Below are 72089 nucleotides of genomic sequence, written 5' to 3'. Positions count from 1 at the left end.
ATACTCTCTCATCCTAACTACCCTCACTACATGATATCCTAGGAAACAGTGGAATTTTACTTGAAGCAGCTGAAGATTATGAAAAAGTAACTTTTCATAATTATATATTTTAATGCTCAATTGTTTTACTCTGTTTATATGATTAATTATTCCATCTTCTCATCTTCTCTTCTCTTCTCTTTGCACAGCACTCCCCATCATCACCATCTGGCTCCAGCTCCAGTGATCGTTGTACTCGAGGACGCACCTCACCCCTCCATCAGAGCTCTCAGGCAGAAGGATCGTCAGAAACTTCTCGTAGCTCTCCTCGTTCTTCCCCTTGTGCCACCGAGCTGGCTAGATTATCACCTCGCAGTTCCACATCGCCTCGTGGTTCCACATCACCTCGCGGCTCCACATCACCGAGGGGTTCATCCTCACTCCGCGGATCGTCAAGCTCAAAAGAGACGAGCTCCGAACCTGACCATGACCCAGCAGTTCCTGGTTCCTCCAAAGACCCGATGCCTTCTTCCTCGGGATATTCCTCCATAGGAGAATTCACTGTTAATGAGAGAGCATCTTTCCTAAATCACCTCCCTCCTAATATATTTGGTAAGTAATACAAAATTATAATATGATGTCTTCATTGATGCAATTGATAAAACACTGTAGTATAATGTGCCTAGAATATATTATCACCTATTATTAGTTAAAAGAATTTACGGTTGCAAAATGAGTAATGTATAATGTGTTTCATAGGCAAAGTGTAAATCATTCCATATGATTTGCTGCCTGTACGAAATATCGGTCTCTTCCCACACAGCCTACTTGAAGTTAATCATTTCATTGCCAATTCTTATGCACTGTTGACAGTCATGCCACAGTCTCGCGTGATGATTTACTGTATCTGACATAAACCCTTATTTAATTATTATTTGTGGGGGTGATAATTAAAAACATTTTAAACTTTAGAATACAGTGTATTGGAAACTGTTCAAATGCTGTATTTAAATGTTGCTTGTATTATATGCAGAAAAAGCAGTTAATATTCACTTGAATTTTTAATTAATGTATTTTGCATTAACCCTTTTAGAAGTGAATGATAAATAATGGCTCATTGCCCATTCCTTCAGTAAATTTAAACAAACGCACTCAATCTAGATAGTAGAGTACCAGCATTCAGTATTGGTTTAACTGAATGGTACTGTATATGGAATACAAAATAATTAAATGTCATCTTGAATTAAAAATTAAAAATTGTGAAAAATGGTATTCCATACACATGGCATACAATAACACAACCCTCACTTAAGTAATGAAATAGATGCCATATTTATAGTTCAAAACACTTTACACTAATGTATTTCAAACCATTCTTTGTTTATATATATAAAGTCTTCTTTATATAGATAATCACTAATAATTGTTAATATTTCAATCATTTTGTTCTGGAATATGCATAAATTTCAGGTTAAAAATTGAACACCAATAATAATTTGTGTGTGTGTGTACAATAGCAAGAAGGAAAGGGAATTATCAGGGGAAAGCACCAAGCCATTAGACTATATAGCACTTGGAAGGGGTCAGGATAAGGGTTTGGGATGGCACAGGGGGGAGGGTAGGAATGGTGCCCAACCACTTGGACGGTCGGGGAGTGAACGCCGACCTGCATGAAGTGAGACCGTCGCTCGACCACTTGAGGTTGAGCTGCCCACAATGCACGTGTTCATGATTTGTTGCTACCAACTCATCTGCATAAATTTCCAATGTTACTCAGAATCCTGCAAAGTTGATAAATTTACTGTAATTGCTTTATAGTGCAGACCAACCCCAGTCAGTGAATGTACTAATACTGTACTTAGGTTACAGTGAAGGCATAAAGGAAATGGTGAATCTTTGTGATTTTATAAAGATAAAGTTGTCTTTACTCTTTATCCACATGGGGTGAGACACACTCAGTCTTTATTTTGGCTGATGAATAACTGGCATCAGTTGATAGATGACTGGATAAGTAGATTAATACAGTACATCTCTTCCTTGACATAACTTGATAAGGGTCCAGGATGGATAGAAACATTATTACTTGCCTTTCTTTTCATGTATGGGGGGGTCGGGTTATTCATTTTCAGTTTTGTTATCATGACTTATTCTGCATACAATATATAGCATTTCTAAATTAGCTAAAAAAAAAAATTTGTTTCAGGGCTATCGGAATATTCAAATGCCGAAGCAGACATTCTTGCCCAGGTACTGGCAGCCAGCCAGCAAGAATACCTCGAGTCGCTCAAGTGCAGGACCAAGGATGACAGTTCAGATTCATCATCTTCCTCCTCCTAACAGCTCATTCTATAATAGATGATATCGCCATTTTCAAGTGTGCATACGTTGTCACTTTATTGTCAAGTTCACTCTACGTGGCACTTGTATTGGCAATGCAAGGTTGCCTTTGTATCTAACTTGATATATGATAGTAATGTATGCACTTATACATATATACATACATACATACATACATACATACATACATACATACATACATACATACATACATACATACATACATACATACATACACACACACCACACACTATAAAACAAGCATTTCCATGTAATCTTACTTTATTTTTAACTGTGTTTTGATTGCAGTTAGTATAGTGCATTGATTTGTCAGACAAGAGTGACAAAGTGGCTTCACCAAAGTTGACACAAATGGCTAGCAGTAATCTCAGCAATATGTACATAGTCACATCCATCGTCATTAGTTAAGGCTGCTCGTGCTGCTTGTGCTCTCCTCCACGTCACTGGGATATGTCAAGTTCATATTGGACTTGTTTAGTTCCGTTACTCTCGGCTATTATTATACTTGCATAAATAAGCATTTAATGATTTACCATTACTGGAAAATAAGTATACATGATGACCCAAAAGAAATATCTAGCAATTATCTTGACTTAGAATTAACATTGATAGACATAATGTGTGGATAGTGCGAGAGGGAGTGGGAGCTGGCCATTTCTTCCTTGTGTTGTCACCGGCCAACGAAGAGATTTTGTGATAGCTAAGCAATCAACCAGTGTCTTACCGGTATCAAGTTTTATGACAAAAAATAAGCCCTCAGCTTTGTAGTAAATCAAATGCATTTGAATTTTGCATGTGGAAATTAAGGAGCCAGGTTTCAATTGAAGACTAAATGATGGTTGTAAGTCTTGTGATAACCTACAGGTTTTTTGTTAAAGCCTCGGACGCAGATACTGTACTTCGTTAAGCCACTATCTCCTCAGAAACTGTTCTCACATTATTACCTGCTAAATTATTCCTCTGGTTTCATAGGTTTAGTTCCAGTTATTAATAAGCTAAATATTTATCGAGGCAAAATTTGAATCTTGAGGCGAGTTGCACATATATACAGTATCTGGCAAGTGGCAGCCTGGGCTCAACAGAAACCCTGTACCACATGTCTTGGTTGTTGGAGTTGGCAGCATGTGTTGTCTTTAGCCTTGTGTGTGTGTGTGTGTGACTGGGGATGAGTACAAACTGGCAATGAATTATAGCATTGTAGTGCTTTGGAATTTGCATTCCTCTGCCTCCACAGTGCTGTGTCCATCCTTGCCTAGAGTGGCCCATGCAGAATCTTCCCATCAAATTTGGGATTTTAGGATATTTGTATAAACTGTGATACATTTCCTGTAAAGAGCAAGTCTGTGAGGCTGGCTTTTGTTGATATTTGAGAGCTAGGAACACACAACTGAACTGTGTGTGTGGGTGTCAGATAAATTTGTTCATAACTAACAGCACAATGAGCAAAAATAAAATTAATGTATGCCATTGCTGATTATACTGAACTTTGGGTAATATTAGACTCAATATGGAAACTTTGACATTTCATAGGCAAGAGTTAGCTTTCACTAGTAATTACTGCATATTATCAACTTTACCAGGAATCCACATCTTTTTGTGTCAAAGCAAGCTTGTATGTTTAGTATAATGTGTGAAAAGGATGACACTTACTTGGCCAAGAAAATACAAAATAGCTCTCTTTCTACTTGCAGAGGCTGTTAGTTTAGTGGGATTTCCTCCTTTTTAATATCAAAAAATTATTGTGTACATCTTGTTATTTCTCTGTTAACACGTTGATTTTTTAAACAGACGTTCAAAGGTAAATGTCCAAATAATTTCAAATATCTAGATAGGCTGTATTTGATGGGATGCATTTAATATAGGAGGCAAACATGTTTTGTGCCTCGGAGTTCTCCCATAATCCGTCATAAAGTGGAAACATATTTTTAGGGTAGGCACTATGTATATTATAACTTATTTGTATCTAACATAAGAGTGTTGATTATTCGTTATTGATAACATGATTACAAATATTTGAAAAATAAAGTGATTGCCAAATGCTCTTTTTAAGTGCCAGCAAATTTGTCCTTATTAATGTCAGACCTTGATGATGATTGGCTTCTGACTCCTACTATTTGTGAAATAAATTTAAAACAAGATAATGTGATTAGAAGAAAAATGTATGATATCCAGCATGCATACTGCAAAATGTCTCTTATCCGAGTCGTTTCTTCTCATAGTTTGGTCCAACACGACCTGTGCATATTCTACCTCGGCCACTAGGCATATGCTGTTCCCTAAACCAGATTCATCAATACAGGTTGTGATACATCCTGTCATATTTTTCCATGTTAGTCCCCAGTGCACAAAATGGTGTCATGCTTGCATTTACTTTTTTTTTTTTTGTCTGTGTGTGTACCTCATAGCAACTTTACTCAAGTTATTAGCATCTTCCCATAATTGTTATTCTTGGGCGTCTCCATCTTTTGATCTGGTTTTTGATTCACTCAACCTCTGCATTACTTCTTTATATCCTCCCACTTTTGGAAAGTCAATAAATTTACCTTTTGTATGGCAGCAAACTTGCATTTCACTGAGAAATGCTCCACTCGTTCAATACAGGTTGGGATAAGGGTCCAACACATCAGCAAAAATGTACTCCTCATTACTGTGTCTAAATTCTCATAATTTCATATTGCATTCATGTGTTAAAATATATGTACCACCCAAATTTCCTGTACAAGGCAGTGTATATTACTTATGTAAGATGGGATTTTCAAAGAAAATGATGAACTTGCTTAAACACAATTATTATATGCTTGAAATTTTCTGTTTTACTGTTGTCATTGACAATGTCCCTTCCTTTTACCACCATTAAACCCTGCTTTCCTGTGGCACCATTTGCATTTTTAGTATTAAAGCTCAATTTTATAAATTGCACAATGGCATTACTGTGATATTTCATTTTTTATTCATTTTTGTTATTTTTTAACCAACTGACCAAAATTTTATCTTTCAAGTACAGTAGTCAGTTTACTTATGTTTACATAATTCTTTCATGTGTAAGTTGTTTTGTAACTGTTTCCAACTGTTGCACATTCCCCTCAATATAAATAAATTATTTACAGGGAAAAACTTTTAATCAACATGTTATCCATCATTGGTTTAATTTCTAGATAAACCTTTTAAGGAAGTCTCTCAACAGCACACTTATAATTTAAAGTCTTCTGTAGTGCCATGATTTCCCTTACTTTAGCTTTTCTCCAAAGCTCTCTATAAAATCTCAAAACAGTTGGTTGAGGACCACCACCATGTATCGGAATAATTTTAGCATATTCTCAAGCTCTAAAAATTATTTCTACATCACAATAGACATCATAAACTACTGCATGCCTCTTATATTGCATCGTCTGGCACCTAGCACCAACGTGCACGATGCTCACGGCATTTGTGAAGTTTGTGCCATGCATGATGCTCACAGTGTTGTGGTGATGGTGATGATGGCATACTTGATGTTCATACTATAAATTTTGTTCATAGCTTGCAGAATGCTCACACCATGCATGATATTTGTAGTGTGCATAACGTATGGCTGAGATATAAGATCCCAGATGCCAAACATTCATCATGCTGGCAAGAGGGGATTACCTCAAATGAAATATAAGAATTATGTAAATGATCAGGGGAATATAACATTGTCCTATTGAGGTAAGAGACAGAGTGAGAAAAGTATGAAAATGCAAAGATGCTGGACTACATTACATTTGAGATTTGGATAAACCAGTAAAATTAAGTATAGATGGATGAAGTAAAATGTAGATTGACTAATGAAATCTTCCCTGTGTGAGGTATTGTGTATATAGTACGTATTCACCTGCACTTACTGAAAGGAATAGAATCTTAAGTGCTTGTGTTCTGTCCATAAACAACTATATGCCTCTTGTGGTACATCTTTTTGTGCCATCCTGTCTTTGTAATACTTCAGTCTTACCATTATTCTCATCTCTCTGCTGTCAACCAATAATTGTCATCCTGCTACTTTAATTACAATTTTCCCATTCTTATATTCTGATCCCACTGCTCTCATCCCACTACTCTCATCTTAATACCTTCCCAGCATCATTTGCTACTCATCCCACTAATCTCATTCCACTGCTCGCATCCAACTGCCTGTACAGTACTTGTATACCACTATTATCATGCCACTATTCTCATCCCACTACTGTACTTGCATCCTGCTACTTGCATCCCACTTTATTCAGCTTTGTTCTTTGGAAATTATTCTCTCGTCTTCGAAAGTATACGTGATGGTAGGGGACCCCATACTATAAACTACTCATGTATGTTCCCTCGTTTATTTCTTGTGCATCCACTATTTTTTTACTTCATTGTGACCTAGCACGGTAGTCAGAATAGTGAACAGCTCTGGGATGTATCTCAACATAGCAGAACACTAGGGACTATGTCATGTATCCCAGCATGGCAGGACACGAGACCATGTCATGTATCCCAGCATGACAGGACACGAGACCATGTCATGTATCCCAGCATGGCAGGACACGAGACCATGTCATGTATCCCAGCATGGCAGGACACGAGACCATGTCATGTATCCCAGCATGGCAGGACACGAGACCATGTCGTGTATCCCAGCATAGCAAGACATGAGACCCATGTAACCCAGCAATGCAGGACACGAGACCAAGTCATTTATCTCGGTGACATCTGCATTGTCTTGCTGTCTTCACAATTCATCATATAATAGAACAAGTTTGTGTGTGACAAATAAATGTATAGGCAAGTTAAAAAAAAAAAAGTGAAGTGTTTGATCACCAGCTTGCATAACGATGTAAAAACAAGCAAGACAATTTTTCAGAAACTACATCTAGCAGAGAGAATGTATTGAACCCATGAGAAGATTCAGTTATGGATAACACACTTAAATATGGAGAGGAACCTTGCTAATTAGATAAGGATGAGGAAACCTTCTTTGCCTGTAAAACAGAAAAAACTATTTTTATTAAATATTTTGAAAAAAAACTTTATAAAAGTCTAAATACCACAAGTGACTTGGTGTGTTAAAGTGCAAACAGATGGTAACTGAATAACCTGTTGGCTAATGAAGTCAATATGCAAAATGCTTTAACAAGTGTCATGTGTGCTCCTTGCACAAGCGCTTAAATGTACAAAAGTGTTTAGTGAATCTGACTTTAAATAAGATTCTGAATGGGCTATGTTTCTTCAATGTGAGATATTACTTATTGAATATGTGTACACAACAAATTTATGTTTATTATAGATAACTGTGTGATAAAATACCAAGTACTTGTTGCTTACTTTGGAGATGCAGCACTTCCAACAAAGAGGCATTTGATACATAGACTAAGTTTGATGAATTAAGAAATATGCTCCTAAAGCCACAAGGAACAGTGTTTAGATAACTAATGTATGTTGCTTTGCAAATGAATCAAACTGGCATACAGATATTAACACAGAAGTGATTTATTCTGAAGAGCAGGAACTGAATTAACTGGGTAATAGAGACTAATACATATCTACCTAAACATTTAAGCTTTAAATTAAAGCAATGCATATTGAGTTTTCAGCTTACTACTTAAGTACTCTTTCTGAACCATGCATTAACTTGGGTTACAGTGTTAACACAATAATTGGCCATTTTTGTCAATATTGTTTTATGTGTTCTATATAAACATTGTATTTGTTTTAGAGGCTATCAGTGCTACCAACACAACAGCTGAGAGGTTGAGTTGATGGTACTGTAGTCCAAACATGGCTTCTATAAACAAAAATTAAGCTGGCCACACCAAAAATAAAACTTTTAGAAATTAATTATTAGGACCTGTTGTGCTACCTCAACCACTGTCACTACATCAGCTATCCAATGGTGTCAAATTCTATTTCTTAAAGTACTCTAATCACATAGACGTTGAAATGTACAGCATACAGTCCTTGAGAGCTTTTCATTATAACTTTACTGTGTGTGTTTTGTTCCTAAATAGAGACAAAATAGGTGATCACATGCTGTATAGTGTTACGTTTGTATTACATGAGCATTAACCAGGAAAGAAACCCTGTAAGGAAACAACCTATTGCACTCATAATACATATCTAGTAGAGTGAGTGGTGGTTTATCCAGATATAACCCTTTTGATACTAGGGGTCTTCCAAGGGATTCAATGAAGCTTATTTATCTGTTGTAATTTTTTAATGCAATGTTCAATACTCTAAATGCAAAATTTTGAATTGTCAGGAAATTCAATTTGTACCTTTGAAAGCATAAAGCTGACACTTGGTGGGTGGGAGTGTGGTATTTCTCAGCCATGAACAGTGTGATGTGTATTCCTCAGCTGCATAGTGTATGTGGTATTTCATACCTGTGCACATTGTGTTGTATCTTGCTTGTGCAGTGTAGTAGTAGTAGTGTATATCTCATCTGTGTAGTAGTGGAGTGGTATCTCTCACTTGTGCAGTGTGGGGTCTCTCACTTGTGCAGTGTGTGGTGTGTCTCACCTGTGCAGTGTGTGGTGTGTCTCACCTGTGCAGTGTGTAGTGTGTCTCACCTGTGCAGTGTGTGGTGTATCTCATCAGTGTAGTGTGTGGTGTGTCTCACCTGTGCAGTGTGTGGTGTGTCTCACATGTGTGGTGTGTGGTATATCTCACCTGTGCAGTGTGGTGTCTCTCACCTGTGCAGTGTGTAGTGTGTCTCACCTGTGCAGTGTGTGGTGTGTCTCATCAGTGTAGTGTGTGGTGTGTCTCACCTGTGCAGTGTGTAGTGTCTCATCTATGCAGTGTGTGGTGTGTCTCACCTGTACAATGTGTGGTGTGTCTCACCTGTGCATTGTGTGGTGTGTCTCACCTGTGCAATGTGTGGTGTGTCTCACCTGTGCAATGTGTGGCGTGACTCACCTGTGCGGAATATGACTTCTCAGTGTGTAGTATGTATGTATCAAGCATTGAACATCATGCTCTTATATGGCATTCATCATACACATTAACATTCTTAAGAGATGCTTCTAATCCATGGTCATGGCAACATTATTTTTGTTTACTCATCAATATAGATATTCAGATTTTCTAGCAATTAGCTTTCAGAATAATTTTTATTTATCCATTGAGAAGAATGTACTGGTACAAAATCAATCCATGTACTATATTAGACTTCTTACTGTTTACAGTTGGTGGGTTCTGACCATATACCACTGACGCTCATACTGGTTTCTTTCCCACCCAATCATTCACATGATTTGAAAAGCGTAAAATTTGAATTGTTTTTCCTAAGCAAAAGTGTTTAACCCAAGGCAGGCCACCTTACCTATCGAAGCCAATGCTTGTTAGTCAGAGAAAGCATCAATATTATGGTGCATTTAATTTCACCAAAAAGCCCTGGAATTTTGATGTGGTCAATATCATCAAAATAGCAGTGCATTAACCCTTGCACTGCTCACCTATTTTCGGCAAAAACGTCTTGGTGCAATTGTCAAGGACATATTTTTGTTATTTTTACAAATGTTCAAGTAAATTTAATGTCAAAATGTTTCCAAAGTCAACTATTTCCATTTCAAAACACAAATAGTAATGAAAACATTAAAAAACATTAAAATATAGCCAAATTAAAAAACAAAAAGCACAACTCTCTGAGCGCCTAAAGGCGCTTTGCGCAGTGCAGTGGTTAAGTGTGAGGACAGGTTGAATAGCCCAAACCACATACCTGTGCCCACACAGATACAGTATACACACTCAAACACTCACACATTATGTATATGCTTGTTAGGCTTCTTTTCATTGTATCAACCCTCTAGTCACACAAATTTAATTCTCACTTTAATTTTTTCACTCGTTGAGTTGTGCCCAGTTATCAGATGTTTTCCACATGGAGGGCTAGTCGTATGTGAAGGCAGTCTTCCTAAAATGGGTATTGCCACTACTCATTCTTAAGTCCAATTCCGGTACTCCAGACTTGTATACCATACAGCTCATCTCTTGTCCTAAGACAAATTGTATTCGGTAGAAAAGACCAAATTGACAGTACAATACATCAATAATTGAGAGATAATGGTTTAATGTGAAATCAAATGGAAATTGCTTCTTATTAATTGGTATTGAAGATGCTGTTTTCTCCAGAGATCAAGAGCATTGACTGTGTATGTTGTCATGTTGGATGACAGGACATTTGTATTTTTTTTAGGTTCAAAGGGAATGGCTTAATTTGTGTTTTCTTAGACTTTAATTTGTGATGCTGGTGATGTTGCTGTCATGTTTGATCAACTTGAACCTCGCGTAAAATGTAGAAAAATTTCAATGACTGAAGCGGAAACTTTTCTAAGTAAACAAGTGCATTACTTCTTAAGAGTTATTTTGTACTTGTACAAGATCATTGGTATATTGTACACTTATATTCATGCACAACAAATTTAGTAGAATGGAACAGTGAATTTATTGAAGACTGTAAAATGTAACTTTTTAAAAAGGATTAAATAAAATAACTAAAAAAACTTGGTTAAATCAATGCTTCACAGCTATGAACTTTAATTTAAATTTTTGCATGAAAATACATTGTGCACATGTATTTGATCTTGTAATTTGAATTATCAATATTTTATTTGAAACATTGTCAATAAATGTGTCAGGACTTCCTTTGCCTGTTGATATCTTAAAGCATGTGTGAAAATGTTCTATTTCCTTCCTGGACACTACCATTGCGCATAGCATCTCTAATTGGGGAACTTAAAACCTTCCTCTTGAGCCTTTACAAAATCATATTGAATACACTCAAAACTTGAGCAACAGACATTTAAACAATATTATTTATCATAACTTTTATATTTGGCTAAACATTTTATTACAGATACAATAACGTAGTGTATATTGTTTTAGTACATGGTACAGTAGAAGGTCTTCACACAAGGGCAAAGGTCACAGATCATTTGTGTCAAGTGTACTGGTTTTATATGTTGTAATCTGACAACAAAATTGTTATTGTTGTTATTATTATTATTATTATTATTATTATTATTATTATTATTATTATTATTATTATCATTATAATGAAGACGTTTAGAGAGGACTGTGTGCTGGATGCTTACCATACTAAAGTTAAGCTAAAGTCTAGGTTTTTATTTGTTATGAAAAATCAAAAGATGTGTAATTCATGTTTAGAGTTTATTCATTTAATTGCATTTTTACTGCATTCTGAATCGGTTAGTGTTTTGTGTTTTGATTTAAAATGATAAATTGTTTATGCAAATATATATATACTGTATAATGTATTATTCAGGTTTATCCATGACTTCTTAAATAACTGTTATACTGTACCTGTCATAGAGAAATGATAAGACGATGACTCCATTTGGAGTTTGGCAAGAAGTACATAATGTCAAAGCTTTAGTTTTCATTTTAAAAGCCAATTATAAGTGTAGGTTAGTTGCATTCATCTGCATAGTAAACAGGTATATTAATAGGCCTTAGACACTAAATGTTAAGATTTTGTGATATCCTTGTGTATGAATAATATGCCACATATCAAAAATTGGTGTGTACATTCCCACACAAGACAGTTACGGCTTACTCCATTACTAGTGATATTAAAAGATACAATGGACAGGGATTTCAAAATATGATGCTGTTCTATGCATCTAATTCCTGAGCCAAATCTGGCAGTTTTCTGCTAGTAATATTAACAGGTGAACAACATAATCTTCTTAACTTCCACTTCTACATCTTCAGCAGCTCCTTAAATACATATATATATATGTACTGTATATATATTTTTTTGTTAAATACCTGAGGACATGAGTCATGTGCATTTGAATGACATGAAAGTCATTTAGGTTTTATATTGTTGTGTGAAACCAAGAGTGTTGTGCAACTGTGATGAATGAATAAGTTTAGTATTGTATTTTGATTGTATGTTGAGCATGTCATCTCTAATGTAAAAGACATTATTCTGCTCATGTCATGCCAAATAGATGACTCTCCATGCATACTGTACAGTGATCTTGAGAATCCTTGCAGTTGCATCCACATTCCTCTCATATTAGATGCATTGTGCAGTATTGTTCATATTATTTATGCTTCAGGAGAGTTCATTGAATCAAATTTTGAATGGCTTGAGAATTCGTCTTGTGTGAGGGGATACTTTTGCCTATTATTATTATATCTAGTATAATTTATCTACATAAATAAGTAATGTGTGTACAGCATGTAGTAGCAGTGTGTGAATGCAAGAGTGCTTCCTGTGGGTTATAATTGTTTACATGAAAGAAATCTGGGATATGTGAACATTTGATCATTGACCAAGAATCCAGCTTTATCCTGTGCTCATTAACACATTGATTTTGTGGAGACAAATTTTGGTCAGGTCTTCCCACATAGTTTTCCTTTGTGTGATCCACATTATACGCGCTATAGTGAATCTTTTGGAAGTATGTAATTCCAAATAAAAAATTCATTTTATGAGATTAGAAAATAGCTGGTGTGGTTATTATGACACGAACATTTCATCTCGACTGCTCGCAAGTTGATGAGAATCTATAGACCAAGTGTTTTGCAATGGTGCTTCATAGGGCCAATTTTATAGATAACTGTCAAGTGAGGACAAATCCCACCTGGAGAGTTCTAGTTGTGTGAACTTGAATAGCCAAAGCCCAAATTACTCGAGTCACAGCCAATAGCAAGCGCCTAGAACTGAAACGTTCCAAGCATTTTATCATCCTCTTCAGAATCTACAGAATATGGCCTTTAGTGTATTAAGTGTTGTGCTACCTTTTAGTGACATCTGTATAATAAAGATCATTGCATCATAATATGTAGTTTGTTAACTTAGACATTAATAAACACTCTAACTGAAAATATTTTTAATTGCTTAGTGTGCACCCTGCACTCTCACTCTGTCTTTATATCAGTAGGTATGACAAGTTTGCCAAGTAATTTGGTTAGAAGTATCAGTGATTAATCCAAGAAATATATGGTAGATGAAGAGCTGAGCATATTTGTCATTGTGATAAATCATCAACTTGTCACTTTTTATAATTCCTAACTCTGTAAAGCACAAGAAAATCAAGCAAGATCAGAGATTTCATACAAAATTGATGCCAGAAATAAGGTAACTGAGCTATGAAGACAAAGAACAATACCAAACATTACTGTACAGTACTAGAAAATAAAAAACTAGAGGTGATATGATTACAATATTCAAGATACTGGTAGAGACAGACATGGTGGGAAAAATATCAAATAGAATGAGGAGGCAGATTGGAGTCTTGCAAGAAACATGAATGCGACAGAAAAGTCTAATAAAACACTTGAAATTTGAGAGGTAAGTATGTAAGTGGAAATGGGTTGTGATAAGAGATGGCAGAAGTCAGCTTCACTACTTAGGAAGAGCAGATACAAAGATTGGAATGTTTAATGGAAATAGATGTCTAACAGTCAGGAGCTAAATCTCACACTCTTGTACACAGACACATACTTATGTGCAAATGCATATCCCGGTGTTTAAACATACATATACCCCAATGTATAAACGTACACATGTAAGGAGGTTCTCGTTCCCTGTTTGAGTGGTCAGTAGTGAAAGGCATTAAAGAAAGAAGTTGAAGCCAATTCCATCCACAACTTTTAAGAAAAATATGAAGAAAAAAGTTGAGTGGTAATTAGTATGCTAAGAATGAATGGCTAAAAGGTGACATTAAGAGCTAGATCTTCTCCCTAGTCATTGATGTGTAAGCATTAGCCCATGTGCAGAAACATTAACATAGCTCTGTAAGCAGAAAAGCCATGCCCCTGTAGCGCATGTACATACTATTGTACATAAAGATGTATATCTTTACACAAACATGTCATCATCAAGTTGTGCTTGCGGGGATTGAGCTTTGGCTGTTTGGTCCCGCCTCTCAACTGTCAATCAAATGGTGTACAGGTTCCTGAGCCTATTGGGCTCTTATCATATCTACATTCATTTGAAACTGTGTATGGAGTCAGCCTTCACCACATCACTTCCTAATGCATTCCATTTCTTAACTACACTGACACTGAAAAAAAATCTTTCTAACATCCCAGTGGCTCATTTGGATTATAAGTTTCCCCCGTGTCCCCTTATTCATGTACCACGTGTGATAAATAGCCTCTCTTTAACTACCCTGTTAATTCCTCTTGAGAATTTTATACGTGGTAATCATGTCTTCCCCCCCTAACTCTTCTGTCTTCCAATGTCATGAGGTTTAATTTCAATAGTCTTTCCTCAACTTAAACCTCTCGGCTTGGGGACTAGCCTGGTGACATACCTCTGAACTTTTTTTTACTTCGTTTTGTGTTTGACTAGATATGGACTCAACACTGGAGCTGCATACTCCAGGATTGGTCAGACATATGAGGTATACAAGGTTCTAAATTATTCCTAACACAAGTTTCCAAAGGTAATTCTTATGTTTGCCAGTCTGGCATGTGCCACTGATGAGTTCGGCACATCTCCTGTGCCAGGTGAGTACGACGGGCTCACCATAGGCCGTGCTGCTTTGAACTTTTTGTTCCGAGTAGCTGAATATAAAACAACAACAGCCAGTGATGATACCACATATTAGTGGATGTGTGGTATCTCAAGCATCTGCATTGAACCACTCTTGGGAGTTAGACTGATGATGATTGGTTGATAAAGATTAAGCCACCCAAGAGGTGGCACAGGCATGAATAGCCTGTAAATGGAGGCTGTTTGGAGCCCTTACCAGTACAGTATCAGTAGCTGGTACTGTAGAGCTGTAGATAGTTGGGGTCTTCATAGTGATGATGATTGATTGATGAAGATTAAGTCACCCAAGTGGTGGCACAGGCATGAATAGCCCGTAATATTATAGTATAATAATACTATTAGTATTATGTACGCCTACATAAATAAATATATAAATAAAATGTTTATTCAGGTAAAAGTACATACATACATACAAGATGAGTTACAAACAGAATGTTGGATTTCTAGGTAGAGCTTTAGTACATACTATGCTTAAAGCCACAAATATGCACAGCGTCTCAGGCATCTTATTGAAACTTTTAAAATATTGAACAATTTGGAGGACGTTGATTCAAAAAACTTCTTCAGAAGGTCAGATGTAACAAACAAGGAGCAAGGGTTTGAAGCTCAACAAGCCATAATGTAGGACTGAAAACAAGTTTAGTTTAGTTCATTTATTATGCACCCCATACCCATCTTGTGGGCGGTAGTGGAAAGGGTTACAGAGGCACATAATGGGCTCAGGGACTGAACCCCACAATTCATATAGCTAAGCAAGTTACAATCTTGATGAGCTAGTTACAAAATTCAATACACATCGTGAATAAGAGATGCTTTTTCATCCACAGGGTTATACACCCATGGAACCGCCTACCCGCCGAAGCCGTACATGCCCCAAAAAAATGTTAACACTTAAGGTACAGCTGGAAGAGATCAAGGCAAATGGAGGAACCTATGACAACCTGCCGGCTTCCTGTCTAGGCCACTAGTGTAAGTGGCTCAGGTAATCTCAGGTAAGATCTTTAGTCTGCGGGTGCATAATAAATGGACTAAACTAAAAAAAAACGGTAGACTAAAGACCTTACCAAATTTACCTTTGATTTATTTGAGGGCCATTAACCTTAGTGGCCTCGACGAGGACAGGAAGCCGGCGGCTTGTCTAACGTCCCCCCTTCCATTTGCTGTGATGATCCTGAGATGGGAATATTCGATGAAGTTATAGCTAGTTTTCGGGCAAATCATTATTAATTGAGGTCAATCATTTTATAAATAAATAGATAAATAAATTTTTATTCAGGAAAAGTATATAGTTGATTTACAAACATAATGTTGGATTTATAGATAGAGCTAGTACATACAATACCTAAAGCCACTAATACGCTCTTTCGGGCAACAGTTGAGTTAGTTACCACAGTTATCAGTTGAGGTTAACTCCTGAGCCCGTAGGGCAGTTCATGGTTACATTCAACATCGTTCTGACAGTTCCTGCGACGGCGCTGGAACTAATCATATTGACATTTGTCTTTCCATTGGAGACTTTCGGCGCCGTGGAGAGCGGGGAGACCTGCTGCATGGGTAACAGCTTCAGCATATCAACCTACCCGGGCTTTGCGCCCTGGAGAGGCCACTCCGGACCAACAACCAGAGCCCAACTCCATAGTCTCCTGAGACTGATGGATGCCTACTACTACTACTACATTATCTGTTAATTCTTTTTCAACGCTGAAAATTGCATGGGGGTCGCTGAGCGTCTGATTACTAAGCGGGAGCTTCATTGACTCCACCAAAACATAAGACAATCATTCGTCAACAAACGTTGAGGTGAACACCAGAAGGCCAGCACGGGGAGCTGTTTATCTCCTAACAAAAAATGGAAATATTGAAGTGGAGAGCGTAACTTGCGACGAGGGAAGAGTGTTAGGGATTAGGTGCTACTCTGGGGGTCATACAATATATACACACCATCTCAAGAAGGCCAACAGGTGGGAAACACTGGTGCTTCATGTGACATTCGGCTGCGACTTTTCAAGTTTACTTGAACTTCGAGTGAGTAGTTTTGTGTACTTTTAGTATGGTTGTTGTGACTTGTCCCACCAGTATGAGTTGTTAAGCCTTACATAGCCTTAATGTAGTGTTTAGCTTTGAGTGCAGCTGGGAACTAGGGAAGCTCCATCAGGCCCAAGCATGAAGGGGGTAAAGTTATGCTCATGATTCTTTATCTCGGGTCATTCCGTCCATAAGTTTTTATTTCAAGAATATATACTGCAATACAAAACCTGAATTTATTGGTGGATACAACAGTCGATGTTTTGTACACTCCATCTTTAGTAGCTAGAGTATATAATTTAAATATAGGTCTGTATACAACTACAGACCTATATCAATCCTGCCAAACTTGTCAAAAATATTTAAAAAACTAATCTACAAGCTGCTTTACTCTTATCTAGCCAAACACACTATACTTAGCTCTTGTCAATATGGCTTCAGACCCAAAAAAAAGTACTAAAGATGCACTTATTAGTATGATTAACTTGATACATGCAGCTCTTGATAAAAATGAGTTCCCTGTTGGGTTATTTGTGGACCTGCGTAAGGCTTTTGACACTGTCAACCACCAAAACCTTCTTAAATTACATCATTATGGAGTCAGAGGTCACTCCCTGCAATACCTCAAATATTACCTTACTGATAGGCTCCAGTATGTTTCTGTGAATAATTGAATTTCTCCCACCTTAACCATCAACATTGGTGTTCCTCAGGGCAGCATACTTGGCCCTCTCCTCTTTCTCATCTACATTAATGACCTTCCAAATGTCTCCCAACACCTCAAACCAATTCTATTTGCTGACGACACAACCTTCATTTACTCCAGTCCTGACCCCCTTGCTCTAAATGCCACAGTGAATACTGAGCTAAATAAAGTCCATCTTTGGCTAACTGCCAACAAACTCACCCTCAACATTGACAAAACTTTCTACATTTTGTTTGGCAATAAATCCTCTAATCAAATAAATCTCAAAATGAACAATACCCAAATTTGTAACAAATTAGATGGTAAATTCCTTGGCGTTCTCATTGACAACAAGTTGAATTTCCAGGGACACATTCTAAATATATCAAAAAAGTTTCAAAAACTGTTGGCATTCTTTCTAAGATCAGATATTATGTACCTCGCCCTGCTCTGGTGACACACTATTACTCCCTCATCTATCCATATCTCAACTATGGTATTTGTTCTTGGGGTTCTACTACCCAAAATCATTTACGTCCTCTAATTACTCAACACAAAGCTGCTATTAGACAATATCCAACTCTGGCCCCAGACATCATTCGGTACCCCTACTCAAATTTCTGAATATGTTAGATATTAAGTCTCTGCACATCCTCTCATGTGGGTTATATATATACAGTATATATAAAATGCTGAATTGTAATGTCAATCCTGACCTTAAAAGCTTCCTTGAAGGTTGTAACAGAACCCATGGGCACCACACCAGAAACAAATACCTTTTTGATATTCCAAGAGTACGACTTAATCAAACTAGAAATGCTCTACAAATCAAGAGACCCAGAATGTGGAATGACCTTCCCAATTATGTTTAAGACTGTACCTCTCCCAACCAGTTTAAGTTAAAAATTAAGCACTACCTAATTAACTCCCTGTAACCTATCTTATCCCTAAAATGTCAACCCATGTCTGCTATTTTTTAAACAATGCTGTTTGTCGATCAAATTGTATTTTTGCTATTTTTCTGCCATGTTCCCCCTTTTTTATTTTTATGTTCTCAACACAAATTATACTTTAATCTCAATTAGTATTAAGTTTTAGTCTTTAGTGTTTTTCCTGCCCGAAACACTTTGCGTCATAGTGGCTTTAGGCATTGTATGTACTAGCTCAATCTATAAATCTATCAATTTCACACCTTGTATGTATGTACTTTACCTGAATAAACATTTGAATTTTTTGAATTTGAAAATTGGACACTGTTTCAATTATCCAATTTGAGATCTGTATACATAACTCAAAATTTTTGTAACAATTTCTTAACCATTTTTTTTAACCGGAATATTTTGGCATTGATTTCTTATCTACACCAAAACTGGTTCTTAATTTCTTCCACTTGGACAGGACGGTAGAGTGACGGTCTTGCTTCATGCAGGGTGGCATTCAATCCCCAACCTTCCAAGTGGTTTGGCACATTCCTTATCTCCATCCCTTCCTAAATCCTTATCCTGATCCTTTCTAAGTGCTACGTACTCGTAATGGCTTGGTGTTTTTGCCTGATATTTCCCTTCCCTATTCTTAATTTGTTCTCTGGTTGAGCCCAACATTGAAAATATGTTTTACATTTTTGTAGATTTTTAAGCACTATATTTTTATGTTTCAGTTAATACAACATGGATGAGGATACAGGATTAAGGTCGCACCGGCGAGAACGGAAAGAAAGAAAAGAAAAGGAAAGAAGGGAGAGGGAGAGGGAACGTGATAGGGGAGAAAGAGAAAGGGGAGAAAGAGAGAGGGGAGAAAAGGAGCGTGATCACTACAGAGAGCGGGAAAAGGAGAGAAACAATGAAAGAAATGATAGAATCAATGAGAGAAACAATGAGAGAAACAATGAGAGAAACAGTGAGAGGAACAATGAGAGAGAGAGAGACTATGACAGGGAACGCATCAGAGAGAGGTAAGTAAGCTTCTCTGGCTTGTATGCTCTGTCTTTATTGTGAACAATAGGCAATTGTTCACAATGTGAACAATCTTCTCTTGTGAACAATATACAGTACACATAATAAACTGTTATAACTATGAAAAGCAGTATGTACATCTTAAAAAAAAACTAAGGTTGGATTTTGCTTAAAATTTTATTTTGCATATTTTAGTTGATACCTAGTTATTAAATTTAATATATGCATAAATAGTGTACATGTTAATTTTTATTTAATCTTTTATTATAGACTTTGGTAATCATTTTGTATGGAGAACAGTAAACAAAATTATTCACAAATGGATGTTTTTAAATACTGTATAGGAATGCAGAGAATTACTAAGTTGAGATTAGGCTTTATTTGTAGATTACATCTTGCCTGTAGACAGTTATCAAATTTAACTGAGATATACAGGTCTTGTGCTTATATAGGACAAAAAAGAGGGTGAGGTCAGGGGGTTGAGGGATTAACCACAATAAAATTTATATTTTATAAATATTAATTTAGTCATGGGGGAAGCCATGCTGAATTTTCTTTGATTTTGTTGGATGGTGGTTTAGTGTTGGTAGCTGCAGACTATATAGACTGCATTCTAATGTTTTCTTTGTTGATGATGAGTTAAGTATTCCTGGATAGTAGCATAAGGACTAATCTTTCATATGTCCTCTCAGGGAGAAGGGTCGTGACAGAGAGCGCGATCGGGAGAGGGAACGGTTAGACAAAAGAAAGCGATCGCCTGAGGCAAAGTCCAAGGAGGAACTAAAGGCAGAGGAGGTGGGTTGGTGTGTACAAGTATGGAATTCTCTCCAGAATGGATCATACTTGCTATTACAAAATTTGTTTGCAGATGTACTTTTTCTGTTTTTGAAGCTACATTACAGTACTGTACTGTACTGTATTTGATATAAGTGTACCCATTATTTTATTTCTTTGTTAAGAAAGCAACTGTAGAGACTTGGAAGACATGCTTGAATTTTTAAATAACTGACTACTCTTATAATTTATCAGTTTTACAGTACCAATGGGAATCCATTTTCAATATTGGACCTTGACTATTTGTTACCTCTATTATCCTTAAACAGCAGCTATGACCATATCTGCCTATGCATAAAAAACAAAACAAAAAAATTCCAACAAATAATTTTTCATTATAGAATTATTAAATTGCACACAGAATGTAAGAGAAACATGAAAATAAGTGAATATATATAGCTTCACTGGGTGGAGGCGCTCTGCAGGGTTGCATCTGGCACTTGTCAGTGCCTGATATTAGACTGGTGATGCTTTCTGTTTTATCCTCCGATGTTTCACTGATAATTTGATTACTTGTTTTTCTTTATTTACATTCACAGAGAGCTTTTATATCCATATTTGCATTATGTAAAACCCAGACAATAATTGTTTAACTCATCAAATGATGATTAACCGCATTCCCCTAGTCAAATGCGGTTCTCATCATTATCAAATGATAACCATATTTGTATCATGAAATGGTTGCAGGATTTTTTCATAGGTCAAGGTAAACTCCATTACATCCACATAGACCTATTATATCCATATTTGTATCATGCATGTAAAGCCCAGACAATAATTTTTTAAATCTTCATATGATGATAATCACATTATCCTGTGAATCAACAACTGATGTTAACAGCTGTCTAATGGTTAAATACTTTCCTCTATTATGATTAGATCAACCTATCATAAATTTCTCTGGTCTGCTTCTCCATATTTCCAAGAGAACACTTTATACTCTTCCCTGAAGCTGTCAACATTGTATTGTCACCTACACTTTGGCTTCTTGCACTTTACTTATTTACCAAGTTTTCTTACCTGTTAATAATGCAATAAAGTACATTGCAAATGTGTATTTATCTTACGGAGAATAAAAAGGAAGGTCAGATACTTGAATTACAATGGTACAGTGAGGTAATCAGCCATGACCAATAAACTATACCTTTTCCAGTGTTATTGTAGAATTGTAAATGTCTGTTCTCTATTGTAATTAGCAATCATTATGTGCAGATTGAAGAGGCGGAAAAAAGAGAGGCGGAAAAGAAATTAAAGAAAGAGCCTTTGTCTTTGGAAGAAATGGTAGCAAGAAAGAGGGCAGAAGAGGAAGCTCTCAGCCGTCCCAAATTCTTGACCAAGGCAGAGAGGCAAGCGGAGGCACTCAGACGCCGACAAGAAGAGGTATGGTATTTTTAAGTCAATATTTATTGTTCATGTGTTAGAGAATTGGTATCTTCCTCTTACACTTGTCTCTATCCTGATGTCAGAGAAGTGGCCCATGCTCTTCACTTATTGTTTCCCTCCTATGTTAGAGAAGTGGCACCTTGCTCTTCACTTGCTGTTTCTCTCCTATGTTAAAGAACTGGGCCCTTGCACTTCGTTTGATATTTCTCCTACTGTTACATAAGTGGCAGCAGGTGCTTCACTTGTTTCTTTACCCTTGTGGGTTTTAGCAAAAATGATTAAATGTCAGCATTTCTGCTTGTGTTCAGCACATTAATGTGTCTGGCAATTGCTGGCTAACATGTCTTGCCTTGACCCAGTGTAGTTGGACTGGTCAGTACATCAGAGCCCTCAGCACTTGAGAGGTGGCCTCTTCAGTGCTGGTGACCTTAATGTTCAGTTTAAAGTCAGTGTTCTCAAGATTCCTCATCTGGCCCAACTTGGAGAACCAGGCATTAACAACTGCAACACAAGGCACTATGCCTTGAATGGCCTCATACTGTCTGTGGCGTTCTCTAGTACATCACTCCATCAGCGATCATTCATTCTTAGGCTGGCTTGCATTTGGAACTTGTTTGCTCAACAAGTAGATATGTTAAATCCAGTCAACTGATCATATGGAGGCCTTGGCATACAGCTTCAGCTTCATCCTGTTATTAACGTGTTTGTAACTTATCATGAAGCAAAATTAATTTCTAATGTTAATAAGTAATAGGCTCATCAAATAAATTAATTCCTAGGGCTAGGCCTCAGATGAGCTGATGTTGATATCAGCTCTTAAGCTTATATTTTAAATATTAACACCAGTGAAATTTCTAATGAACACTAGTCTTAGTTTAAAAAAAAAAGGTAAATGTGTGGGTGAGGAAGGAAGAGTGAAGTGTGTGCATTTGGAACACAGTAAGTGAGATGGTGGTGGATGCCAAAACTATCATTGGTTTCAAAGCATTATATAACAGAATACTGTATAGGGAAGACAGGACACCACAAGCATAGATCTTATCTTGTAACTGCACTTGCTTAGATTATTACACGCACATCATACATGCAAGCATGCATACATCCATATATGCCACACTTTTGCTCGTTTACTTACTTTGCTCTACTCAGTACCTCACACTGTTCCACATACTATCTGATTGCTTTGTATTTATGCTGTATGAGTTATTAGTTAAGGCCATGGAGTTTATTAAAAAGATTAATATCAATTGCTGTGAACTTGAGAGAGGTGGTTCAGTTAATGAAAACATCAGAATTATAAAGTGAGATTTATCGTTGTTGGGAATAATATTTATATTTTTATAGATTGATGAGATGCGCAAGAGGCAAGATGAGGAGAGGAAGGCGCGAGAAGTCATGTACCAGGATGGTCGGCGGGAACTGGAGCAGGCCTTAAGGCAGGAAGATCCTCGGGAGCGCGACCGACACCGTCGAGACCGAGAGCCAAGAGAGAATAAGGAGGATGTTGAGTTGGAAAGAAAAAAGCAGCTTGAGCGAGATGCTGTTAATGAAAGGTACCTTGGTATTGTGAAAAAGAAGAAAAAGATTCGGAGGTTGAATGACCGTAAGTTTGTGTTTGACTGGGATGCTGGTGAGGACACGTCAGTAGACTACAATGAGCTATACATCAATAAGCATCTTGTTCATTTCTTTGGTCGTGGACATTTTGGTGGACTAGACTTAAAAGAACAAAAGAAAGTTCAATCAAAGTTTTATGGAAACTATATAGAACATCGTCGTACTCAGGCCGACAAAGACCAAGAGCTGATCCGCATAAAGAAAGAACAGAAGAAGGAGGATAAGAAAAAGTGGGATGATCGGCACTGGAGTGAAAAGAATGTAGAGCAGATGACAGAACGTGATTGGAGAATTTTCAGGGAAGATTACAATATTGCAATCAAGGGAGGTCGCATCCCCAATCCAATTCGTACATGGGCAGAATCTAATATAAAGAAAGATATTTTGGACATTATTGCCAGTGTTGGATACCAGGACCCGACACCAATTCAGAGACAGGCTATCCCCATTGGTTTACAAAATCGAGATATTATTGGTGTTGCAGAGACTGGTTCTGGTAAGACTTTAGCATTTCTCATTCCTCTTTTGGAATGGATTCAGTCTCTTCCAAAAATTGCTCGGTTAGAGGATGCAGACCAGGGGCCATATGCATTAGTCATGGCTCCAACGCGAGAGCTGGCACAACAGATCGAGGAAGAAACAACAAAGTTCGGAGGTCCTCTTGGCATCCGAACAGTGGCAGTTATTGGTGGCTTGTCACGTGAAGAACAAGGTATGAAGTTACGAATGGGCTGTGAAATTGTTATTGCCACTCCTGGCCGTCTCGTAGATGTGCTTGAAAACCGATACCTTGTATTGAATCAGTGCACCTATGTTGTCTTTGATGAGGCCGATAAAATGATTGATATGGGTTTTGAGCCAGATGTTCAAAAAATTCTTAAGTTTATGCCAGTGACAAATGAAAAGCCAGATAATGAAGATGCTGAAGATGAGGACAAGTTGCTGCAAAACTTCCTCTCTAAACATAAGTATAGGCAAACTGTCATGTTTACAGCTACTATGCCACCTGCTGTAGAAAGAATGGCAAGACAGTATCTTCGACGACCTGCCTATGTGTACATTGGCTCTATAGGCAAACCTGTGGAACGTGTTGAACAGGCCGTGTTCATGGTTAGTGAACAAGAAAAGCGTAAGAAGTTACTCGATATTTTGAAGAGAGGCATTACACCTCCAGTACTCATTTTTGTCAATCAAAAGAAGGGTGCAGATGTGTTAGCCCGTGGTCTGGAGAAACTGGGCCACAATGCCACAACTCTCCACGGTGGCAAAGGTCAAGAACAGCGTGAACATGCTCTCGCTAATCTCAAGTCTGGAGCAAAGGATATCCTCGTGGCTACCGATGTTGCTGGTCGTGGTATTGATATTAAGGATGTTTCTCTTGTCATCAATTATGATATGGCAAAGAACATTGAGGACTATACCCACAGAATTGGTCGTACTGGTCGTGCCGGAAAGCATGGAAAGGCCATCTCTTTCTTAACCAAAGATGACTCGCACTTGTTCTATGAGTTGAAGCAGCTAATTCTGTCATCACCAGTGTCATCATGTCCACCAGAGCTGGCTAACCACCATGAAGCCCAACACAAACCTGGCACAGTTATGACAAAGAAACGAAGGGAAGAGAAAATATTTGCATAATCAGAGGTGCAAATGTGATTCTTTTTCACAACTTAGTCTGTTATGCTCTGTGTGTATTGGGACTGTTGGTGCCATCAGTGTTAGTTGAGTGTGACATTAGGTAATATATCTAGTGTGATAATACAATTAAGTTTCACAACACCGAAATGAATTGATAGCATAACAGTTGATATATACTTTATGCACAGAATATAGATACTGTTGTTGGCCCTAGATCTACTTGTGGAATGTACTGTATTCTTGAAAACCTTGTGCAAAGCCAAGTAAACTGTACGAGAGAAAATTGAATTACTTTCTAGAAATGTCCAAATATCGACCCTTTTTTTTTCCAAGTTCTCTGTAAAAGACCTACTTGAACAATATTACTAAATATTCCTGCTTCTTTCCAGAAACAAATACTGTGTATGATGAAGCATGGAATAAAAAGGTTAAAAAAAGTCATCTAAAAAGTGCATTAAGAGAGATGATAATGAGGAGTTGTATGGTTAGGTACAGTATTATATTGAAACATTGCACACCAAAATAGCATTTTGGTTGTGCAAATTTCTTGCATCAGCTTGAATACAGGCAGACCCTACCCTTGGGCAGTTTGAATTTTGAGTGTTAAAATCACGGGCTCGGATTCACATTATCTAAACTCGTGCAGAATTGAGACCAGCTGTATTTTTCATCACGTGGGATTCATAAGTATCTCTTTTAATTTTTGGTAATAATTTTCAACTCATTTTTCCTTGTATGGGCAGATAAACATATAGGAAAGTACCTGACATAATACTGTAAAGTTTTTATAAAAGCACGTAACCATTATTTTAGTTTTCCTTTCCAAAAACAAAACTGCCTTCCACATTTGTGCTGAAAAACATTTCGGTTACACTCGGGCAATTAAGAAAAGTTTGTATTCTGTCTTTACTAAGACAGTAATGTTAATTCATTTTGTTGATGGACAGGCAGCCAGTGTGTTTTCATTCACATTAGGCTTTTATTGACGTCCTCTCCCAAGGTCAAATTACTGACCCCGCCTAGAATGCAACCCCACAACAAGCTGACTAGCTCCTGAGTACCTACTTACTGCCAGGTGAACAGGGGGGTATTCAACCATGGCAGTAAGATATGAAATGCAGCCAATCATTTCTGTCCTGCCCAGGGTATACATATGTAATCATATATTTTTACTATCTGGTAACAAATCTATGTAAGTTGGAGTTATTAAATATAAGTTAAGCATGATGTTTTATTACCAAAACTTACATGGATTATTGTCAAACTCAAAAAATGTCTTGTATGGGATTATCAAATCAATATTACTTATCAAATGAGATATTTTTCTTACAGAAGATGATCCAAAACTAATTATCATGTCATGTTATTACTGCCAATACACAGAAGACCCTAACATTTTACCTGTATCTTGACATATAATGAATTTTGTGTTCAGAGCACTGTACCCAAGTTTTGAGACATTGTATATCAAGATTTTGGGGCTCCAGTTCCGGAGTTAACCTCGAAGTTGGTAAAAGAAGGCACAGTGACTCCAAACCTGGAGACCGTCGAGGTCGAGGTCGAGGCCGGAGAAGAACCACCCCCAGCAAGGGCAAGAACGACCCCAGCCTCCCGAAGCAGAGCCTGGGCCACACGAGCCCCAGGCTGTGGACTTCTGAGTCCTGCACCTACTGGTTCTAGACAGAGATCGTCACAGCCCCTATCACATGAGGCCGGCTTCCTTCTAGACCAAGCAGAAAGAAGAGTAATAATTAGTAATTACAACAATTATTATAATTATTATAATAATAATAATTAATTAATAATTATTACTCTTCCTTCTGCTTGTTCTTGAAGAAAGCCGGCATCGGGTGAAAGGGGGCTGTGACGAGCTCTGTGATGGGTCTCTACAATTGGTCCCTACCTAAGGGTTGGTCCTTAAGGGCTCAATTAGCCTAGAACCCAGTTCCTTAAAAAAAACTGGTGACACTCTTACCCTAGGCACCAAGTCTTTCAGAAGTAATGGGGACAAAACTGTAGTGGTGATCCCGTTCTCTGTACTTAAGGGACTTGGCTGATTCGCTGCGAGTGGCAGCGCCACCCGGATGTGCAACACTGACAGCAATGTAGGTGTTAGTCAGGGTTGACACACGTGTAGTTCCATACAACTGCTTGCCATTCTTCCAGGGGTTCACTGTGATACCATCTGGGCGACCAATAAGAGCAGCAGAGTTACGGGGTGTTAGGTAATAAGGCTATTATCTCAGCTGGGCATCCAGCTGTGGTGAGGCTCCTATTGATGATGATAACTTCACTATGCCTCAAGTGCCATCCCCCTGTGCTTTGGCCGAGTAGGTCATGGTGTCCGTACCTGTCGACCACAATCTTGCCACAAATACATCTATACTTGGTGTGGAATGGGGCAGCAAGGTGGATGGCCACAGCAATTCGGAGAGTGTGTGGTGTGCCAGTTGCTAACAGAAAGTCCCCTGCATGTGAGGTGAGCAATGTTGTGTGTTTTATATATATATATATATATATATATATATATATATATATATATATATATATATATATATATATATATATAATATATATATATATATAATATATATATATATATATATATATATATATATATATATATATATAATATATATATATATATAATATATATATATATATATATATATATATATATATATATATATATATATATATATATATATATATATATATATATATATATATATAATGCATGTATGTATACATACACGAGTGCTATGCAGCATTAGATTATAGATACCCATCTACTGTACTCAACTAGTTGTGCTTGTGGGGCTTGAGCTTCGACTCTGGTCTCGCCGCTGAACTGCCAATCAACCGCTGGACAGGTTTCTGAGCCTACTGGGCTCTATTATACCTCCATTTTAAACTATGTGTGTGGATTCTTCCACCACATCACTTCCTAGTGCATTTCATTTGATAGCTACTCTTAACAAGATGTAGAAATCCATTTGAAGATCCGTACAAACACTCCCGGGCAAGCTAACAAAGGTCAAGAACAATAAAACCAGTTCTACAACTTTTCCTTCACATACAATCTCCATCATCTTGACAAAACACACACACACACACACACAAAAGAGAGAGAGAGACAGGGTGCGGCTTGTTGTATTGGGTAATGGTAGGGGGGGCGGGGGAGAGGGAGGGAGGGAATTATCAGGGGGAAAGCACCAAGCCATTAGACTATATAGCACTTGGAACGGGTCAGGATGAGGATTTGGGATGGGACTAAAGGGGGGGGGGAGAAGTGGTGCCCAACCACTTGGACTGTCGGGAATTGAACGCCGACCTGCATGAAGCGAGACCGTCGCTCTACCGACCAGCCCAAGTGGTTGGGGGGGGGGAGAGATGTCCAAAACTGAGCCTAGTACAGTGATGTCATCTTTGAATGTGGTTTTAGTTTAAATTAATTATTATTCACTCGGGCCATACCCACCGTGTAGGTGACAATGGGAAAGTACGTCAAGATTACAGACAGTTACAGTCAGTTCAGGTAGATCTATTGATATAAAATACATGCCAAGACAGTCAAGTAACAATGATATATCTACCCTCCGGAATTACAGTGAAGGCACATAGTAATGAGTGAAGGTTTTGTGGGTGACAGGACTGGGGGCGGGGGGCAGCAGGTGGGTGTAGGGGGGCGTCCCACCGTGGGGGGCGAGGGGGGCTGGGTGCACCAGTCAGGTGGTGAGTGTAGTAGTGAGCGGACCGCTGGTGACTCCTCCTCCCTCACCCGTCCAAGGTAACTGGTGATAAAGGAGACCCGGAGAGTGCAGTGCGCGGATATTAGTGAACAGGAGGGAAGAAACCTCCAAGACGCGCGTGTGTGTGTGACAGGTGGGTGTTCACGGCAAAAAGTTTAAGGCGCATATTACAGGCTGGTGCGGTGGCTCGTTAGTATTCGTGTGTGTGCAGGAGCCGCCACCTGTGCTGCCACCACACACATGACTGCTACACGACTGCACACACCACTCGCACAACTGCCTCAGCGTCACCGAGAAACAGGGGAAGAGCCAAGAGCACCCCTGCGGGACCCCGCTGGCCCCTGCAGGTCATGGCTGGAGCGGTGACGTAGCTCCCTCTATCACCCTCCATTTGACTTTTAAATAGATGATCATCCCAGGTGACGTGGCTGGCTAGGATAGAAGGTGACAAATACAATTCCATGTATGAACACCGCGGCCATGTAAAGAGGTGTGATTAATTAATTAACGAAGCCATTTGACAACACTCTCTATTTACCAAGAAGGTGTCCTATATGTAAAGCTTTCGTAACTGTGTAAGCGCGCGTCTGTATAATATATAAAGGAATTAGTAGAGTTGGAAGCTTTAATTAATATGGATTAGTTATTAAGTATGTTAGGGTTGTGTAACTATGATAAAGCAGATGAACATAATGTGGCTTGCACAATAAGCTTTGTAATGTTAACATTACAAATGAAGCAGATAATGAGGTGTGTGCTGCAACAATGCCAATTAAAGGAGTTGAACTAGCACCCTCGGTACTTACAATCACTCGCCTTAAAATCACATGACCACGATATACTCTTAAGTAATCTCTTCTTGAGGTTATCTTGAGATAATTTTGGGGCTTAACGTCCCCGCGGCCCGGTCCTCGACCAGGCCTCCTTTTTTATTACACACCCAAAGGAAGCAGCCCGTATCAGCTGTCTAACTCCCAGGTACTTATTTACTGCTAGATGAACAGGTGCATCAGAGTGAAAGAAACTGCCCATTTTGTTTCCGCCTCCACCGGAGATCGAACCGGAACCGCAGGACTACGAATTTGAAGCGCTGTCCACTCAGCTGTCAGGCCCCTGTAATGTAAGCTGGGCTTCAACTGAATCCACAAGGGGTCCTGTGGACTGTTTGGGAGTACCCAGGGTGCAGGTTCGAATCCTTATGGCTAAAACTGATTTTCTCACTGATGCATCCCATGAATGAGATTTCCTTGTATATTATTATTATTTTATTGTTTATGTCCCCCTAGAGAAGAACTATATATTTTTTCTCATTAATATGAGTCTCGCGTGCCAATATTCTGCTCCAGTACCTTCATGTTCCACTCCTGTACCCAGCAGGAAGCGGGCGCGCTCGATTGAGAAGTGCGCCCACAGGTGGTGTGCACTCAAGGTGCGTGCGTTAGTGCGTCGCTGAGAACCACCAATAACCTTACACATCGTCTCGAGTAGAAATTTTAAGTTCTATAAATAGTTCGATGAAGTCTGTAATCTTAATTCAAGGTGTAGCAAAAATTATGAGTCATAATTGCCGTGGCGGGCGGGCAAGTCGTCGGCGTTTGCCGTGGCGGCCGAGTTACCTGAGGTAATATTGCTTAAGATTCAGCTACTGGGAACAAAACGTTCTAAGTAGCACGGGCTATGGTGAGCCCGTAGTGGACTTACCTGGCACAGGAGCGGGGGCCCAGAGGTAATAGATCGTGATGGTATTAAAGGAATTGAGTGCTTCTCGAGGTGGTTTCTCGCCAACTCTCGCAATATCATCCAATCTCAGCTTCAAATGAAGCTGAGATTTGTAATGATAGGTAATGGATAGGTAATGATTGATAAATAACATGCTGGATATAATTTTTATATTATAAATATTGGGGCTTAAATAAAAGTGAAAGGCTGGATTTGGGGGTAGAGGGTGGGACAGTAATGATGTCATTAAAACTAACCTCTAAGGTCCGCCACAAAAAATGCACACATGCACGTCTGCACATGAACGTATGCGCTTGTACGTATGCACATGCACGTGTGCGCTTGCACGTATGTGCTTGTACGTATGCACATGCATGCATGCACAAGCGCACGTACGCACAAGCGCACATGCACAAGCACAGATGCACAAGCACAGATGCACAAGCGCTGATGCACAATCACACATGCACAAGCACAGATGCACAAGCGCAGATGCACAATCACACATGCACAATCGCACATGCACAAGCACACAGCTATGAGGAAAGGCTAAAGAAGCTGAACCTCACATCCCTGGAAAACAGAAGAGTAAGGAGAGACATGATAACCTTACAAAATGATACATGATAATACCGACAAAATTCTCAGGGGAATTGACAGGGTGGACAAAGACAAACTCTTCAGCACGGGTGGGACACGAACTAGGGGACACAGGTGGAAACTTATTACACAGATGAGCCACAGAGACGTTAGAAAGAATTTTGTTCAGTGTCAGAGTAGTTAATAAATGGAATGCATTAAGTAGTGTTGTGGTGGAGGCTGACTCCATACACAGTTTCAAATGGAGATATGATAGAGCCCAGTAGGCTCAGGAATCTGTACACCAGTTGATTGACGGTTGAGAGGCGGGACCAAAGAGCCGGAGCTCAACCCCCGCAAGCACAATTAGGTGAGTACACATGCACAAACGCACATGCACAAGCGCACACATGCACAAGCGCACATGCACAAGCGCACATGCACAAGCGCACATGCACAAGCGCACATGCACAAGCGCGCGCGCACACACACACACAAGTGTTCAAAGGCAATCTGTGGACCACGCGACCTGACTCACAGCCCGGGTTGAGCAGCCTGGCACGGCCACACATTTAAGACAGTTTCCGGCCCAGCTCTTTACAAAAGATACATTTTTTAATTATAAAATATAGGAGGAACATTGAGGACTAAAATGGTTATGTATATGGGGACAAATTACTAGTGTGAGCTCTTCCCCAAGGATCAGTACTGGCCACAGTTTTGTTTCTCAGTATGTCTATAATTAAAATTGACATGCAGGCTTATAGGAATTGGAAAGGGATTTAAATAGAGGGCTGTAGGAAGTCAATGGACGGGATCCAGAAACTGCAGCTGAAATACAGCGTCCTAATACAAATTAGTATTTTAAATAAATAATACCGCGTTATAATTTACTAGTGTGATGCAAGCATACAACCCCTCATCCCTCCCCCTGCATCATGTAACTTATACCACCTGCATCGTGCAAAACCTACCCTCCCCCCACCCCCACCTGTATCGCGACTGTACATACAGCAATACGAAGGGCTTCCCTGGCGCTCCCCAGCTGTGTGAGGTGTTATCACCTTATCTGTGCTCGAGGTTCACTCTTTCTTCCTGCCTACCTTATCGGCACCCAGATCTACCTCACAACTGTGTCTCCGCTGCCATCACAACTACCTTCCACCTCGCCCGTCTCACCCCCCACCTAAGTTACCCCAACAACTCCCACATCCACGTATGTACTTTAGTCTTGCAGGCGATGAGTCACAGTAACGTGGCTAAAGTATGTTGACCAGACCACACACTAGAAGGTGAAGGGACGACGACGTTTCGGTCCGTCCTGGACCATTCTCAAGTCGATTGTGGACATTCTCACAATCGACTTGAGAATGGTCCAGGACGGACCGAAACGTCGTCGTCCCTTCACCTTCTAGTGTGTGGTCTGGTCAAAATACTTTAGTCTTGTATTAAGACAAAAGTCTTGTATTCTATGCAAGGTCAGACTACTGACTTCCCAGGATGCCACTCCCCTTCTGCTCCCCAATTCCCGGATACCCATTTACTGCCAGGTGAACAAGTGAAAGGAAACTTATCTAACCATTTCTGTCCCCGGGAATCGAACTTGGGATCACCAATTGTGAATAGAGATCAAAGTCAACTGTACTAAGAGACCCTAATAAATAGCTAATTAAGATTTCTTTCTTCCAGGAAACGTCATCGTAATAAGAAGTGGATATAATACCAACAATGGACTATAATTTATCATCAAAGCAAAGACAGGAACACAGCGTGTGAAGGACACCTATATGAAGGATTGTGTACATGTGTGTATGTGAATGTGTGTCAGTGTAAAGCTGGAAAAGTTGGAATGACATTAGGAAAAGTAGTGTGAGAGAGTACTCGTTAGTGACACCCAGGACGAAGTGTGACAGACACTAACAATAGAGAACTCGCCTTACAAAAAATACAGAATCCCAGCATCCCAACGGGAAAGAATAGTATACCAGGACTCCTTTACATCCCAATGGGAAGACCAGAACAAAAGGCCTCGCCTTCATACTAACAAGGGAAACTAGGACAACTGTATCCATCAGCATCCCAACTGGAGAGAGAGCTGTATAACAGAAGCCCCAGCATCCCACCTGGGGAGATTGGGACAACACAACCCTTGCATCCCAATAAGGGAAAACCAAGAAAACTTGAGGTCGCAAGAAAGCAAGAGTGGTGCCGAGAATGTCTACCACTTCCTGGTACAGGCGCTCCATATGGAACTACAAGGGCAGCAGAGAGTACACAAAGTGAGTCCCTTATTACTTACGTTCTTCACCTGTGCTGTTCTTTCTTGCTACGTTCATCATCATTCTCTCTTGTTACGTTCATCATCATTCTCTCTTGTTACGTTCATCATCATTCTCTCTTGCTACATTCATCACCATTCTCTCTTGCTACATTCATCACCATTCTCTCTTGCTACATTCATCACCATTCTCTCTTGCTACATTCATCACCATTCTCTCTTGCTACATTCATCACCATTCTCTCTTGCTACACAGTGTTGCCCGAAACGCTGTGCTTATTAGTGGCTTCAGGCATTGTATGTACTAGCTATATCTATTAATCCGACATTGTAACTCATTTTCAATGTATGTACCTTTACCTGAATAGACATCTTATATTATTCATCACCATTCTCTCTTGCTACAAACACTAGTGGCCTCAACGAGGACAGGAAGCCGACGGCTTGTCAAAGGTCCCCCCCCCATTTGCCTTAATAATCTTTTCCAGCTGTACTTTAAAGTTAACGAGTTTTGGCATTTACGACCAGAACTCTCTCCAGGCCTGGTCGACGACTGGGCCGTGGGGTCGCCGAGCCCCGAAATCATCTCTGAAGGTAACCGGCTTCACGGTTAGGCTGTTCCATGGTCTTATAACCCAATGGGTGAAAAAGCTTCTTCTGTTCTTAGTCCTACGTTGTGACTTGTTGAGTCTTCGAACCGTTGCTCCTGTTTGTGTTACATCTGACCTTTTGAAGAAATTTTTCGGATAAACATCCTCCAAATTGTTCAGTACTTTAAAAGTTTTAAGATCTGCCCTGTCATGACTTATTTGTGGAGCGAGTATAAGTTTACTCGCTACATTTGCAATGTTAGTAGCCTCGTGGCCCTTGTACGCGAGTTGACTTGAGTCTGGAATGATTTTTGTTGCCCAGTGTTGCACTTTCTCCAGAGCAGCTATGTCCTTCTGAAGATGAGATCTTCATGCTTGGATGCAGCAATCTAAATTGGGGCGCACCAGAGATTTTTTTTTTTGAGATATATACAAGAGTTGTTACATTCTTGTACAGCCACTAGTACGCGTAGCGTTTCGGGCAGGTCCCTGGAATACGATCCCCTGCCGCGAAGAATCGTTGTTACAACCAAGTACACATTTTACTGTTGAGTTAAACAGAGGCTACAGTTAAGGATTTGCGCCCAGTAAATCCTCCCCGGTCAGGATTTATACCATTGATTCACTACCTTCTTTTCCTTAAAGTCAGAGGTACGCTTGATTGTTCCAAGTGTTTGGTTAGTGTTTTTACTGCTGTTTTCACTCTTGCTACATTCATCGCCATTCTCTCTTGCTACATTCATCACCATTCTCTACATTTATCGCCATTCTCTCTCTCTCTCTACATTCATCGCCATTCTCTTTTGCTACATTCACCACTATTTGCCTAATCAGAAAGTTACATATGGTTACTATTTTATTTAATACATTACTACATATACTGTAGTTACTAGAGGAGAAATGACTGGTTTTGTTGATAATTTTCTTGTTCTGGCCTGACACTAGCATTAACCTGTACAGTACTTGCAATCCTTGAGCTTTAGCACCCTACCTCTCACTTCATTCCATTGTTCTATCTCAGAACTTTGGGTTCTTTTATCACTTTGTGGTACAGTGCATTAAGACTGTGTACGGAGCTGTCTACACAACATACTGTGTAGTTAATTCTATATTGGTGTTACTGCAGATCTTAAGAATTTATTTCTAATTAGATCTATAAATTGCTCATTTGGCTACTTAATTTAGTTTCCTCCCATCCCTTGATTTATGTCCCTCTTGTATGAAATAGCAAATCCTCTTATACCTTCTGTTGGTGCTACATAGCCTTCCCGGTTTGGTGCCTTCTATTGATAATTACTTACTTATACCTTCTGTATTATCTCTGCCATATATCTTCTCCTTGAGTGAGGCAAGGTTTATTTATCATGTTCTCATAATTCATGCCTCTCCATTCTGAGGGACTTGCATATGCAGTTGATGTTATCCAGTTTGTGGTGTCTCAGATGATGAGTTTGGTGAGGTGTCTACTCCCAGGTCTTTTTCCCAATTAGTTCCTATTGTCTTTGACCTCCTGCCCCAGTGCCCTTTCTCAGTTGCCATGTAGGGAATTGTCCTTGGTTGTGTGTGTTGACTCTTGTGATGCGTCCATCATTGCAACTCTCTGCCTTCTCTTCGTCTCTTTCTTAGGTATCCCTTATCCACTGTAGTACCTTCCCAGTCTCCAGTATATTTCTCAACTTGTGGACTAATCTCATGTCAGAATGTTTTCACTTTTTGATATGTAAAACTACTTCAAATTTTATACTTAAGTAAAAGCTAATGAACCTAGGCAGCCATCTAACCTTTAGGGGGTAATGCTTATATAACAATACAAATAATTTGTATTTATATAACATACATTAGAGACAAGATACAGTGGGGTATTTGTAGATACACAATGTATATTATGTAAAGTCATTAATGCACAGATTCTATTATAGTGCTGTGTTCATGTCAGGATTGATGTGTGTTAAACATGGACATAGATTGGGGGTAGTGTCAATGGCCTGTTCTATACTGTATTTGCATATGTACTAATACTGTATGTATATACTGTATTCTAAAAAAAAAAAAATAGATGAAACCTTTTCTCATCATCTATAGACTGCAAATGAGGTTATGGTAACAACAGCCTTGGTCAAAGCCACATAGCAGCTTCTTGTTGTTGGAGGAAATTAGCACTCCAACACAATAACTTTCTTTTCCGGTTACCTTTGACCCAGGACTTATTGCTATTGTTTAAGTGTGTACTTACTTCAAAATGTCTGTAAGGTTGGACATTAACTCTTATGTCCCACTTCTTGAGCTAATAGTTAATACGTATTGGGACTTCTGATTATTCAACACAACAGATTATTCGTTGTCTCAATCCTGAGGCATCCAAAAAACAAGTGGTTTTCTGTATTTTTAATCTTGCTACTACTGTACAGTACTCTTCCTGTTGTGATACATATGTTCCACTTGCCATTTATTTGCTGCCCTTTTGTTTTTAGCTCCTGTTTTCCATTCTCACTCTCTCTCTCTCTGTGCTTCACTAAAATAAATGGATTAAACAAAGCAAGTGTGTGCGCTTCTTCTGCAGGAGTGGTTATGAATATAGCCGCACAAAGTTTGTGGAGGAGGACCTTGACATTGACTGCTCGGACCGTCATTATGTCATCACAGGTCAGTGACTCTCTTTAAAGTGTAACCTCAATAGTCTACACAAATATAGTACTGTATGTCTTTCTTGATGTATGACCATATCCCTTAATTGTGACTTTATCCCATCAACTGTGATCTTACTCCTTCATAAGTGATACTCGCCTAGTTATGCGGGGGTTGAGCTCTGGCTCTGTGGTCCCACCTCTCAACTGTCAGTTAACTGGTGTACAGATTCCTGGGCCTACTGGGCTCTTTCATATCTACATTTGAAACGTGTATGGAGTCTGCCACCACCACATCACTGCCTAATGCATTCTATCTGCTGACTACTGACACTGTAACAGTTTTTTTTAACGTTCCTGTGGCGCATTTGGGAACTCTGTATCCACCCGTGTCCCTTTGTTCACGTACTACCCGTATTAAACAGTTTATCTTTATCTTTACCCTGTCAATTCCTCTTGAGAATTTTGTAGGTATTGATCATGTCTTCCCTAACTCTTCTGTATTCCAGTGTTGTGAGGTTCAGTTCCAGTAATCTTTCCTTATATGTACAGTAGCTCATTCCTCTCAGCTCGGGGACTAGCCTGGTGGCATACCTCTGAACCTTTTCTAACTTTGTTTTGTGTTTGACTAGATGTGGACTCCATGCTGGAGCTACATATTGCAGTATTGGTCTGACATACGAGGTAAACACGGTTCTGAATGATTCTTTACACAAGTTTCTGAAGGCAGTTCTTATATTCGCCAGCCTTGCATATGTTTCGCTGATGTTTTCCTTTTGATGTGGGCTTCAGGGGACAGGTCTGGTGTGATATCAACCCCAGATCTTTCTCTCGTCCTGACTCCTGTAGGATTTCCTCTTCCAACTTGTAGCTTGTGTTTGGCCACCTGCTCCCTACACCTATCTTCATCATTTTGCACTTGATATTTTAACATATAATGTGCATTCCTTACACATGTTCCATTTTAACCCCCATAAGCTTAAATATCAGTTAATTACTGTAGTTTTATTGAGATATATTCTTTTATGAGAGACAATCTACAGACTATGCATCACAGTCACCTTTGGGGTGCCCTATTATACTGTATGTGGACTACAGTGTATTGGCTAAAACCATTGTCTATCATATCTACCAAAAAGAGCATATGGGGCATACTCAATGTGACCTAATAACTTAAGCTTATCATGACAGAATCAGTGACAGCTCTAAGGACCTTCCTTGTACCCAATATACATGTCTGAAGGTGATATGCAATGGTGTTCTCTAGATGTTGCATGTACATTAATAAAATACAAAATTAAACTATAAGGTACAGTATTATCTATGACTGGGAATTCCTAAGTCGGTGATAATACTGGTTACCTCATTTTAGGTCTACTAAAGCAGTGTTATAGATTACATAAAATCAATTCGAGGCTAAAAATATTAAGATTTATTCGGTTCAATATTATTTTATTCTAAGTCTTTTTGGCATAATTTGTGTTTAGAAAATTTTAGAAAGCATAAAATTCCTAAATTAAATATAATGTCTTCATTTGTTATTGCTACCAAGTCTCTCTGCATGGACCTTTAATTGTACCTCAACAGTGTTACCTTGTTCACACACAGGATGCAACAGTGGGATTGGCTACGAGATAGCTTTGGCTGTGGCCAAGAGGGGCGGCATCCTCCACATGGTGTGTCGCAATGAAGACTCTGCTAAGGCAGCACGTTCAGATATCATCACTACCACCGGCAATGATGTATGGATGAATTATTGATTTTGTAATGTTATACATTCTGAATTCTTTCTTATGCTCTCATTTCCATTAAGTGCATTTGCTGTATGTCACTTTCCTGTTTCTGGGTTGGCCACCTTGGCAGCTCTTCTAAGCTTAAGTGCTTTTGCCACTAAGTTCAGGTTGAACCAAGGTTCTGAGACTTAGTCCCCCTACAACCACCACCAGAAGCAGATTCTCTCAACATGGTGAGAGTAAAATTGGGCTCAGAGATAGATTTAAAACTGAAAGCTAACTAGAAAAGCCACACTAAACAAAATAAACCACTGCTTGAAAGAATAATAATTAAACAATGAAAAAAAGCAAATAGGGTTGTTCACCCATTGACAGCTAGTATCTTCAACCACCAGGTGACAGACCAGACTGGGGCTACTGAGGGGGCCAACATTGATATAAACTGTGGAGTGAAATTAAACACCAATTTCTGGTTAGCCAATCGGTAACTCCATGTTACCATCCTGTCGTTTCTTCACTGAGGTTTTGGGATTTTGGCCTTAAGTGAGGCAGGTGTGGATCTGGACCCAGGGTGATCTTGGCTGTCACCTTGTGGTGACCAATTGAGTTTTCATTTTCTTAATTCAATTTCTTTCAAGCAGTGGTTTGTTTTGTTTAGTCTATAGTTTTGGTCAGTTTTCCTCACTTGTGTGGTCAATCTCTGATGTTCATTATCCTCTCAGCTCATTAAGAGAGCAAAATTCTGATCCTGGTTCTTGGTAGGCTCGTGCAAGTCCCAAAAAAGCCTAGTACAATCTGGAGGCTCAGTGGCATCTGCACTTAAGATTGGGATAACTACAGTGGATAGAAAGTTTTTCCAGGTGATCGATAACACAATGAGGTGGCACAGGTGAAAGTTGGAAACAGATGAGCCAGAGAAGTGTAAAGAAATACAGTACTCATATCTAATGAGTGGTAAACAAGTGAAATGTGCTTGAACCAGAAGTTGTGTAAGCAACTACAATATACAGCATCAACATCATAAGCAACTACAACTATACAGCATCAATATCATAAGCAACTACAACTATACAGCATCAACATCATAAGCAACTACAACTGTACAGCATCAACATCATAAGCAACTACAACTGTACAGCATCAACATCATAAGCAACTACAACTATACAGCATCAACATCATAAGCAACTACAACTGTAAGCAACTACAATATACAGCATCAACATCACATACAACATGCTGGAACATAGGGCAGTACAATAACAGTGAAAAAGGGCTCTAGAGGTGGTTCTTACTGTACATACAGTATTGTACACACACAGTTAATCAACCACACCATAAACACCCCACCACCCAGACCAGTACAATTACCACACCCACCAGCATCCCTACAACAGCTACATCATACTTGCCAGCGCTAACTCGATCTTCTTTTCACAGAAAATCTACCTTCACCTGGTGGACTTGGCACGGCCGAAGGCAGTAACAGAATGGGCTGCTAAGTTTGCAGTGCAGCAGGAGCACATTCATGTGCTTGTCAACAATGCAGGTTGCCTTCTGCACGAGCGACGGTTTGATGAAGATGGCTGTGAGATTGATGTTAATTTTGCTGTGAACACCCTTGCCCCCTACATCTTGACAATTACCCTCCTGCCTGTTCTCCAGAGGTGCTTATGCTAGCTATCTTTCATTGTTATGTGTGTAAGATACAAGAAGGACAATAATATCAGGTATCCAGCTGTCCGTTTCTTGTTTTGCATGTCTTTTCATCACAATTGCATCTATCCTTGCTTCAATTTAAAGTGTTCTCTCTTTCCCTCAGTGCTAATGAACCAATTAATTAAAGCACTAGTGCAAAATATAGTTCAGTACATCAGAAATGGAGAAGAGAGAAATTGATTATCTTTCCATGTCTTAGTAAGGTAAACAGCATGAAAGACAGACTTATTTAGTGTGTCGCAGATGTAGAACTCGATGTTTAACAGAAGTTTGTGCTATTTCATAGTTTGCTTTATGATACTGGCTATCCAAGTAATGTATCCTTGAGCACCACTGATACACATTGTATAGGTCATGAGGAGCCAGTGCTCATACCCTGCTAACAAGAAGTACACACATGCACAGTGTATATGGTATATATGATAAGTGTACAGTATCAAAAGACACATCTGTATTCACTTTGGGTACACTGATAAACACATGCTCCTGACACAGAAGAATGAATTGCCCCTTTTGTTTGGCAATACTGAACTATAAATTGATTACCACATTATGCTAAAGACATTATTTGTTTGGTAGGAACGAGGATGCACGTGTAATCAATATTTCCTCGGCTGGGATGCTGTGCGTGCGACTGGAGCCTGATGACCTCATGCACAGTGGTATTGATCCTTACGATGGTCTCCTTGTCTACTCTCAAAACAAACGTCAACAGGTAATATCACTGTTTGTAATAGTGTCCATTTATAATTTATGGAGTTGTGCTGTGACAGTTTGGTACCCATAAATGTAAATCGTTTTTAGTTGGGGACATGAAACGAAGCCCATTTGACTTGCTGAGGTTCCTATAGTTAAAAGGCAAAGCTGTCCTTGTGCTCATCCAACCAGTTACTATCCAGACATAAAGGTGTTTAGCCACCTAACTAATGTATTATCAACTGTGCCATGTCATTTTGTCTCCCCCCCCCCCCCCCCCTACCATACCTCCTCTCTATATTTCTATGTATTGTGACGAGAAAAATAGATGGTATCACAGTCTCTCTAGGCAGATGGAATGCCAGTCACGTAAGAAAAAAAAAATTAGACTGTGTAATCTTCACCGTGTGACAGCTGTAGGATAAGGCACAAGAGAGAAAACATTTAAAATAGTTTACTTAACATGAAAATATAAATAATATCCAAAATTTGGCTATATTCTAAGTATACAAAATGAACAAGATAAACAGACAATCAAATTTGTTACATTAATGTGCAATTAAAATATGGTGCAGTAATACTGTGAGCCAGACTGAATAACTCGTTACCATGTCAAGATATGTCAACAGGTCTACTTAGTAGAGCACTCGGGAGTAATCTGAATTGTAGTGGGCTAGGTATCCCTATATATATATATATATATATACACAACTGCAGCCGTGCAGGTGGTACTGGTAGCTTCTTTAACTATGAACCGGCTCGTTAACTGCTTGTTTCGGCCGGTGGCGTGAGCTCCCAGGTGAGGTGACGGGCTGTGGTGAAGGGGGGAGACTGGAGGTACTGTCTAGACGTCTGGAAGTAGTTGTAGTTGTTGTTCTTGTGGCTGCAGTACCTGAATATATAGATGTGGTATGATAGAATAGGTGATGATGGAGCAGGCCGAATCTCTTTCTAGAGATTTTACCATGACAGTATTCTCTGACAAAAATGGAAACTGATTAGCCAAACTTTGTGATAGCTGAAAGCATACGTTAAAAAGGTGCTTGCATACAATTTTATAGTTTATTATTTAAATCCAGCATGAAGGCCTCTTAATGGCCATCTTTCCTACACTTAAAGCAGACTGGGATTGAGAGTTTGAGATCACTGTAGTTTACACAACTTCACTCACATTGTAGATAATGACAGTAGTCACACTCCTTCTTTACTACCACACTTTGATCTCAAGGCATGTAACACAAATCTATAAAAAAGAAAATATTTGAAATTTAAATTTCTAATAAGTAATTATATGTAATTTACAGCAAGTTTAACTTATAAATGAAATTTAATTCCTGAATTTTGTGTGTAGATATAATAATTTTAATTTGTTTTGATTATTATACTTCGTGCAGGTGGTGATGTCGCTGTGGTTTGCTCAGAGGTATGATAAGGTGCATTTTTCTTGCATGCACCCGGGCTGGGTAGACACTCCTGGTGTGCGAAACTCTCTACCGCAGTTCTACGAAGAGGTAAAAACAAGTCTTACCTCTGTTTATTCTGTGAGACAGTCAGGTGATCTGGAATTATAAAAGTTTTTGAGACATTAACAGCAGTGAAGTAGAAAGTTATTTTATTTTGTGTGGCACTCTAGAAAAAACATGTAATACTAGTTCATAGTGGTGGGTTGCTCTCTTCAACTGCATTAGTAAGCAAAATTCAACCTCTTTGCCTCTGTGACTGCAAAAAAATTAGATTTGGAGTGAGTATAATGTTTACTCACTTCTGTAGCGAGTAAACATACTCACTATAGATTTCCAAGGTTTTGCAGCCACCTGGGAAAGCTCTGTACATACCTGTGGCCATTCAGGGAAACCTCTGTCATCCTGGGAATCACAGCCCCAGGTATCCACATGCACCTGGACAAATGCAGCCTCTTGATATCTAAGGTTTCTCCAGGCTGTGGTTTCCTTGGTTTCATCTCTACCATCTGCTAAGCACTTACTAAACCTACTGCACCTGATCTCATTTTGTGGCTCTGGGTGAACCGTGAGTCTGGGCATCCACAGCCACCCAGGGAATGATAAACAGTTTTTTAGAACTGTGTGCTACATGCCATAGCTCCTCTGATCTTATCTCTGCCATTAGCTCAGAGATGGGGCTAGAGGAAACAGGGCATGCAGAAGGGAAACCTAGTTGTTGAATATTCAGGACTGTGCATACCCAAGAATGCAGTCAATGGGACAAAAAGAGCGAGATCAGATGCAGTACGTTTAATGGGAGGTGAACAAATAGCAACAGAGTCATGGTTCCTGAGGTAGCAGTATACAGCCTGGGTGCAGTTACCTGGCTCCACAATTTTCCCAGGGCCATTAGCCAAGGTAAATTGCATGAGATGTAGTGCTAGGTGAGCAAATAGTACAGTTGAGATTGGGATCTCCAAATTCTTGGAGGAAATGCAGCCATAGGCAGGCAGCCTGATGAATGTTGTACACAGCAGCTTATCTTACTCTGTGCCCCAGTTCCACTTAATGGAAGATATATCTACTGCACTTTACCTCACCTTGCAGTCCTGTAGGAATTAGTCCAGGTCCCTATGACCATCTGAAGAACTACAGTGCAAGGTTACTGAGATTGCTTCTACTGGGCTGCTGTTCCCCAAACCTCGATTCTGCCATTTGCTCACTTCCTCCAAATCTTACTGCACCTGACCTCGCCTCATGGACCCAGGGAAGCCATGGTCATGGCCAAAACCATCCATGGTACGGTGACTGAAAATAAACTTGGCACTGTGACTTGGGGGGGGGGGGGGGGAGTATTTATAATGGCAGGCACTCAACTTCTCACTACTACCTCTAACTGCTGCTGCTCACTCAAAACATGTCCCTGAATATATCATCCCTTTAATAATATAATCCAGTACTCACTGTACCTTGGATGGTCACCCTCCACACACAATGGATCAGAGGATTAACTTAATTTTCACATAAAATAACACTAGAAACCTCTCACCTTCTTTCAGTGCATCAAACATACAATATCTCACATTGGGTATGTGGTGTAACCTTAGGGAAGTACAGAACCACAATGGTTTTATACTTCCCTAATGGATTATCCTCAAATGTGCAGATTTTTCCAGTGACATCTATGTACATTGTCACATGTCCTCTTGGTTGCCAATCAAGAATACAGATTCTCTACAAGATGTCCATACTCCTGCAATAAAAATAACTAATATGCTCCCACAACAAAGATAACATTTGTATAAACAGTACACACATTAGTTGGTTAGTTTATAATATATTTCTGGTGGTACCTGAAAGCCCCTTCCCTGAGCCATGCTTCATTCTATCATGAGTGCTCATAGGAGAGACACGTCCTCAAACTCCTACTGGTGATGACATCCAGGGGTCTGATGCACACATACCAAAGTCACTAAACACTTTACCTCACTGGTGCTGAGTGGGCTGAATAAAATACTGAATGGATCTAACCTCAGGTACTTAAGTCTCTTGACGTGTGAGTGCTTGCACCATGACCAAGGAGGACAATGACCTTTTGTAAGTCCGAAACTCTCCCGAGTTGCACTTGATAGGCTTGCCTGAATTCTTCATGAACTGGTAGTGATGCTTCAGGGTATCTGTAGACAGAATGGCTATTCTTGTAGTGCCACTGACTGATCTCTTCTCGTAAACTTGGCTATGGGCCTCCTTGCCTTCTGCGTCAGGTAAGTGCTGAGGAACATGAAACACAGTCTCCTTTGCCCAAATTTGATGCTGAACCAGTTACCGACTCCCATATTGACCTTGCCGCAGCTAGACACAATAAACTTTTGTCCTCGCTTAGAAAGAACCAGGGTCAAAGTAGTACTCAGACTAACCAAGGAAAAATCACTTGTATTCAAAACCTACCTAAATGTGCTCTGCTGAAAATAAACAGGTTATATGCCAGGCCAGATGCATGTATAGCATAACTATCATACTGGGGGAAGGAGGGACAAGTAACTTTAACAATGTGGAATGTAAATGGGGTATAACTTTAATTTGCAAAAAACTTGCATTGTCTTAATGTCTTGCTCTCCTAAATCAACCAGTGATGTAAACCCATTAACCCCTTGCACCATAAAATACTTACTTGGTGCAGATGAAGGCCAACCTGAGGTCACCAGCTGAAGGTGCTGACACTGCTGTCTGGCTCGCTGTCTCAAAGGCTGCCCTCAAACACCCCAGTGGACTCTTCTTCCAAGGTACAATACACCATGATTGTTAACTTATGTTGACCAGTCCACACACTAGAAGGTGAAGGAACAATGACGTTTCGGTCCGTCCTGGACCATTCTCATGTCAATTGTGACATAATTGACTTGAGAATGGTCCAGGACGGACCGAAACGTCGTCGTCATCCCTTCACCTTCTAGTGTGTGGTCTGGTAAATATTCTTTAGCCACGTTATTGTGACTCATCGCCTGCATTGTTAACTTACCTTGCTTATGTTTTGCAAATGCTGTCATAAGGCTGCTTTGTTTTTCTGGAGCAGAGCACTGCTTCCTTATAATATACAGTGCATTTTGAAATCATTCACTGCCTGTTATTCTGCCATTTTTTAATCCTAACAAAGAATAATATAATGTATTGGTTAATACATTCTTTAACTATGAATATTCATGTTAATTTTACTTTTTAAATAGGCATGATTATTTTACAAATATTTTCATATTTCCCACTTGCGAGGGGAAAATATATATTTATATAATGTTTACAACTCTCACTTTTCAGATCGAATGCCAGTCGCAACTCACCTACCTCTTGCTTGGACAAAGTCATCTATAGAGGAAGAAAACTTGCTAATGATCAACATAGAAGCACTGCGTGTGAAGGTATTAGGTACCCTAATGATGACGGCCAATGCTGGTAATCCTGATCTTGCCGAAACTAGAGAAACTTCCTTAACTGAGCCAATGGAAACTTTGGAAAAAGCTGCGGATGAGAAACTTGCCTTTAAAAATCCCTTTCCTGATGAGCCCCTTGCTGATACATCTTCAGCTAGAAAGGAAGTTCTTTTTGCCCCAGTCATTTCTGAGACATCGGTTCTTGAGGCGGCATCTCCACCTCCCAAGGCGGCATCTCCACCTCCCAAGGCGGCATCTCCACCTCCCAAGGCGGCATCTCCACCTCCCAAGGAGGCATCTTTGCCTGAAGAACCAAGAGGTCCTGCTGAGTCCAAGGATGAGCAGGTGGAGGAATCACTTGCAAAATCAGAGCTTCAGGTGAAAGAGGTATTTGTTCCTGCAGAACCTGAAATAGAGTGTGTGTTAGATGCTGTTCCATTAGAATCCTCTTCTAACACAGAGTGCACTGCCACTGTAAAAACCCAAGTTCAGGGCATTGACTTGCAGCCATCTGAGGTTGATCTAGAGAAGTCATCCACCTGAGAGGTTAGTAATTTGATTACTTAGTAAATAGTAAAGTTAGTAAATAGATTTTGTTTTATGCATGTAAAATGTCTGACTACTTACTTATTCCATCAATTTGTATCAACAGGTAACATTTGTTAAAGCAAACTGTTATAGTATCCTTGTAAACTTAACACAAAAATGCCTCTTCCAGATTCCCCAAAATGGCAGTTATAACTAAGAATTTGACTCTACCTGTTGTGAAGACTGCTAAAGTATAGTCCAGACCCAAACTTAATGAGTAAGCAGACCATAGTCTATTTTCCTTGTGCAGCTCATCAGGAAAATGATATATTAATCCACAAATACTTCTTATCCTCTTTCTGATTACAAAGGAAAGATAGTTTCTGGGGGCATTTCATTATACTTTATTCCATTAGCTTGGCTAAGAACAAAAATACTTTATTAAATATTACTTAGTATGATTGTGAAACTGGCATATAGGACGGCAGCAAATGTAGGTTATAAGATTGTAGTGTGAGAAAAACCACTTGTATGATTATGTGCTTATCCCACATAATCAGAGTTGTAGTGCTTGTGTACACTTGCACACACATTAGTAGGCCTATAATATTGACACAGTGATCCTTGTTACAGCTTGTTGGTCCTTGATGATTACCATTCAGAAATGTTAACACTTTTGTATTTATGAATTAAAAATGAGCAAATGCGATATTCTATAAAGCAAATTTAATAGACTTAACTGTACCAAAGATAAAAGATCACTAGAATTTATTGCAATTTATGTAGATATTTAGCTGTACAAATTATACCTTCCTGAAGCTCCATATGTATTATTAGCTCGAGCGAGAGCCTGCACATTACAAGCCAAGAGTTTGAACCATCTGCATCTCTTGCCAGATATTAAGAGTTCCATATGGCTCATACACACTGTATTGGATAACTGAAATTGGTACACATGTTACAAATATATAGTTTTGCCTCTATGCACATTTTTTGTTTTGATTTCTGTGGATTTACTTTACCTGTTATTTAACCTTACATTAGTAGTGGAGTGTTTAAACTTCCATCAACCAAGTAAAATACAAATGTTACTCTTCACCAGTGTGCATCACAATGACAATTTAATACAGAGAATCACATGATAGCAGAATATCAATACCTGTGTAAATCCATTAAATCATATCAATGACTATTTAATAGTAATTAAATTGCACCAATAATAATTCAATTTTGTAATTTCTTAACTACAAAATCTTAGTAATTATTTTTTAATGTATGTGCAGGGGTGATGAAACACCCAGATCACTAACATAAGAAGGGAAAACTTCACAGCACAATAATTCTAAATACTGACTCTTTACGCTGACAAATATATCACTAATATAAACATTTAAATTAACCAAAATCATTGGAAGGTGATGAGTCACTGTTCCTATACAGTGATATTATAGAAAATGAAGCACAGTACTGTAGACTGAATAAAGAAGACCATCAACCAACAGTGACTGATGTATGGTAGTATGAACTAGTAGTAGAATCTTCTATTCAGAGAGATGTACGCCATACCTACTCAGTTACTGGGGAAAACGATTACAGTAACTGTTGTGTATGTTCTGATTTGATAGATATTGCAAACAGGTAATCTACATCTAGTCCTACTCCAGTACAGTGTATTGGGTTGTTTAATGGATGCTTTAGCAATAGAAGGTATAATGAATTGACAAGGTTTTGTAAAGTGTTCAAACTACAGTATTTTCATTACCATCTTGACCAAGACTTACCGACCCCAAATTATAAAAGTAGCAATTTGTCTGGCCAGATTATACCTATAGGAGGACATTCATGAACATAATTTGAAATTAAAGGATAAAAGTTTTTCTAATGTCAGAATGCATGCCATGAGCATTACTCTTTAATGGTGGGTTACATCATTATATATTGATGTACTATTTCTTTATCAAGGCGTGATGCTTAGCCACTGACAAGAGTAGCATGTGCAAAGCCTAGTGAATATTTCATTTTGCAAGATGTTTTCAGGGCTGATAAGCTGTGATATATGTTACCCAGTAAAGTATTTACATATATACATACATATCCCTCTAATGAAGAAAATCTGTGATCGTTGGGTTGTGCTAGATGTGTACAATAATAAAGAAGCAGGCACTGACTTACCCTGTGCCTGTGTAAGTAAACCAACATCTACTCGAGATGTTGATTTCTAGAATAATATAGGCAAAAAACACCAAGGCAAGAAGAGACTAATTGTAGATAAACCTTTACAGCAAAATGTCAACAAATCCAACAGATACACAGGGCTAGTGTTCATGGAAAATGTAACAATGCTGAAACTTTTTACTTTGTTCCCTGGAGTAGTATTCGGTAGTTGCAAGATTCCATAGTCTCCTAATTTTGTTTTCCTGAGACTTGCTAACACTATTGGCCTCTACGAGGATAGGAAGCCAGCGGCTTGTCAAAGATCCCTCCATTTACCTTCATCTTTTCCAGCTGTACTTTAAAACCCAATAGTTATTTTTGGCATTAATGGCTTTGGCGGGTAGACAGTTTCATGGGTTTATAAACCTGTTGGTAAAAAAGCATCTATTCTCAGTCCTACATTGTGTCTTGTTGAGCTTGAAACCATTGCTCTTTGTTTGTATTACATATGACCTTTTGAAGAAATTTTCCGGATCAACATTCTCCAACTTGTTCAGTACTGTATTTTAAACGTTTTAATAAGATCCGCCCTGTCATACCTGGTTTGTTAGCCCTGTGGCCCTTAACTGTTCCTGATCTGCTAGTCGACTTAACTCTGGAATGAGTGTCATAAATCATGTTGTTTTCTTTGACAAGTTCAGGGATACTAAAGTTCATTATGTGCTGCCACCAAGTTCTCTTATGAAAAGCTTTGTTGCTGTTGACACTACATACATGCTATGATGAAATAATTTACAAACCTACACACTATCTACAAATAGTCTACTCTCATCTTGATGTTTGTCTTCAGTGTTGTCAGCACTTTGTGCTTCTTCAACACTATGTATTTACTATCATTACTGTGTTCTCAGCAGTGGCCACCTCTCATTTTGCCATATTACAATTATCAAGTTTGCACCTCACTCCAAACTGGTAATTATGATCCATTTTCTTTACTCTGAGGTTAAATAGTTCAGCGTTTATGTTGTTCCCAAAGCAACATGTACAGTACTTATTAAAATAGGAAGTTGTGCCATTTAACTGTTTTAATACACAGTATATACCCATTATAAAAAATGTACTTACGTATTTATGCATGTTAACATTATGAATAAAACATTAATATTTAAACTGATATTTGTGTATCCTGAAACGAGTCATTTGGGAGCATGCTGAACTTGGCTACGGTGTTTTCTTGCCTACTTGTGCTTGTCTGTAAACTAAAACATCTTTGTGACTTAAGGAATCTATTTACACAGTATTCACTACATACAGTTCTGGATAATAGTCAAGCCCCAGCAAATCATAATATCAAGCACTAATACTATGTTTACCAAAATTATTATGAGATCAGGTTTCTATTATCTTTTGCTGCTGATCTGACAGATTTATAAATGCTTGCCAACAGCTAGAACACAAATTTCCCAATAAGCAAAAATGCATTCAAGCATCGCCAAGAATAGGCCATCAACATGTTGACAGAACTGGTGTTGAAAGTGTATCAGTGGCAACATTTCAGGATTACTTCTGTTTACAAACTTGGTATATTTTTAGTACCATTATCTGATGCTGACTAAATGACCATTTTAATCAAATTGAAATTTTCAAACTCATCCATGTGTAATGTTACCTTGCTAAACACATGAAGTTCCCATTGTTGAGGCGCAAGAACCAGTTAGGCTTAGAGGTTCACCTTGATCAGGGGTTCTTAATTGTGGGTATGCATACCCTAGGGGTATGAGAACCAAATAATAGAGGTATGGGACTATCTGAACAATTTTTAAAAGTTAATTATTGACAATAAGACTACAATTATCTTGGTCTCATGATTTCATTGTATTAAATTTGGCAAAAATATCACTAGTTGTAGCTAGCTAGTGTATTTGGGATTTGCCATTTTCCTATATATAAATAATAAAATCCTTAAGATTTTCTTCCATCTGTTCTGTTTTAGTCATCCACATATAAAGTAAAATCAACCTACTGACATCTTTTGAAGTCGAACTAGTACGTACAGAACTGGTGGTAACTTCAACAGTCTGGGAGGGGCAGGTATGGGTGCATACCCTCATACCATTACATCCTCCCTTGAGGGAGTGACATGGCCATCAGGTGGTTGTTTTACATTCAGCTTACTATTATCTCAGAACTCGAGATAAGATTATTTTTATTATCTATTATTCTATGATAATAGATTATTATTTCTATATACACCTGTACTGTACTTTGAACAAAAAGTTCCAAGCAGCACGGGCTACAGTGAGCCCGTTGTACTTACATCAGGGTTTTTGTAATCTTATATAGGTTAAGAACCCCCTGACCTAGACCATCCTGGACCTTATCCAGGATGCAACCTGCATCAGTTACCTAACACTCGTGTGCCCATTTACTGCCAAGTAACATAGGAACCTTGTACATGTTAACATTTTTCATCTTATACAGGAATCTCCCACAGTACCACTGAGTTGTGAGCCAACTGCACTGACAACCACATTATAATTTGCCAGCTAATGTCAGTGACTAGAAATTCCTTAGTTGACTGTACTCCACCTGAAGGAAGAAATGTCTATAGCACATGAAACCTGTTTTTCTCCTCCAGCAACATAACCAAAAAATGTCCTGATCAGTGAAGCACTCATAATAACATTAATAGAAGCCCTCTCAATACCTCCTAAGCAGTATATGACTCATAATAATGCCATAAACACTGTGGCACTAATAAATCTTGCTTTATGTAAGTTTATGAATTGAATCAGTACTTTGCTGTATAATAAGGTTACACACCACAACATGAATGAAACAACTTGACATGCACATTCAAAACTTCACAGTACAGTATTTTACTATATAAATACTGTACTGTACTGTAAACTGTGCTGTCCTATATAACAAATATAAGGAAATAATAATCTTACCTTTGAATATCCTGATCTGAGCATCTTGAAGTTGAATGAGATGAGTTCTGAAGAGTTCTGATATGGAAGGTTCTATCACAGGCCATCAATGAATTGTTCTTTAATGGAGATAGTTACGAAGGGTTCCATCATAGACATGGATTATTCTATAACGAAGACAGATTAAGTGTTCTGTCACTGTACTTAATAATGTACACAAAGAAGGAAGAAAAGAGGAAGCAGAGGTGATGCTGGTGGTGTCACATGACTGACTCAGGGACCCATGTTGCATCCAAACTAGATTAACAATGATAAGTGTTGCTGCCTCAAGTGAGAGATGCATGTATGCATTTGATATTCAAATGTAAATGTAACATACATTAAATGCTAAAATATGTCAATTAAAATGCATTTTTTAAATGGTTACTAGTCTATCACCATAACAAGAATTGATAAACAAAATTTTATGAAACATTTCATAAATCCTAATATTCCTCTAATGAATATAATGATTTGAAGGGTCGTCTTCATGGTCTTCACGTAACGCGCATAGGTAAACAGCGCCTGAGCCTCCGCTGGGTGCTTCTCGACGTAGATAGTGGCGTAGATGTCAAGGCCATGCGCCCACTGGTCCGGCGTCAGGGGCGGCTGCTTCTTACCAGGCTGCTTTGCGTCAGGGGATGTCGCAGAGTAGGACTCGAAAGAACCTGATTCCCGCTCGTAGGCAAGCAAGTGCCCGAGGTCCACATACTTGTTTGCCCAGACCTTCTCCCGAAGGGCTTGCGGGACGTGCACGCCCAAGAGTGGGATGCTGGAGTCCGTGGTCGACCGTAGTTGCCCCGGCCAGGGGCTAGAAAAAGTGGGGGGCGCTCTCTCCTCGGGGGACTCGTCGAAGGAGGACGGACTGGAGGAGCTCGCATGTCGCCTCGACGTATGCCCCCTGGCCCTGGCCCGTGGGCGACGGTCGGTGGAGGGGGGCAGGGCGGCTGTGGCAGCCGCGGCAGGGTCGGCCTCGGAGGTCCCCATGGCCGGAAGGCTTGTGGCGTGAGAGGGCCCCCGGGCCTGCGCGATGAGCGCCTGCAGCGTCGTCCAATCGTCGGCCGACGGGTGGAGGCTGCGACGCTGTGCCACCCGCCGCTATGCCGGCAGTGGGCCTCTGGGATGTGTGGTCGCCGTCCGTATCAGAGCCGCCGAGGAGCCCCCCCGAGGAGGGGGAGGCGAAACGGGCGGGCTTCGTCCTGGCCCTGGCCGGCTGCGTCCTTGCACCACTGCGCTGTTGTCCTCGCGTCGACGCCACCCGAGCCCTCTTCCGTGTTGCAGTTGCTGCATGATCCGGCTTCTCGCCACTGTGGAAAGGTGAAAACGTAAGCAATGGGCACTGCTTTAACACTGCAAAAGTGTTATTAAGTAAATACCGGGCATAACTGAAGTTGGGCTATGTAACAAATTAATTTTAGAAAACTTAAATAAATAATAAATAACATAGTGAGGCCAAAACAGCAAGAGAGGCATGAGGCTTAAGCAGTGCTAGAAAACAGAGAATAAATAGCGGAGTAAATACAAAACAAACTGAAACTGAACAAGTAAATAGCTTAAGACCGTATGATAATATACTTATATTTAAGCTGAACAAATAAAAGATAATATATACTTGTATTTAAGCTGAACAAATAAAAGAGTAAACAGTGATAGTCATGGATAATTTGGGTAGAATAAAGCAGGACTATACAAGGTATAGGATGGTTAGGTTAAACAGTAATATCTGCATGGTATAGTTTGGATAGATTAAAACTTATGTTCATGGGATAGATTGGTTAATTAAACAGTACTTATTCATGGAATAGTTGGTCTAGATTAAAACAATAATGGTCTCAAAAGTGAAAACAAAATTATTTGCGTATCCCACGGCAATGGACACTGCCTTAACGCTGCAACAGGATTAGTAAGTAAATACAAGGCATAACTGAAAGCTGAACAAAGTAATAAATTAATTTAGGGAAACTTAAATAAATGATAACATGGCGTAGCTCACCCAAGCCGACAGACCGCTCTACGGCATGTGCCTACCCTGGAGGAGTAGAACAGAACAGTGAGAACGGGAGGGGAATATTATATTCTAATAATAGAATAAGACCGTAATATAATGTACTTGCATATAAGCTGAACAAATAAAAGAAACAGTGGTAATCATGGGAAGATTTGGTAGCTTCAAGCGGGATTAATCAAGGGATAGGATGGTAGGTTAAACAGTAATGTGCATATGGTTTGGATAGCGAAAACTGTAATGTTCAAGGGATGGAATGGTTATTAAAACAGTACTAATCAAGGGAGAATGGCTAGCCTAAAGCAATAATATTCTCGAAAGAGAACAAAAGTAGTTGAGTATCCCACAGCAATGGACACTGCATTAACGCTGCTAGAGGAATAGTAAGTAAATACAAGGCATAACTGAAAGCTGAACAATGCAATAAATTAATTTAGAAACTTAAATAAAAGATAATAACATAACATAGCCCACCCAAGCGGACAGACCGGCTGACGGCATGCGCCTGCGCTGGAGTAGGACAGGACAGGGAACCAGGAGGGAACGTGTACGTGCAGGAACAACAGGCGGCTACACCGAGTGGACGAGATGTCATGGAACAAACGGGCCGGTCTACGCCGGTCAGGCCAAACTGCTAGGGCGAACAAACTGGCTTCAACAGCCAGACAAACGACTGGGGCGAGCAAGCTGGGTTACGCCAGCCAGACAAACGACTGGGGCGAGCAAGCTGGGTTACGCCAGCCAGACAAACAACTGGGACGAACAAACTGGCTTCAACAGCCAGACAAACGACTGGGACGAACATACATATGACCTTATATGTACCATACATATGACTTTATAAGTATCAAACCTATGCCATTATAAATACCATATACATGCCATTACCAGTACTATACATATGTCATTATAAGTACCATCATGTCTTTATAACTACCATCCATATGTCATTATAAGTACCATACATATGACCTTATATGTACCTTACATATGAACTTATATGTACTTTACATATGACCTTATAAGTACAATACATATGACCTTAGAATTACCATATAAATCCTTATAAGTACCATACATATGACCTTATAATTACCATACATATGACCTTATATGTACCTTACATATGACCTTATAAGTAACATACAAATGTCCTTATAAGTACCATACATATGACCTTATATGTACCTTACATATGAACTTATATGTACCTTACCTATGACCTTAAAAGTACCATACATATGACCTTATGTGTACTATACATATGACCTTAAAAGTACCATACATATGACCTTATATATACCATACATGACCTTATAAGCACCATACATACGACCTTATAAGAACCATACATATGACCTTATAAGTACCATACATATGACCTTATAAGTAGCATACAAATGTTCTTATAAGTACCATACATATGACCTTGTAAGTACCAATCAAATGTTCTTATAAGTACCATACATATGACGTTATAAGTACCATACAGATGACCTTATAAGTACCATACATATGACCTCATAAGTACCATACATATGACCTCATAAGTACCATACATATGATCTTATAAGTACCATACACATGCCCATATAAGTACCATACCCATGCCCATATAAGTACCATACGTATGATCATGTAAGTACCATATATATTCACGTGTAAATAACATACATATGCTTATGTAAGTGCCATAGATATGCCCATATAAGTATCAAACCTATTCCGTTATAAGTACCATACACATGCCTATATAAGCACCATATATATGCCTTTATAAGTACCATACATATGCCTTTATAAGCACCATACATGTGTCATTATAAGTACCAAACATATGCCATTATAAGTAACATACATATGTCATTATAAATACCATGTACATGCCATTATAAGTAACATACATATGTCATTATAAATACCATGTACATGTCTTTATAAGTACCATACATATGCCATTATAAGTACCATACATATGCCATTATAAGTACCATACATATGCCATTATAAATACCATACACATGCCATTATCAGTACCATACATATGTCATTATAAGTACCATCAAGTCTTTATAAGTACCATACATATGCCATTATAAGTACCATACATATGCCATTATAAGTACCATACTCATGCCTTTATAGGTACCAAACGTATTCCATTATAAGTACCATATATATATCCATATAAATATCATTCGAAATAATGTCTAAGTAAATAAAGATTATTAAAATGACTTTATTTTTAATACCCATTTTTTATTTAGCTCATTATAATTATTATTACATGTTTTTCAACTCATTTTCCTTAGTAATATGTTGAGAAAACACGATGATAAGTTTGATATTTGAGTTGGCTGTATCTCAGTAAATATGGCTGTTAAAGCCTTAATATTGAAAATTAGTAAAGAAAGACTTAACAGAAAGAAAAATAAATTATTGCGGTAAACACAATGGTAACATTTTCAAAGCGATTCTATGGCTGGTTTTGATTTTGAGTTTTGAGAAAAATGAAGATTTCGCCAGGGCTGGGATTCTTCCCCGTCGACTGGGCTGTTTGGCAGAAAATGGAAGCGGCTGGCGAAAGTGACGTACTGGCCCGTTTTATGTTTTACGTCCTCTGGTAGGTTAGGAGAGGGCACATTAAAGTTACCGTTTTCTTGACGTTGGGAAACGTTAAGAGGTTACCATATATATGACCTTATATGTACCTTACATATGACCTCATATGTACCATACATATGACCTTATATGCACCTTACATATGACCTTATAAGTTCCGTACATATGACCTTATAAGTACCATACATATGACCTTATATGTACCTTACATATGACCTTATAAGTACAATGCATATGACTTAATAAGTACAATACATATGACCTTATAAGTATCATACATATGACCTTATAAGTATCATACAAATGTCCATATAGGTACCATACATATCACCTTATAAGTACCATACATATGACCTTATAAGTACCATATATATGACCTTATAAGTACAATACATATGACTTTATAAGTACAATACATATGACCTTATAAGTACCTTACATATGACCTTATAAGTACAATACACCCGTTACATCCTGCAGCATTTAATTATCACTTTATTAATGCTTATAAATACTTAACCCTTCACGTTTTAGGTCGATTAAAGTTGAAACAGAATATCATAAGCAAGGCTGGTGTGCTAAATAAAGATGATTTATTAAGTGGATGGCACCTATAGCTGATCCCTTCCTGTGATTGGCTGTTGTGTGAATGTCAACAAAGAATATCTACCAATGATATGCCATTTATTATGCACCCCATACCATTTGGGGGCGGAGCTTGGAACCTCCTACCCGAGCACAACAATTCGCCTTATGGGTTGCTGTTTGGCTATTTATAGTGCGTTGGAAAAAAAAGAGATGGCGCTAGTTGTATTTTGTGGGGTAATTTGCTATAAGTGTAATTTGATGTCAACAGATGGCGTAAGCTGTATCTTATGGCTACTATTGACCAGCCATTTGATAGTGTTCTCTTTTGCCGACAGATGGCATCAGCTGTATCATTATTACTTCCGAATTCCCTTTAAACACTGATCTACAAATCCCGTAGCTTATGATAAGGTTTTATACAATTTATGATAAGTATTAGATAACTGGAGTTCCGCAATTACTTTTATTTATCAACTGTTCAGGATATAAATAAATAAATAAATAAATGTTTATTCAGGTAAAGTACATACATACAAGAGGTTTTACAGAAATTGATAGATTTATAGATAGAGCTGGTACATACAATGTCTAAAGCCATTAGATTCAGATTCAGATTCAGATGTTTATTCAGGTAAGGTATATACATACAAGTGATGTTACATTAATGGATTGATATATAGATAGAGCTAGTACATACAATGCCTAAAGCCACTATTACGCAATGCGTTTCGGGCAAGAAAAACATTAATATCAAGAACTTAATACTAATTGAGCATAAAGAATAAAAGATGTTGAGAACAAATACAAATAAAGATAAAAAAAAGGGGGGAACATGACTGAAAAAGCAGCACAAATACAATAGGTTGACAAACAGTGTTGATTAAAAAAAAAGAAAAAAAAAGAAAATAAAAAGAAAATAACAGACATGGGTTGACAATAGAGGAGTGAGGTAGATTACAGGGAATTTATTAGGTAGTGTTTAGTTTTTATCTTAAACTGGTTGAGAGAGGTACAGTCTTTAACATGGTTGGGAAGGTCATTCCACATTCTGGGCCCCTTGATTTGCAGAGCATTTCTAGTTTGATTAAGACGTACTCTAGGAATATCAAAACTGTATTTATTTCTGGTGTGGTGCTCATGGGTTCTGTTACAACCTTCTATGAAGCTTTTAAGATCAGGATTGGCATTATAGTTTAGCGTTTTATATATGTATAATACACATGAGAGAATGTGCAGTGACTTAATGTCTAACATATTAAGAGATTTGAGTAGGGGTACCGAGTGATGTCTGGGGCCAGAGTTGGATATTGTTCTAATAGCGGCTTTGTGTTGGGTAATTAGAGGACGTAAGTGATTTTGGGTAGTAGAACCCCAAGCACAAATACCATAGTTGAGATAAGGATAGATAAGGGAGTAATAGAGAGTCACCAGAGCAGGGCGTGGTACATAATATCTGATCTTAGAAAGAATGCCCACAGTTTTTGAAACTTTTTTTGATATATTTAGAATGTGTCCCTGGAAATTCAGCTTGTGGTCAATGAGAATGCCAAGGAATTTGCCATCTAATTTGTTACAAATTTGGGTATTGTTTATTTTGAGATTTATAAGACTAGAGGATTTATTGCCAAACAGAATATAGAAGGTTTTGTCAATGTTAAGGGTGAGTTTGTTGGCAGTTAGCCAAAGATGGACTTTATTTAGCTCAGTATTTACTGTGGCATTTAGAGCAAGAGGGTCAGGACTGGAGTAAATGAAGGTTGTGTCATCAGCAAATAGAATTGGTTTGAGGTGTTGGGAGGCATTTGGAAGGTCATTAATGTAGATGAGAAAGAGGAGAGGGCCAAGTATGCTGCCCTGAGGAACACCAATGTTGATGGGTAGGGTGGGAGAAATTGTATTATTCACAGAAACATATTGGAGCCTGTCAGTAAGGTAGGACTCGAGGTATTGTAGGGAGTGTCCTCTGACTCCATAATGATGTAATTTAAAAAGAAGGTTATGGTGGTTGACAGTATCAAAAGCTTTACGCAGGTCCACAAATAACCCAACAGGGAGCTCCTTTTTATCAAGAGCTGTATGAATCGAGTTAAGCATACTAATAAGTGCATCGTTAGTGCTTTTTTTGGGTCTGAAGCCATATTGGCAAGGGCTAAGTATATTGAGTTTGGCTAGATATGAGTAAAGCTGCTTGTATATAAGTTTTTCAAAAATTTTTGACAAGTTTGGCAGGATTGATATAGGTCTGTAGTTGTTAACATCTGTGGGGTCACCACATTTGTGGACAGGCGTTACTCTCGCTTTTTTTAGAATATCTGGAAAGGTTTGGAGTTCAAGTGACTTGTTGAAGAGCAAAGCAATAGCAGGGGCTAAAGATCTGGAGGCTTTTTTGTAAATTAAAGTTGGTATCTCCTCAAGGGCACCAGACTTGGTTTTAAGGGAAAGGATTATCTCATTGACGTCAGTGGAGTTAATAGGCTTTAGGTACAGAGACTGTGGATAGTTACCTGTAAGATAGTCCTTAATGTCAGTACTGGAAGATGGAATATCATTTGCAAGGGATGAACCAATGGAAGAGAAGAACCTATTGAACTCAATAGCAGAATCAGAGGCTGAAAGCTGACCATCGTTATTAGACAGGAGAGTCGGTTTGTTATTTAAAGATTTCTTTGATCCCAATATTTGTGAAATTGTGCTCCAAGTTTGTTTAATGTTGCTCTTTATTTGAGTAAATTTATCTTCGTAGTAATTAGTTTTGGCTCGTCTAATTATCTTAGTTAGCAATAATGAGTAATTCTTTGAGAATTCTTTGGAGACAATTCCTAACCTATACTTCTTCTCAAGGTCGTGTTTTTTGTTAATGGATTTCAGTATTCCCTTTGTAAGCCAAGGATTGTTAAGCCTTTTGCTTGTGACTTGTTTTGTAAGCCTAGGACAGTGGGTGTTATAAAGGCTAAGAGTTGTTTGTAGAAAAGATTGCACTGCTAGGTTGATGTCCCCTATGTTACCTAACTCGGACTCCCAGTTGACATTTTCAGCAGCAGTTATAAAATTGTTTATAGCAGTTTCATTGTGCAGCCTAAAGCTTAACTCCCTTGTTTCTAGAGGTGGTTTGCTAATGTTAGTTAAGAGAAATTTATTTATTTATTTATTTATTTATGCATATACAAGAATGTACATAAGGAATGTGAGGATACAATTATGGTAATTACAGTCTTGTAAAGCCACTAGCACGCGCAGCGTTTCGGGCAGAAATGTGGGGTAGTGGTCTGTAGTGCTATCGGTGATTATACCTGAAGTAAGCGGAGAGGTTATGTTGGTCCAGATGTGATCTAGAGTCGTGGCAGTGCTATCAGTGATTCTAGTAGGTCTAGTGATTAAGGGTATGAGGAGGCAGGAATTCATACAGTTGAGGAAGCTAACAGCAGTAGGGTGTTCAGGCTCGCAGAGGTCAATATTAAAGTCCCCTGCGATAATTAGGTGGTAATTATTACCACCTAATAATTACCACCTAATAATTAGCTGCGATAATTATTACCACCTAATAATTAGCTGCGATAATTATTACGCAAAGCGTTTCGGGAAGGAAAAACATTAAAGACTAAAACTTAATACTAATTGAGATTAAAGTATAAAATGTGTTGAGAATAAATATAAATAAAAAAGGGGGGAACATTGCAGAAAAAGCAGCACAAATACAATTAGATCGACAAAGAGCGTTGTTTAAAAAAACAGACATGGGTTGACAATATATTTATTATTTATTTATTTATTTATTAATATATATACAAGAAGGTACATTGGGTTTGTGAGAATACATTGAATAGTACAGTATTTACAGTCTTGTAAAGCCACTAGTTATAAGGGTAAGGTGGGTTACAGGGAATTTATTAGGTAGTGCTTAGTTTTTATCTTAAACTGGTTGAGAGAGGTACAGTCTTTAACATGGTTGGGAAGGTCATTCCACATTCTGGGCCCCTTGATTTGTAGAGCATTTCTAGTTTGATTAAGTCGTACTCTAGGAATATCAAAACTGTATTTATTTCTAGTGTGGTGCTCATGGGTTCTGTTACAACCTTCTATGAAGCTTTTGAGATCAGGATTGGCATTATAGTTTAGCGTTTTATATATGTATAATACACATGAGAGAATGTGCAGTGACTTAATGTCTAACATATTCAGAGATTTGAGTAGGGGTACCGAGTGATGTCTGGGGCCAGAATTGGATATTGTTCTAACAGCAGCTTTGTGTTGAGTAATTAGAGGACGTAAGTGATTTTGGGTAGTAGAGCCCCAAGCACAAATACCATAGTTGAGATATGGATAGATAAGGGAGTAATAGAGAGTCACCAGGGCAGGGCGTGGTACATAATATCTGATCTTAGAAAGAATGCCCACAGTTTTTGAAACTTTTTTTGATATGTTTAGAATGTGTCCCTGGAAATTCAGCTTGTGGTCGAAACATTAGTTGACACAAAATGGAGACTTTGCTGACAACTTCACTACAACCTTAATTATTAAGCCTTAAAATCATCCAAAATACTAAAATAAGGAGCCATAGGTGGTAGCTATGTACACAATAGGTGAACTATAGAGCCTTATTAATAATTTTAGCAATAATAATTATTATTAATTATTTAACTTTGCCTAAAGTCAACTAGAATTTCTTTATTTTCACGGTTTATTGCTGCCCCCAGGTTGCTCAGAGGCAATCAGAGATGGTAATCAATTTCCTCCTTACGAGGAAATGATTTAGATAAATTTGGAGCACTCTTGTGCTCATTTCCACAAGGTCTCCGTGTCGTCTGTAACGTACGATTATGTTACGTTGTTGGGTAGATTAGATACACCGTGTTTAGAAAGTTTCATATCTATTTAGTAGTCGGTTGTTGGCATTGTCGTAGACGTTCAGACGGAGCTTGGAGCAGGGCAGAGCTGAGTGAGGCCGGAGTCATGGAGCTCTATGCGGGAGAGCGTGGCGGCTCGATGGGGAATCGTGAGTGTGTAAACTCCATGGGGAGCGAGAGCATTAGCGACAGTCTCGCTTCATGCAGGTCGACGATCAATCCCCGACCGTCCAAGTAGTTGGGTACCATTCCTTACCCCAGTCCCATCCCAAATCCTTATCCTGACCCCCTTCCAAGTGCTTGTAACGATTCTATTGTTACGTAAAGTATGGTGACAAATAAACACAGACACTAAGATACTATATATATATTTGGTCAAATATACAGAAGTAAACAGGTGATACTTTGGTGTGAGTTGAGCGCACTGAGCGTCGGTACAGTATCTCGCAAGTGTCTGCTCTAGATCACACTTGAAAGTAGACTAGTTAATGTTTGCTATTCTGCTGCTTATATGCTCGGGCAACACCTCACCGTGTTGCCCGGGCAACGCCTCACCTCATTCATCTCCAAAGGTTGACAGGAATATTAACAATGCATTTGGAGCGAGTATATTATTGGGATAATCTACTCGCTACATGCTATATAGTCGTAATGGCTTGGCGCTTTCTTCTGATAGTTCCCTTTCCTACTGGTCGACCTTGTGGAAGTCCCCTGTGTGGTATGGGAGGGAGGTAGTGAGACTTGCGTCAGGGGCTGTGATGGGGTCCAGGCCATTGGCTATGTACAGCACATTCAGTTCCCTGATGAATCGGTGGTGGTCCGGCAAGCCTCTCCGCCAGTCGTATGAGGCCAGGGATAATGCCTGCACATGATGCAAGGGGCGGCGAGGGGTGCTGGTTGGACCTTGGGTCCCCATTGTGAAGGATGGGTCGACTGGTGGGGAGGAACCACTGTTGGTAAGACTGGAAAGTCTTCTAGTTGGTTGGTGGGAGCTGGGGTGTTGGGTATATCGTCAGGGGCTCTGGTGGCGGGGTTAGGAGGGTTGGCTTTTTTTTACTTCAACCTGGGCCTTGATTTTTTTTTTCATCCTTCGAGATGGTAACAAGATCGCCTCCGGGGAAGGGGAGTGGCAACAGGAGCATGTGTGGTTAAGGAATGAAGATGCGAGTCAGAGTGAGGGTGGTGGTGAGAGCTGGGGGTTAAGGGAAGATAACGACAGAACCAATAAACACCTACAAGTCCACTAGCACAGGGAACCCACCCCCACACAGTGAGTACATAAGTATGTGTACAGTGAGTACACATAAAATGAGGGTAATATTAGTAAAGGTGCATCATGGTAACTCTCCCACAATAATTACAATCTTTACCACTAGATGGCAGGCTGCAGGCTTGGAACCCATTAGAATAAAAGACAAGCTTCAGTTTTTTTTACCACAAGAGATCAAGGGGTGCTCAACCGAGTTGCGGTGGATAGATGGATTGTTTGTGTAGATGAGAGACTGTACTTGTGGTCATCCTTGAACCCGTTGTTGATATAATATATATTAAACTGTGTAACTAGCCTATCAAGACTAACTTGGCTTGGGGACTCCACAAGCCTGTGGTAACTGCGTTAAATAACATAGGAATCATAAATTACCCGACAGGTAAACTTACCTGATTCTTGCGTCACGCAAAAATATATTTCGTTCACATTTATCAGTTTAGCGAACTCGACAACGTATCGCACCATCATGGCGAAGTCCTCGGGTGCTGGCGCCGGCGGGGGGTCTTCGTCGTGTACAGTAGTCCAGCATCTTGATGTACTGGCTTGACTCCTGTCTGACTGACACTCACACAGAAGAGTCCAACACAGCAACACACACAGCAAAGTTGATCTTCCCATCTTAACTATGCAGGCCAGAAATGACCGCTGCATTATGTAGGAATGCGGAGGAATTTCTGATGGAGTAGAAAGACAGTTGCACAGCGCGATCCGCAGCGCAGCGTGCGGAGCGCCGTGGGGGCCTATATAAAGAAGAGAGGAGAGGTCATGCGTTCTCTCTTGCTCCAGTCACGCTCCGCTTCACAAGTCAAAGGAAAAAATTTTTGCTTGGCCACCAGACCACCTCCCCCGCTACAAACACGTTTCGCTTCGCAAGAAAAAAGAAAAACTTAGGACTCTTGTGTTCTTGGGACTTCCAGAAGCTATGGAAACTACGATTGCTACCTCGATCACAGCCCCCACCCTGGTTGAGTTTAACTCCGTGGGCCCTTCAACCTCACATGCTGAAAAGCTAGGGTCGGTCTACACTACTCAACTTTCTCCAAGGTAAAGTGGTATCTTTAAAGTATACGACTGCAGGTGGTGCTGGTAGCTTCTTTAACTATGAACCGGCTCGTTAACTGCTTGTTTCGGCCGGTGGCGTGAGCTCCCAGGTGAGGTGACGGGCTGTGGTGAAGGGGGGAGACTGGAGGTACTGTCTAGACGTCTGGAAGTAGTTGTAGTTGTTGTTCTTGTGGCTGCAGTACCTGAATATATAGATGTGGTATGATAGAATAGGTGATGATGGAGCAGGCCGAATCTCTTTCTAGAGATTTTACCATGACAGTATTCTCTGACAAAAATGGAAACTGATTAGCCAAACTTTGTGATAGCTGAAAGCATACGTTAAAAAGGTGCTTGCATACAATTTTATAGTTTATTATTTAAATCCAGCATGAAGGCCTCTTAATGGCCATCTTTCCTACACTTAAAGCAGACTGGGATTGAGAGTTTGAGATCACTGTAGTTTACACAACTTCACTCACATTGTAGATAATGACAGTAGTCACACTCCTTCTTTACTACCACACTTTGATCTCAAGGCATGTAACACAAATCTATAAAAAAGAAAATATTTGAAATTTAAATTTCTAATAAGTAATTATATGTAATTTACAGCAAGTTTAACTTATAAATGAAATTTAATTCCTGAATTTTGTGTGTAGATATAATAATTTTAATTTGTTTTGACTATTATACTGCGTGCAGGTGGTGATGTCGTTGTGGTTTGCTCAGAGGTATGATAAGGTGCATTTCTCTTGCATGCACCCGGGCTGGGTAGACACTCCTGGTGTGCGAAACTCTCTACCGCAGTTCTACGAAGAGGTAAAAACAAATCTTACCTCTGTTTATTCTGTGAGACAGTCAGGTGATCTGGAATTATAAAAGTTTTTGAGACATTAACAGCAGTGAAGTAGAAAGTTATTTTATTTTGTGTGGCACTCTAGAAAAAACATGTAATACTAGTTCATAGTGGTGAGTTGCTCTCTTCAACTGCATTAGTAAGCAAAATTCAACCTCTTTGCCTCTGTGACTCTGCAAAAAAATTAGATTTGGAGTGAGTATAATGTTTACTCACTTCTGTAGCGAGTAAACATACTCGCTACAGATTTCCAAGGTTTTGCAGCCACCTGGGAAAGCTCTGTACATACCTGTGGCCATTCAGGGAAACCTGTCATCCTGGGAATCACAGCCCCAGGTATCCACATGCACCTGGACAAATGCAGCCTCTTGATATCTAAGGTTTCTCCAGGCTGTGGTTTCCTTGGTTTCATCTCTACCATCTGCTAAGCACTTACTAAACCTACTGCACCTGATCTCATTTTGTGGCTCTGGGTGAACCGTGAGTCTGGGCATCCACAGCCACCCAGGGAATGATAAACAGTTTTTTAGAACTGTGCTACATGCCATAGCTCCTCTGATCTTATCTCTGCCATTAGCTCAGAGATGGGGCTAGAGGAAACAGGGCATGCAGAAGGGAAACCTAGTTGTTGAATATTCAGGACTGTGCATACCCAAGAATGCAGTCAATGGGACAAAAAGAGCGAGATCAGATGCAGTACGTTTAATGGGAGGTGAACAAATAGCAACAGAGTCATGGTTCCTGAGGCAGCAGTATACAGCCTGGGTGCAGTTATCTGGCTCCACAATTTTCCCAGGGCCATGAGTCAAGGTAAATTGCATGAGATGTAGTGCTAGGTGAGCAAATAGTACAGTTGAGATTGGGATCTCCAAATTCTTGGAGGAAATGCAGCCATAGGCAGGCAGCCTGATGAATGTTGTACACAGCAGCTTATCTTACTCTGTGCCCCAGTTCCACTTAATGGAAGATATATCTACTGCACTTTACCTCACCTTGCAGTCCTGTGGGAATTAGTCCAGGTCCCTATGACCATCTGAAGAACTACAGTGCAAGGTTACTGAGATTGCTTCTACTGGGCTGCTGTTCCCCAAACCTCGATTCTGCCATTTGCTCACTTCCTCCTAATCTTACTGCACCTGACCTCGCCTCATGGACCCAGGGAAGCCATGGTCATGGCCAAAACCATCCATGGTACAATGACTGAAAATAAACTTGGCACTGTGACTTGGAGGGGGGGGGGGGTATTTATAATGGCAGGCACCTAACTTCTCACTACTACCTCTAACTGCTGCTGCTCACTCAAAACATGTCCCTGAATATATCATCCCTTTAATAATATAATCCAGTACTCACTGTACCTTGGATGGTCACCCTCCACACACAATGGATCAGAGGATTAACTTAATTTTCACATAAAATAACACTAGAAACCTCTCACCTTCTTTCAGTGCATCAAACATACAATATCTCACATTGGGTATGTGGTGTAACCTTAGGGAAGTACAGAACCACAATGGTTTTATACTTCCCTAATGGATTATCCTCAAATGTGCAGATTTTTCCAGTGACATCTATGTACATTGTCACATGTCCTCTTGGTTGCCAATCAAGAATACAGAATTCTCTACAAGATGTCCATACTCCTGCAATAAAAATAACTAATATGCTCCCACAACAAAGATAGCATTTGTATAAACAGTACACGCATTAGTTGGTTAGTTTATAATATATTTCTGGTGGTACCTGAAAGCCCCTTCCCTGAGCCATGCTTCATTCTATGAGTGCTCATAGGAGAGAGACGTCCTCAAACTCCTACTGGTGATGACATCCAGGGGTCTGATGCACCCATACCAAAGTCGCTAAACACTTTACCTCACTGGTGCTGAGTGGGCTGAATAAAATACTGAATGGATCTAACCTCAGGTACTTAAGTCTCTTGACGTGTGAGTGCTTGCACCATGACCAAGGAGGACAATGACCTTTTGTAAGTCCGAAACTCTCCTGAGTTGCACTTGATAGGCTTGCCTGAATTCTTCATGAACTGGTAGTGATGCTTCAGGGTATCTGTAGACAGAATGGCTATTCTTGTAGTGCCACTGACTGATCTCTTCTCGTAAACTTGGCTATGGGCCTCCTTGCCTTCTGCGTCAGGTAAGTGCTGAGGAACACGAAACACAGTCTCCTTTGCCCAAATTTGATGCTGAACCAGTTACCGACTCCCATATTGACCTTGCCGCAGCTAGACACAATAAACTTTTGTCCTCACTTAGAAAGAACCAGGGTCAAAGTAGTACTCAGACTAACCCAGGAAAAATCACTTGTATTCAAAACCTACCTAAATGTGCTCTGCTGAAAATAAACAGGTTATATGCCAGGCCAGATCATGTATAGCATAACTATCATACTGGGGGAAGGAGGGACAAGTAACTTTAACAATGTGGAATGTAAATGGGGCATAACTTTAATTTGCAAAAAACTTGCATTGTCTTAATGTCTTGCTCTCCTAAATCAACCAGTGATGTAAACCCATTAACCCCTTGCACCATAAAATACTTACTTGGTGCAGATGAAGGCCAACCTGAGGTCACCAGCTGAAGGTGCTGACACTGCTGTCTGGCTCGCTGTCTCAAAGGCTGCCCTCAAACACCCCAGTGGACTCTTCTTTCAAGGTACAATACACCATGATTGTTAACTTATGTTGACCAGTCCACACACTAGAAGGTGAAGGAACAACGACGTTTCGGTCCGTCCTGGACCATTCTCATGTCAATTGTGACATAATTGACTTGAGAATGGTCCAGGACGGACCGAAACGTCGTCGTCCCTTCACCTTCTAGTGTGTGGTCTGGTAAATATTCTTTAGCCACGTTAGTGACTCGTCGCCTGCATTGTTAACTTATCTTGCTTATGTTTTGCAAATGCTGTCATAAGGCTGCTTTGTTTTTCTGGAGCAGAGCACTGCTTCCTTATAATATACAGTGCATTTTGAAATCATTCACTGCCTGTTATTCTGCCGTTTTTTAATCCTAACAAAGAATAATATAATGTATTGGTTAATACATTCTTTAACCATGAATATTCATGTTAATTTTACTTTTTAAATAGGCATGTTTATTTTACAAATATTTTCATATTTCCCACTTGCGAGGGGAAAATATATATTTATATAATGTTTACAACTCTCACTTTTCAGATCGAATGCCAGTCGCAACTCACCTACCTCTTGCTTGGACAAAGTCATCTATAGAGGAAGAAAACTTGCTAATGATCAACATAGAAGCACTGCGTGTGAAGGTATTAGGTACCCTAATGATGACGGCCAATGCTGGTAATCCTGATCTTGCCGAAACTAGAGAAACTTCCTTAACTGAGCCAATGGAAACTTTGGAAAAAGCTGCAGATGAGAAACTTGCCTTTAAAAATCCCTTTCCTGATGAGCCCCTTGCTGATACATCTTCAGCTAGAAAGGAAGTTCTTTTTGCCCCAGTCATTTCTGAGACATCGGTTCTTGAGGCGGCATCTCCACCTCCCAAGGAGGCATCTCCACCTCCCAAGGCGGCATCTCCACCTCCCAAGGAGGCATCTTTGCCTGAAGAACCAAGAGGTCCTGCTGAGTCCAAAGAGGAGGAGGTGGAGGAATCACTTGCAAAATCAGAGCTTCAGGTGAAAGAGGTATTTGTTCCTGCAGAACCTGAAATAGTGTGTGTGTTAGATGCTGTTCCATTAGAATCCTCTTCTAACACAGAGTGCACTGCCACTGTAAAAACCCAAGTTGAGGGCATTGACTTGCAGCCATCTGAGGTTGATCTAGAGAAGTCATCCACCTGAGAGGTTAGTAATTTGATTACTTAGTAAATAGTAAAGTTAGTAAACAGATTTTGTTCTATGCATGTAAAATGTCTGACTACTTACTTATTCCATCAATTTGTATCAACAGGTAACATTTGTTAAAGCAAACTGTTATAGTATCCTTGTAAACTTAACACAAAAATGCCTCTTCCAGATTCCCCAAAATGGCAGTTATAACTAAGAATTTGACTCTGCCTGTTGTGAAGACTGCTAAAGTATAGTCCAGACCCAAACTTAATGAGTAAGCAGACCATTGTCTATTTTCCTTGTGCAGCTCATCAGGAAAATGATATATTAATCCACAAATACTTCTTATCCTCTTTCTGATTACAAAGGAAAGATAGTTTCTGGGGGCATTTCATTATACTTTATTCCATTAGCTTGGCTGAGAACAAAAATACTTTATTAAATATTACTTAGTATGATTGTGAAACTGGTATATAGGAAGGCAGCAAATGTAGGTTATAAGATTGTAGTGTGAGAAAAACCACTTGTATGATTATGTGCTTATCCCACATAATCAGAGTTGTAGTGCTTGTGTACACTTGCACACACATTAGTAGGCCTATAATATTGACACAGTGATCCTTGTTACAGCTTGTTGGTCCTTGATGATTACCATTCAGAAATGTTAACACTTTTGTATTTATGAATTAAAAATGAGCAAATGTGATATTCTATAAAGCAAATTTAATAGACTTAACTGTACCAAAGATAAAAGATCACCAGAATTTATTGCAATTTATGTAGATATTTAGCTGTACAAATTATACCTTCCTGAAGCTCCATATGTATTATTAGCTCGAGCGAGAGCCTACACATTACAAGCCAAGAGTTTGAACCATCTGCATCTCTTGCCAGATATTAAGAGTTCCATATGGCTCATACACACTGTATTGGATAACTGAAATTGGTACACATGTTACAAATATATAGTTTTGCCTCTATGCACATTTTTTGTTTTGATTTCTGTGGATTTACTTTACCTGTTATTTAACCTTACATTAGTAGTGGAGTGTTTAAACTTCCATCAACCAAGTAAAATACAAATGTTACTCTTCACCAGTGTGCATCACAATGACAATTTAATACAGAGAATCACATGATAGCAGAATATTAATACCTGTGTAAATCCATTAAATCATATCAATGACTATTTAATAGTAATTAAATTGCACCAATAATAATTCAATTTTGTAATTTCTTAACTACAAAATCTTAGTAATTATTTTTTAATGTATGTGCAGGGGTGATGAAACACCCAGATCACTAACATAGGAAGGGAAAACTTCACAGCACAATAATTCTAAATACTGACTCTTTAAGCTGACAAATATATCACTAATATAAACATTTAAATTAACCAAAATCATTGGAAGGTGATGAGTCACTGTTCCTATACAGTGATATTATAGAAAATGAAGCACAGTACTGTAGACTGAATAAAGAAGACCATCAACCAACAGTGACTGATGTATGGTAGTATGAACTAGTAGTAGAATCTTCTATTCAGAGAGATGTACGCCATACCTACTTAGTTACTGGGGAAAACGATTACAGTAACTGTTGTGTATGTTCTGATTTGATAGATATTGCAAACAGGTAATCTACATCTAGTCCTACTCCAGTACAGTGTATTGGGTTGTTTAATGGATGCTTTAGCAATAGAAGGTATAATGAATTGACAAGGTTTTGTAAAGTGTTCAAACTACAGTATTTTCATTACCATCGTGACCAAGACTTACCGACCCCAAATTATAAAAGTAGCAATTTGTCTGGCCAGATTATACCTATAGGAGGACATTCATGAACATAATTTGAAATTAAAGGATAAAAGTTTTTCTAATGTCAGAATGCATGCCATGAGCATTACTCTTTAATGGTGGGTTACATCATTATATATTGATGTACTATTTCTTTATCAAGGCGTGATGCTTAGCCACTGACAAGAGTAGCATGTGCAAAGCCTAGTGAATATTTCATTTTGCAAGATGTTTTCAGGGCTGATAAGCTGTGATATATGTTACCCAGTAAAGTATTTACATATATACATACATATCCCTCTAATGAAGAAAATCTGTGATCGTTGGGTTGTGCTAGATGTGTACAATAATAAAGAAGCAGGCACTGACTTACCCTGTGCCTGTGTAGGTAAACCAACATCTAATCGAGATGTTGATTTCTAGAATAATATAGGCAAAAAACACCAAGGCAAGAAGAGATTAATTGTAGATAAACCTTTACAGCAAAATGTCAACAAATCCAACAGATACACAGGGCTAGTGTTCATGGAAAATGTAACAATGCTGAAACTTTTTACTTTGTTCCCTGGAGTAGTATTCGGTAGTTGCAAGATTCCATAGTCTCCTAATTTTGTTTTCCTGAGACTTGCTAACACTATTGGCCTCTACGAGGATAGGAAGCCAGCGGCTTGTCAAAGATCCCTCCATTTACCTTCATCTTTTCCAGCTGTACTTTAAAACCCAATAGTTATTTTTGGCATTAATGGCTTTGGCGGGTAGACAGTTTCATGGGTTTATAAACCTGTTGGTAAAAAAGCATCTATTCTCAGTCCTACATTGTGTCTTGTTGAGCTTGAAACCATTGCTCTTTGTTTGTATTACATATGACCTTTTGAAGAAATTTTCCGGATCAACATTCTCCAACTTGTTCAGTACTGTATTTTAAACGTTTTAATAAGATCCGCCCTGTCATACCTGGTTTGTTAGCCCTGTGGCCCTTAACTGTTCCTGATCTGCTAGTCGACTTAACTCTGGAATGAGTGTCATAAATCATGTTGTTTTCTTTGACAAGTTCAGGGATACTAAAGTTCATTATGTGCTGCCACCAAGTTCTCTTATGAAAAGCTTTGTTGCTGTTGACACTACATACATGCTATGATGAAATAATTTACAAACCTACACACTATCTACAAATAGTCTACTCTCATCTTGATGTTTGTCTTCAGTGTTGTCAGCACTTTGTGCTTCTTCAACACTATGTATTTACTATCATTACTGTGTTCTCAGCAGTGGCCACCTCTCATTTTGCCATATTACAATTATCAAGTTTGCACCTCACTCCAAACTGGTAATTATGATCCATTTTCTTTACTCTGAGGTTAAATGGTTCAGCGTTTATGTTGTTCCCAAAGCAACATGTACAGTACTTATTAAAATAGGAAGTTGTGCCATTTAACTGTTTTAATACACAGTATATACCCATTATAAAAAATGTACTTACGTATTTATGCATGTTAACATTATGAATAAAACATTAATATTTAAACTGATATTTGTGTATCCTGAAACGAGTCATTTGGGAGCATGCTGAACTTGGCTACGGTGTTTTCTTGCCTACTTGTGCTTGTCTGTAAACTAAAACATCTTTGTGACTTAAGGAATCTATTTACACAGTATTCACTACATACAGTTCTGGATAATAGTCAAGCCCCAGCAAATCATAATATCAAGCACTAATACTATGTTTATTAAAATTATTATGAGATCAGGTTTCTATTATCTTTTGCTGCTGATATGACAGATTTATAAATGCTTTTGTCAACAGCTAGAACAAATTTCCCAATAAGCTAAAAATGCATTCAAGCATCGCCAAGAATAGGCCATCAACATGTTGACAGAACTGGTGTTGAAAGTGTATCAGTGGCAACATTTCAGGATTACTTCTGTTTACAAACTTGGTATATTTTTAGTACCATTATCTGATGCTGACTAAATGACCATTTTAATCAAATTGAAATTTTCAAACTCATCCATGTGTAATGCTACCTTGCTAAACACATTAAG

General features: G+C 39.0%; 4 protein-coding genes and 2 long non-coding RNA genes across 15 annotated transcripts in view; 4 read left to right on the top strand and 2 right to left on the bottom strand.

Annotated features, from left to right (window-relative positions):
- LOC123771713 (OTU domain-containing protein 5) overlaps window positions 1-13185 on the top strand; it is a 31301-nt gene extending 18116 nt beyond the window's left edge. For both annotated transcript variants that reach the window (XM_045764416.2, XM_045764415.2), the window contains 2 exons: window positions 189-591; window positions 2183-13185. In XM_045764416.2, the coding sequence (XP_045620372.1) occupies window positions 189-591; window positions 2183-2316 (537 nt within the window). In that variant the 3' untranslated portion in view covers window positions 2317-13185. The remainder of the gene's footprint in view (window positions 1-188; window positions 592-2182) is intronic.
- Window positions 13186-16636: 3451 nt separating this feature from the next.
- Window positions 16637-26216, top strand: LOC123771714 (probable ATP-dependent RNA helicase DDX23). The gene is made up of 5 exons (XM_045764417.2): window positions 16637-16885; window positions 19228-19521; window positions 20215-20317; window positions 21569-21736; window positions 23084-26216. Exons 2-5 carry the CDS (start codon window positions 19238-19240, stop codon window positions 24992-24994), a joined length of 2466 nt encoding a protein of 821 aa, XP_045620373.1. The 5' UTR covers window positions 16637-16885; window positions 19228-19237; the 3' UTR covers window positions 24995-26216.
- A 2447-nt stretch (window positions 26217-28663) lies between these two features.
- LOC123771716 (dehydrogenase/reductase SDR family member 12) lies at window positions 28664-49403 on the top strand. 5 transcript variants are annotated; one of them, XM_069313297.1, is made up of 10 exons: window positions 28665-28784; window positions 32734-33323; window positions 36473-36555; window positions 38145-38278; window positions 39710-39936; window positions 40568-40703; window positions 42079-42195; window positions 44807-44909; window positions 45439-46097; window positions 46270-49403. In XM_069313297.1, the coding sequence occupies exons 2-9, from the start codon at window positions 33259-33261 to the stop codon at window positions 46092-46094; spliced, it is 1521 nt and encodes a 506-aa protein (XP_069169398.1). In that variant the 5' UTR covers window positions 28665-28784; window positions 32734-33258; the 3' UTR covers window positions 46095-46097; window positions 46270-49403. The 5 variants fall into 5 exon arrangements, with proteins under 5 accessions (XP_069169400.1, XP_069169398.1, XP_045620376.2 ...); XM_045764420.2 differs by having other exon boundaries at window positions 28718-28879; XM_069313296.1 differs by lacking the exon at window positions 28665-28784 and adding an exon at window positions 32111-32260.
- LOC123771720 (uncharacterized) lies at window positions 41124-53974 on the bottom strand. 2 transcript variants are annotated; one of them, XR_011224690.1, is made up of 6 exons: window positions 53685-53974; window positions 51188-52512; window positions 45659-45957; window positions 42070-42243; window positions 41856-41927; window positions 41124-41576 (listed from the first exon to the last, which is right to left on the bottom strand). It is a non-coding gene; the product is annotated as an uncharacterized lncRNA (long non-coding RNA). The 2 variants fall into 2 exon arrangements; XR_011224691.1 differs by having other exon boundaries at window positions 42213-42243; window positions 53685-53973.
- A 3135-nt stretch (window positions 53975-57109) lies between these two features.
- LOC123771718 (uncharacterized) lies at window positions 57110-71571 on the top strand. 4 transcript variants are annotated; one of them, XM_069313300.1, is made up of 5 exons: window positions 57110-57546; window positions 64281-64397; window positions 67001-67103; window positions 67628-68265; window positions 68438-71571. In XM_069313300.1, exons 2-4 carry the CDS (start codon window positions 64287-64289, stop codon window positions 68260-68262), a joined length of 849 nt encoding a protein of 282 aa, XP_069169401.1. In that variant the 5' UTR covers window positions 57110-57546; window positions 64281-64286; the 3' UTR covers window positions 68263-68265; window positions 68438-71571. The 4 variants fall into 4 exon arrangements, with proteins under 4 accessions (XP_069169401.1, XP_045620385.2, XP_045620383.2 ...); XM_045764429.2 differs by lacking the exon at window positions 57110-57546 and adding an exon at window positions 57673-57766; XM_045764427.2 differs by lacking the exon at window positions 57110-57546 and adding an exon at window positions 58153-58176.
- On the bottom strand, window positions 61617-67979 carry LOC123771722 (uncharacterized). Its single transcript, XR_006774560.2, has 4 exons — window positions 67848-67979; window positions 64415-64445; window positions 64058-64129; window positions 61617-63778 (listed from the first exon to the last, which is right to left on the bottom strand). It is a non-coding gene; the product is annotated as an uncharacterized lncRNA (long non-coding RNA).
- Window positions 71572-72089: the final 518 nt, after the last annotated feature.

The sequence above is a fragment of the Procambarus clarkii genome, chromosome 75 (assembly GCF_040958095.1).
Source record: "Procambarus clarkii isolate CNS0578487 chromosome 75, FALCON_Pclarkii_2.0, whole genome shotgun sequence".
Taxonomy (NCBI): Eukaryota; Metazoa; Arthropoda; class Malacostraca; order Decapoda; family Cambaridae; genus Procambarus; species Procambarus clarkii.
The sequence above is the reverse complement of the archived record's forward strand: the minus strand, read 5'-3'. Positions and strand labels throughout refer to the sequence as shown.

Bases quoted from the DNA above. Each gene is read 5' to 3' on its own strand.
- LOC123771714 (XM_045764417.2), top strand. From the start codon at position 19,238: ATGGATGAGGATACAGGATTAAGGTCGCACCGGCGAGAACGGAAAGAA. The intron at 20,318-21,568 runs GTGGGTTGGTGT...CATTATGTGCAG, and splicing joins AGGAACTAAAGGCAGAGGAG to ATTGAAGAGGCGGAAAAAAG. The intron at 21,737-23,083 runs GTATGGTATTTT...ATATTTTTATAG, and splicing joins TCAGACGCCGACAAGAAGAG to ATTGATGAGATGCGCAAGAG.
- LOC123771716 (XM_069313297.1), top strand. From the start codon at position 33,259: ATGTCTACCACTTCCTGGTACAGGCGCTCCATATGGAACTACAAGGGC. The intron at 39,937-40,567 runs GTGCTTATGCTA...TTTGTTTGGTAG, and splicing joins CTCCTGCCTGTTCTCCAGAG to GAACGAGGATGCACGTGTAA. The intron at 40,704-42,078 runs GTAATATCACTG...TACTTCGTGCAG, and splicing joins CTCAAAACAAACGTCAACAG to GTGGTGATGTCGCTGTGGTT.
- LOC123771718 (XM_045764427.2), top strand. The intron at 64,398-67,000 runs GTAAAAACAAAT...TACTTGGTGCAG, and splicing joins TACCGCAGTTCTACGAAGAG to ATGAAGGCCAACCTGAGGTC. The intron at 67,104-67,627 runs GTACAATACACC...CTCACTTTTCAG, and splicing joins CAGTGGACTCTTCTTTCAAG to ATCGAATGCCAGTCGCAACT.